The sequence below is a fragment of the Podarcis gaigeae genome, assembly GCF_964106915.1.
Source record: "Podarcis gaigeae genome assembly, chromosome: 8".
NCBI classification, from domain to species: Eukaryota; Metazoa; Chordata; class Lepidosauria; order Squamata; family Lacertidae; genus Podarcis; species Podarcis gaigeae.
The window spans coordinates 7904394-7965341 of record NC_139684.1 but is presented as its reverse complement, the minus strand read 5'-3'; the positions used below and the strand labels follow the sequence as shown (position 1 = coordinate 7965341).

At 47.8% G+C, this 60948-nt stretch overlaps 2 protein-coding genes across 6 annotated transcripts; one reads left to right on the top strand and one right to left on the bottom strand.

Moving 5' to 3' along the window:
• Positions 1-812: 812 nt before the first annotated feature.
• On the bottom strand, positions 813-33394 carry ACAD10 (acyl-CoA dehydrogenase family member 10). Of its 3 annotated transcripts, none has more exons than XM_083753192.1 (21): positions 33307-33394; positions 31916-32108; positions 30353-30501; positions 29048-29242; positions 27619-27777; positions 27338-27491; positions 25760-25901; positions 24835-24903; positions 23373-23554; positions 20343-20493; positions 17230-17375; positions 14794-14967; positions 11883-12256; positions 10403-10543; positions 10083-10220; positions 9296-9386; positions 8081-8239; positions 7191-7363; positions 4434-4577; positions 2802-2879; positions 813-1628 (listed from the first exon to the last, which is right to left on the bottom strand). In XM_083753192.1, the coding sequence occupies exons 2-21, from the start codon at positions 32097-32099 to the stop codon at positions 1494-1496; spliced, it is 3138 nt and encodes a 1045-aa protein (XP_083609318.1). In that variant the 5' UTR covers positions 32100-32108; positions 33307-33394; the 3' UTR covers positions 813-1493. The 3 variants fall into 3 exon arrangements, with proteins under 3 accessions (XP_083609318.1, XP_083609319.1, XP_083609320.1); XM_083753193.1 differs by having other exon boundaries at positions 33296-33317; XM_083753194.1 differs by lacking the exon at positions 33307-33394 and adding an exon at positions 32952-33262.
• A 63-nt stretch (positions 33395-33457) lies between these two features.
• Positions 33458-57739, top strand: BRAP (BRCA1 associated protein). Of its 3 annotated transcripts, XM_083753277.1 has the most exons (13): positions 33536-33734; positions 33955-34041; positions 34802-34963; positions 37354-37555; positions 39979-40168; positions 42572-42685; positions 45863-46011; positions 48120-48195; positions 49233-49371; positions 52107-52216; positions 52525-52614; positions 53874-53977; positions 54544-57739. In XM_083753277.1, exons 2-13 carry the CDS (start codon positions 34011-34013, stop codon positions 54902-54904), a joined length of 1728 nt encoding a protein of 575 aa, XP_083609403.1. In that variant the 5' UTR covers positions 33536-33734; positions 33955-34010; the 3' UTR covers positions 54905-57739. The 3 variants fall into 3 exon arrangements, with proteins under 3 accessions (XP_083609401.1, XP_083609402.1, XP_083609403.1); XM_083753275.1 differs by lacking the exon at positions 33955-34041 and having other exon boundaries at positions 33458-33734; XM_083753276.1 differs by lacking the exon at positions 33955-34041 and having other exon boundaries at positions 33488-33734; positions 37357-37555.
• Positions 57740-60948: the final 3209 nt, after the last annotated feature.

The window sequence follows — 60948 nt, the reverse complement described above, 5'->3', positions numbered from 1 at the left end:
TTTTTCGCTCTATAGGATGCACTTTTTCCCCTCCAAAAATGAAGGGGAAATGTGTGTTCTATGGAGCAAATGCAGGCTTTCGCTGAAGCCTGGAGAGCGAGAGGGGTCAGTGCGCACCGACCCCTCTCGCTCTCCAGGCTTCAGGCAGCTATCCGCAAGCCTTCGGAGCACAGCAGGGGTTCCCGCCGGGCTCTGAAGGCTTGCGGATACCAGCGCCAACTCCCGCTGTGCTCCCTGGGCTTCAGGCAGCTATCCGCAAGCTCCAGGAGTGGCGGCGAGGTTGCACGCAATCATGCCGCCACTCCTGGACCTGTTTTGGGGGCTGGAGTCGGAGGAAGCTCGGGCTTCCCCCGCCCCAGCCCCGCGGCTGAAAACGAAGCCAAGACTGCGAGCGGGATCCATCCCGCTCGGAGTCTTGGCTTCTGCCAAAGCCGCGTGCAGCCTCTCCCGACTGAGAGGTTGCGTGCAGCTAAAGAGGAAGCCAAGACAGCCAGTGGGATGGATCCTGCTTGCTGTCTTAGCTTCTTTGCTCTTTGGAGCTGGGGGGGGGATAATTTTCCCCCCTTTATTTCACCCCCTAAAAACTAGGTGCGCCCTATGGTCCGGTGCGCCCTATGGAGCGAAAAATACGGTACATCTTTCATTTAGCGAGTTTCAGATTTAGTTCCATTTCGTTTGAAATTTCGTTTCATTCCCATGCTTAGCAGCCAAGGAGAACACATGCCAGCAGAACGAAAAGGCAGCTGTAAGAATCCTGGAGCAAAACTTCAGGTTTCGTAACTGCATTCTGGAAAAGAAAACGGCAGAGTCCCTGTGCTCATTCTGCTTTTAATGCAACCGTTCCCTGGGACCCTTGCAGAATCCCTATTTCTCCTGTGATTTCGATCTTCCCCACAATTCCTTCGGTGAATTACAGTAAGTATATAATCAAAGTGCATATCCTCACCCCCTGCCAAGGCATAGAAAACTCTGAAAGGCAGCTGGTTAGGGACTCCTCTGCTAGAATCCACAAAGCGATGCCCATATTTTTTCCACCATACTACTAAATATCCTGCGGTGGATCCGAGGCAGCGCTTTCCCATACACAAGCGAGCCGGGATTCTTCAGAAGGGACAGGTAGCTTTCCAATATCCGTTGCCCATCATAGTCGCCCATCATATGAAGAAAGTTCATCGCTTTTGTGGATCTCTGAATGCACCCATGTAGATTCTTCAGCAGAGACCCCGAGAGGTCACAGCTAGGAATCTGCGTTGCCTTCTCAGCCCACGGCTGCCGGCCGGCCCCTGTGATTCTTTGTGCGTTCTGTAATCAGCTCAATAATTATTGCGGTGGCCCAAGGAAACTAGCACAGATACCGGATTTCCAATAAACAAGCCACATCCATATAGTCTCCCCAGCACCACACTTTGCCGGTCCCCAGAGCTGCAGACCGAGTGCCCTTTTCCCAACTCTGGCTTGCTGCGGGTTCCTGTGGCCGCCTGGACGGGGCTCCGTTAGCGCTTGAGCTCCATTTTAGCGATGGCTGCCCGGTGGACTTCGTTGGGTCCATCAGCGAGGCGGAGAGCCCGTGCCCAGGCGAAGAACTGCGCCAGTGGTTGGTCGTTGCTAAGTCCAGCTGCTCCAAAAGCCTGTGAGCAAGCCAGGCGAAGGGAAGGAGAAAGAAGCCAGGGAGCAGAGAGGAGAAACAGTGTTATTATTATTATTATTTTAATGTGCAGGATGCACTGTATTGCAAGTATCTGCACAATGCATTAGATTTCAAAGAAGAGACTCGGCCAAATAACAAGGGGTGAAGGAGTATATTCATTCTGAACCCCCTTTTTTACTGAGAACAACCTGCTGGTCGTTTCCTGAGTGGGTGGGGCTCATTTGACCACGAGAAACTGAGCCTTTAGTGTCATTGGCCCAATCCTGTGGAACTCTCTGCCACTGGAGATTCAGTGGGTGCCTTCTATGCAAACTTTTAAACGCCTGCACTTTTCTAGTCCACCAGGCCTATGCAGGCAATCAAGAAGACATCCTTTCACAATGGTTTACTGATGCTTGGGGTTTTTTTTACTTTGTTTTTAACTTTTTAACATTGAAAAAAAATGCTTCTGCTGTATGTTTTTTAATGGTGTAAACTACTTTGATATATTTTTTTATGAAATAGCGGTATCCAAATATATATATATATATTAAATAATTAAATAATCCAGACAGAAATGGTGACGGAGGTAGCAGCCTCGCCAGAACCTCCCGCCCTCAATTCAGCTTTTAATTAGGTTTTAACCATTTTCTGACCCTATGTTTATATAATTTAGTTTCTTTGCTTTTAGCCTACTGGTTTATTGTTTTATTGTTTGATTACCTATTGTTTTATGGGTGCTTATTTATTTCATTTCCATCCCGCCCTTTCCACCAAGTTGCTCAAGGTGGGGTACACGATTCTCCCTCTCCACATTTGATCCCAACAACCCTGGGTGGTAGCTTAGGCTGACAGTGAGCCCAAGGTGAGCTTCATGACTGAAGGCCGATTCTTCAACCTTGGTCTCCGAGCTCCTATACTGATACTCTAACCACTACACCACGCTGCCTCTCACCAGAGTTGGAGCCTTGCAATATCTGGAGGATGCCTGTTAGCTAAGCCTGGCTCAATACAGTGTAAATTATCTTTCCTTTGAATTGTGACGAGACCCTTGTACCCATCAATATACTGTTTGAGTTCAACTCCCATGAGCCCCAGACAATGGTCAAGACATCCAAGAACACCTGGACTCCCACAGCTTCCCTGCCCCTCCGCTAGCGTGAGAAACACTCGCCTGGATCGCTCGGTCGACAACGCGCAGAGCCATCCTTGGGGCCACCACCTTGATCATGGCGATCTCAAGAGCCGCTTCCTAGGAGGTGAGACAAAATGTCGGTCAGCAATGGATCCAAACTACAAGAAAGAAGATTCCACCTAAACATTAGGAAGAACTTCCTGACAGTAAGAGCTGTTTGACAGTGGAATTTGCTGCCAAGGAGTGTGGTGGAGTCTCCTTCTTTGTAGGTCTTTAAGCAGAGGCTTGACAACCATATGTCAGGAGTGCTCTGATGGTGTTTCCTGCTTGGCAGGGGGTTGGACTCGATGGCCCTTGTGGTCTCTTCCAAATCTATGATTCTATGATTCTATGATTCTTCCTCAGGACTCCCCCCACATACATAACCTGACTTCATTCCCACCGAAGCCCTTTGATGCCACCTCTTGTAAACTGACCAGAAACAGAGCACAGGATGGGGAGAGCCTCTACTCCTACCTTCACAGGGCCCAATCCGGCCACTGGGCAGAGCCATGAACACAGTGCCAAAGGGAGAAATGAGTGGCAGGTGAAGGGGCGAAAAAGCGAGCCCAGAACTTTATCAAATGCAGCAACAGTGTAGATCAAGGGAGAGGAACGTGGGGCCTTCTAGATGTTGCTGGACTTCAATTCCCATCATCCCTGACCATTGGCCGTGCTGGCCAGGGCTGATGGGAGCTGGAGTTCCACAACATCTGGAGGGCCACAGGTTCCCCATTGCTTGATTTCGCCCTTCAGGCCTCAAGCCACTCCAGCTCCACATCTCTGACCACTTCAGTCTAAGGTCTGCATCATTCCTCAGTGCGACAGTTTTGATTCACAGAACCACAGAACTGTAGAGTTGGAAGGGACGGCAAGGGTCATCTAGTCCAACCCCCTGAAATGCGGGGATCATTTGCCCTCTTGTACACCTGTGACAAGGGAAGGACCACAAAGCCTAGCACTAGAACTTGTGGCCATCCAATGAAGTTGAATATTGGAAGGTTCAGGAGAGATGAAGTCCTCCTTCACAACAGTGCATAGCTGAACTGTGGAACTCACTGCCACTAACTCGGAGGGCTTTCAACTATGGAACTCACCCCCATCGTTCAGCCTGGACACTGAGGTCCAGCTCCGAGGGCCTTCTGGCAGTTTCCTCACTACGAGAAGTGAGGTTACAGGGAACCAGGCAGAGGGCCTTCTCGGTGGTGGCACCCACCCTGTGGAACGCCCTCCCATCAGATGTCAAGGAAATAAACAACTACCTGACTTTTAGAAGACATCTGAAAGCAACCCTGTTTAGGGAAGTTTTTAACATTTGGTGTTTTATTGTGTTTTTAATATTCTGTTGGGAGCCCCCAGAGTGGCTGGGGAAACTCAGCGAGATGGGCAAGGTATAAATAAAATAAATTGTTGTTGTTATTATTATTATTATTATTATTATTATTATTGACAGATCCATTGATAAGGCCATCAATGGCTACTTGCCGCAACTGGCCTGATCCAGAAGGCTCTCCTTGCATTCACATCCCTGCTGTGAGCTGCTGGTGGGAATGACAGGGTTGAAAACTTCCCTTTCCCCACAGCCGTGGTTCTCGCTGGTTCATAGACCCCCGAGATTCTTTGAGCACGTACCTTATTCCCAACAGTGTCCATCAAGTGCGCTGCCTTGAGGACCAGGAGACGGGCCTGCTCAATCTCAACACGGGACTCGGCGATTTCTGCCCTGATGGTGCCCTGCTCTGCCAAGGGCTTCCCAAAGGCCACACGAGATGCCACCTGCCAAGGAAGGTACACCTGGCTGAGGGTTTTGCTCTGACCTAGCCAAAGAATGTTTGGCTGCTGTAGCAACATCAGTTGGCTCACAAGACTTCAGGCAGACTACTGACCAGGGCCAGTTCTAGGGGGTATCCTTACTCCCAATTTAAAGACAGCTTCACTGAAGAAAGCCATCCATGAAGACGGTTCGGATTAAAAATAGATAAATGATTCTATATTTATTGTGAGCTGCCAGGAGGGTTATCACAAAAAAAGAGAAATATTTAGAAGGTTTAAATGTGGTACAGCTATATCTGCTCTAAAAAGTAACTTAAAATTCAAGGTACACTGGAGGACAAACCAAAAAAGAAAGAAAGAAAAGGTTTGCTTTCAACTGCATGGCAACTATTTTATTTTGTATATTAGTGGTGACATCAATGTTCAAATGACTCCTACAGTATTTGGAATTGTTTCAGCTTTAAGAGAAGATCGTACGACCTCAAGCGCAATACCTTGGGTCCCATATAAATGGTCCCCTTTAAAAAATGTTATTACCCCCTCCTCCTGCCCAACGCTAATAATGGTAATCAGGGTTATTTTCCAGGGAGTATGAATGAGACAATCTAAATTTGTACTGTGTGCGTATGTTTAATTTAGTTTTCAGTCAGTTCCATTGCTTTTTCCTTTTTTACTTCTTGCATGTTATTGAAGTGTATTTTCCTTGTTTAAATAAAAATTTTTAAAAGGTTTTGAAGGCTAGCAGGTTACTTCTAGGAACATTTCAGAGGTGCTCGTGGTGACTTATGAAGCTCTACGTGACAAGGAACCAAAAGTCCCTGTTTTAGCATACAGGGCTGTCTGGGTTTTAAAACTCTCCGGAGAGGCCCTTGGTGGAAACCTGAGACAGGGCCTCCTTGGTGGCTGCTCCTCTCAGGTGTTAGAACTCCTTGTGAAAAGAGACTCGCTTAGCCCCTTTTGGACGCACAGTATATTCTCTGCCAGTGAGCCATGGCCCAGTGACCCGGTGACAGATAGGGCTCTAGACAGGGCTAGGACAGACCACTGCCCGAAACCTTGAAGAGCTGCCTTGTCAGTGTAGACAAGACTGAGCTGAAAGGACCAGGGATCTGACATGGCAAGGCAGCCTCCTATGACCTTCTGCAGGCAAGGAGGGTTTTATTCAGACAGGTCTTCCCCCTGATAAGCCGACTTGTCACGGACACAGTAAATAAGCTGCAATGCAAAAAAAGGTAAAGGACACCTGACAATTAAGTCCAGTTGCAAACGACTTGGGTTGCAGCGCACATCTCGATCTATAGGCCGAGGGAGCCAGCGTTTGTCCGCAGACAGCTTCCGGGTCATGTGGCCAGCCTGATTAAGCCGCTTTTGGCGAACCAGAGCAGCACACGGAAACGCCGTTTACCTTCCCACCGGAGCGGTACCTATTTATCTACTTGCACTTTGACGTGCTTTCAAACTGCTAGGTTGGCAGGAGCTGGGACTGAGCAACGGGAGCTCACCCTGTTGCGGAGATTCGAACCGCCGACCTTCTGATCAGCAAGCCCTAGGCTCTATGATTTAACCCACAGCGCCACCCGCGTCCCCGCATGGGCAGGGTAGAAATAACAAATTGAATTGAATTGAAAGGCATGGATAAGATAATCAGGGGGAGTGTTTTCAAAAGTGCACCAAGTAACTGCTATCTAGACTCAATCTGGATTGAAAAGAGCATGCGGATGGCTACGAGATGCTCTGGATTGGAAGTTCATTTTCGCGCTCCAAACGGAGTCAGTGTGTATCCAAATGGGAGCTCACCCCGTCGCAGGGATTTGAACCGCCAACCTTCCGATCTGCAAACCCAGAGGCTCAGTGGTTTACACCACAGCGCCACTCATGTCCCTATGCACCTGCTGCAATACAAAGGTCTCCCCAAACCGCCTAGTGCTTGGGGAAGATGGAGGGAGGGAGTCAGCCCAGAATGAGATTGTGCTGGATAAAGGAGCCCAGTGACAGGCGGACATGACCCAAAGTGCCGAGGAGAGCTGCTCCATGAGAACCCTCAAGCCCAAATCCGAGACTTGGGAGAAGAAACAATGGAAGAGGACTGGAAGAAGTTTAAGGTCTATTTACAAAAACATTATAAGTTGTATGAATGTTAAGTATCTGCACGATTTAGAAAACTTCAGTTCCAGCAAATAGACTTTGTAAAATAGAAAATTAAGTCATAAGTAAGAATAAGATCGAAATTTAAGGTCACATTATGTTTAAACTTAAGGCATGAGTAATTGATAAAAATTATTTTAAACCTAGAAGTTTAATATTTGGAAAGTACAAAATAAGGTATGAAACAAGGTAATAATTTGCTGATATTTTTATTATAAATAATGCAGGGTAAGGAGATGTGAGGAAGTCCAGTTAGATATATAAGAAAAATTGTATTGAATGGTTGGTTATATTTTTCTCTTTTTTCTTTTTTACTTTTTTATTTCTTTCTCTCTATATGGTTTTTCGGTGTATTCGCTCTGGCTTTTTGGTGTAGGGATCTTGTATTATGTACTTGAAAACTTAATAAAATATTTATATATAAAAAAAAGAGAGAACCCTCAAGCCCACACGCCATGCTGTGTTGCTTACCCTCTCCTTCATGAGGGCCAGCGCCCTTTCCGCAAAGCCGATCAGCCTCATGCAGTGGTGTATCCTTCCTGGGCCCAGTCTCCCCTGGGCTATGTCAAAGCCTCGGCCAGGGCCCAGCAAGAGATTCTCTTGGGGCACACGGACGTTGTCAAAGGTCATTTCTCCATGGCCAGCTGGTAAGAGAAGGAAGTGAGAATTTCTTGGCAGATGGAACCCCCTGCCACTCCCCGGCTGCTGTTACACAACATCCCCATCACAACTTGCGGGGGAACTCTGCCTAAGTAACTTGGCTTCATATTGAAGACTTATTAACACTAACTCTTAAGTGCAGACACGGATCACAAATGTTCGAGCTGTATTCCTCCCTTGCAGGGGGATGACCCTTTGGTTCCCTCCCAACTCTACAATTTCTATGAGTCTAGGATCACTGAAATTAGCAAGAGCGCAACGCTTGATCTGTGGAGGTTCTTCCCCAGGTGCCGCCAGAAGCAGTTGGTAAGCCAGGAGAGAGCCAGTGTGGTGTAGTGGTTAAGAGCGGCGGACTCGTAATCTGGTGAACCGGGTTCGCTTCCCTGCTCCTCCACATGCAGCTGCTGGGTGACCTTGGGCTAGTCACACTTCTTTGAAGTCTCTCAGCCCCACTCACCTCACAGAGTGTTTGTTGTGGGGGAGGAAGGGAAAGGAGAATGTTAGCCGCTTTGAGACTCCTTCGGGTAGTGATAAAGCAGGATATCAAATCCAAACTACTACTACAACTGGGAACAGGGCCTTTGCAGTGGTGGTGCCCTATCTGCGGAAGACCCTAAAGGCAAGAGAGGCCCAGAGCATGACAGCCCTCCTTCCCTGGAAGCCCTTCAGGGAAAACCCTGAATAAAAATGCTTTGCCTGACCTGGAGCGTCGTCCAGGCCGTAAACACTGAGTGGCCTCAGGATGGTGATTCCAGGCGTGTCCATAGGAACCAGCAACATGGACTGTTGCTTGTGTCTTTGGGCGGTGGGATCCGTCTTGCCCATGAAGATGCAGAGCTGGCAACGAGGGTCCAAGGAACCTGCCGGGAAGAGAGGTTTGGATGATAGGTGCCTGTGTTGGAAATTGGTACTACCCTCCATGCTGGCTGGCTGTTTGCTAACCACGCTCCCCCAAATGCCCTTCCTTCTGGTTTTAACCTTTAAAGCCCTATACGGCTTTAAACCTACGGGACCGCCTCTCCTGGTATGTCCCACAGAGGAACTTACGGTCTTCAAATAAAAACATCTTGAAGGTCCCAGGCCACAGAGAGGTTAGGCTGGCCTCAAGTAGAGCCAGGGCTTTTTCGGCTGCGGCTCCAATCTGGTGGAACGCTCTGTCACAAGAGACTAGGGCCCTGAGGGACTTGGCATTTTTCCACAGGGCCTGCAAGACAGGGCTGTTCCACCAGGCCTTTGGTCAGGACGCAGCCTGACTCCCTCCTTTGGCAATCTTCACAGAACTTTAGCTTAATGGTTGCCATGAGTTTGATTTGAATTAATTTTTACAATGAAATGTTTTTAGAATGTTGCACTATTTTATTGTTGTTAGCCGCCCTGAGCCCGGCTTCGGCTGGGGAGGGCGGGATATAAATAAAAAATATTATTAATTATTATTATTATTATTATTATTATTATTATTATTATTGACTTGCACCGATCCGTAGGAAACAGAAGAAGCCCCCACCCCAGGCAGCTTCCACTCCTCGTCTCTGCCTTGGAGCTGATTTCACCCAGTCACGGCTCCTTTGGTCATCTGGAAAACGCCCACAAGGCAATTCTTTGAAGAGCATAGCACAGTTCCCAAGCTCACAGCACCCTTCGAGTTGCTTTGCTCCATACTTCCTGTTAAGAAGTGCTTCCAGGCAGTGTCTTACGGGCAAGCAATGAAATCTGGAACAAGGAAATTTCCCAGAAGCCCTCTAGGAAGATGCCCACCATCACTCTCTGGAAGCCACAAGAAAACCTTAAATTGTAGGGCAAGGAAAAGGCTGAGCCCTTTTGGGAGCTGGCCTGCTCCTTCCCCACTCCACACCTCAGCATCCCAGGTGCAGAACGATGAGCCCCGATACCAAACCTGGGGAGACGGTGCAATGTACCTGATATCCACCATTTGCGCCCGTTCAGGACATAGATGTCCTTTTCCTTGACAATGGAAGCTTCAATGTTCGTGGCATCGGAGGAAGCAACCTAAGAAAAGAAGACGCTTTGTTTTAGAGGGAATATAGAAGCAAGGCTAATTTATTCATCTGCTGTTTTTATGTTCTACTGCTTCCTCAAACTGAAGCTAACAACATGGCTTGAATAAAACAGCTCAGACGCCAGGACCCTACCCAAGACTTTCTGTTTCAGCTGCCGTCTTAAGGATGTTGTGCTGTGCCTATTTATGAAGATGATGATTTTACCTGGGTGTTTTTTTTAACACTTTGATTGCTGTGGCTGCCTCGATTTATATCAGTGGGTCACCATTCCTTTCTCTGATTATTTATTGTTTGTTTACTTTGTATATGGCATGATGTAAACACTCTACTACAGGGGTAAGCAAACTTTTTCAGCAGGGAGCTGGTCCACTGTCCCTCAGACCTTGTGGGGGGCCGGACTATATTTTGGGAAGGAAAAAAAAAGAACGAATTCCTATCCCCCACAAATAACTCAGAGATGCATTTTAAATAAAAGGACACATGCTACTCAAGTAAAAACACGCTGATTCCCGGACCATCTGCGGGCCGGATTTAGAAGGCGATTGGGCTGGATCCGGCCCCTGGGCCTTAGTTTGCCTACCCACGCTCTACTACCAAAATAAAGATTTTAATTAGTAAGAATAATTAAGAATCCCAATACCTCCTTCCCTAGTGTTCAAGAACAAAGAGGAAGGGCAGCCCTGACCTGTGGCTCTGTCATAGCAAAGCAAGACCGGATCTTTCCATCCAGCAAAGGCTGCAGCCAGCGCTCCTTCTGTGCTTCTGTCCCATAGCGCAGAAGCACCTCCATATTACCTGTGTCTGGGGCAGAGCAGTTGAATACCTGGAGAAGAGAGACAGGAGGTCAAACAGGGTGTTGCCATCATTCAGCCATGAGACTGCCCACTCTTCCCTCGGGCCCCAACCACGACTGGCATGTGGCCCCTGGAAGGTTCTCCATGAAGGAAGGTCTGAAAAAGGGCTCCCTGCTTGCTTCAGGCCAACCTCACTGAGTTAGGCGGGTACCTCAGGCGCATGAAGCGAAGTCCCCATCAGCTCGCACAAGTGGCTGTACTCCACATTGGTCAGGCCTGCTCCGTACTTCATGTCTGGGTCACTCTCCAGCGGCAGGAAAAGGTTCCAGAGCCCCTCAGACTTGGCCTTCTCCTGAAGGAGGAGAGAACAGGCGCAGAGATTGAGACAGAGGCCTGAGGGCTAGGTCCTCCTGCACCTGCCTCCAGGGAACATCAGTAGATCCAAGAAGCAAGCTTGGATTGGGCTGGGCAAACTGGATTTGTGGAGCTTTTCCAAGGAGGACTACCAAAAACAGAAACCCTGAAGAATTTGCACTTGTGAATGATGCAGGGGGAAACCCCTCTCTCAGAATCACATCAAGGCTTTTGGGGATGCAGAAGGGTGTATAACGAGCCTGCACGTGTTCTTCTTTTTAGAAATCAGATTCCTAGCCATTATTATGTAGTGATGTATGGAAGTGAGAGCTGGACCATAAAGAAGGCTGACCGCTGAAGAATTGATGCTTTTGAATTCTGGTGCTGGAGGAGACTCTTGAGTCCCATGGACTGCAAGAAGATCAAACCTCTCCATACTGAAGGAAATCAACCCTGAGTGCTCACTGGAAGGACAGATCCTGAAGCTGAGGCTCCAGTACTTTGGCCACCTCATGAGAAGAGAAGACTCCCTGGAGAAGACCCTGTTGGGAAAGATGGAGGGCACAAGGAGAAGGGGGCGACAGAGGACAAGATGGTTGGACAGTGTTCTCAAAGCTACCAGCATGAGTTAGACCAAACTGCGGGAGGCAGTGGAAGACAGGAGTGCCTGGCGTGCTCTGGTCCAGGGGATCAAAAAGAGCTGGACACGACTAAACGACACTAAACAACAACAACAGCCATTATTATGACTAAAGAGAGAAATCCAAAGTCATATGGCATGTGATTGATGAAATGTATTTCATCAGAAGCTGGGGGAGCAGGAAGAAGTGGGAAATGATATCTCCAGTGCAGTGGGGCAGTAGAAAAAAATGGGGGGGGGGGCAAAAAGGCAAAGTATAATTCTCGGTGAGCGAGTTGTGTCCCACACATAAAGATCTCTGAAAGAAAAATAACACTTTATGTTAATGACGGAGGAGGGGGGCAGGTGTGTGTAGGGGCTTATCTTCCTGCCCCATGTCTGGCACTACCCATGCTCCTATAATCAGAGGAGAGAAACACAAAATGTACCTCTTCCCATAACTATTGAGAACAGAACAGGTTACGCCAAATGGGCAGTTAAGATGTGAAGATATAATAACCAGACTGTGGAATCTGAGGTTGTTTGACAGTGTCCTATAGAAAGTCTCCTTCTCTTGGAGAGATTTTATGCAACAAAGACCGGAGCAGGGCCTTTTTGCTCATGGCACCCAGCGTAAGGGATGCTCTCTCCCAGGAGCCACCTGCCTTGCCCCAGCAAGGGTGCTGCCCCGTGCGATGCCAGGAGGAAGGGGACTTGCCTTGAGTTCTTCCATCAAGGGATGAGGAGTCCACCGGCTCGAGGAAGCCTGGTGGTCTCGCAGAAGCTGCTCGGCCGGGTAAATGTGGGCCTCCATGAACTTCTTGACTTTGTGGTGCAGCTCCTGGACGCGGCTGGGCAGGCCGTCCGGAGAGATGATCAGGTGGAACCTGGAATCAGGAGCCTGCGTGGAGTAGCTGCTCCGTGGGAATGGCCTCGGGCCAGCCCAGGTACCGAACGCCCTGGTGGGGGCCATGAGAGTTGGAAGTCCCTTGAAGACCCGGAAGCCTTCTTTTGTAGCAAAATCCCAGGCGAGGTCTGCAATGAATTCGGCCTGTTTGCCGCTGCTCCCGGCAGTCGCTGAGCTGGCCTGGCCTGTGCAGAATGAACAGAGGCTACATCTTTAGGGAAACCCCCCACGCCTGAGTCCACATGATGCTCTTTCTGCCTGGAGGGAAGAAGCTGGAGCCTCAAGTGGAGGAACAACTGTCAGGGTCCAGGAGTGTGGACAGATACGCACCACGCACTGAAAGAGCACCCAGCGTATGTATATAACACATGGCTTCCTGCAAAGGAGGGTGGGAATGGCAGTTTGTTAAGAGTACAGTGGTACCTAGGGTTAAGAACTTAATTCGTTCCGGAGGTCCGTTCTTAACCTGAAACTGTTCTTAACCTGATGCACCACTTTAGCTAATGGGGCCTCCTGCTGCTCCGCCGGAGCACGATTTCTTTTTCATCCTGAAGCAAAGTTCTTTACCCAAGGTACTATTTCTGGGTTTGCGGAGTCTGTCACCTGAAGCGTCTGTAACCTGAAGCGTATGTAACCCGAGGTACCACTGGTACTGGAAATTGTGGCTTTGTGTGTATGTCAATTGACAGTTCCCAGAATTATCTGGGGGAAGTCACATGCCTCAAAAGTGCTTTAAGTGCATGGTGTGATTCACTGGCAGGATTTAAATAAACATTTACAACTTTATCTAAAGAGAACAAGAAGTACAGTGGACGCTTGGGTTGCGAACGTGATCCATGGGGGATGCACATTCGCAACCTGCAGCATCTGCAACCTGCAGTGGCGCGTCTGCACATGTGCAGGTGGCGCTTCTGCGCTTCTGCACATGCGCAAAGGGCGATTTAGCGCTCCTGCGCATGCGCGACTGCTGAAACCCGGAAGTAACCCGTTCTGGTACTTCCGGGTTTCGGTGGCCTGCAACCCGAAAAAACGCAACCTGAAGTGTCCTGTAACCCGAGGTATGACTGTAAAACAATGGGACAACATAGTACTAAATACAAACAGCAGATTGTATCATTTGATGTAACAAACCAGAAATGGAAGCTGAGGGAAGCCACAGGGAGGGGGGGAAATTGGAAAATGAATGTTTAGTAATGATGATGGACATTTGTTGTAAAAAAAGAAAATCAATAAAATTTATTATTTTTTTAAAAAAGCGCATGGTGTGATTGTGCCCCCTCTGGAAGCACACTCCTCTCCAACCTACCCATTATAGTTGCATCTCTATATGCAGGTGGACCTTCCTGTGAGGTGGATATGAAGAGCTTGCAGCACCCCGGCACCACCTTTAGGCTCACTGGCATGGCTGACTATGGGTGACGGGGCTGACCGCTTGCCAGGAACCACCTGCTGACCGCCAGCGCCGCCATCTCCATGGAAACAGATTTTGTTGCTTTGCAGGCCAAAAGGCCCAGGATCAATCCCTGCTGGCATCTCCAGGTAAAGGCTCCCGATCCAAAATCCTGAGGAGCTGCCGCAGAATAGGGGTGGGGATCTTCCCCCACAGGGTCACCCACCTGCCAATCACCTGCTGCCACGGAGACACCAGGGGTCCCTCCCACCTCTCAAACGTTGACCCATGGGGAGGAGGGGAGGGGTCTGTTTCACCAGGGCCTCCCAGACATTGGCAAAGCAGCAGGATGGAACTCCCTGCTCCCCAGCTGACCTGCGAAATGTCAATCCAGCTGTTTGCAGGGAGGGGTCAACCGCTTCCTGCCTTTGACTGCGTATGAACGTTTTGCCTCCTATCTCGGGTTCTGAAAGTGCTAAAAAATCACTCTTTTCTTTTTACAAATGAAAGCTGGAGATCTAGAGATTGTGGTTTCATTGGGAGGCGGGAGCCCCCTCACACCATAGATGCCCATTCTGCCAGCCCTTGGCCCAAGTGGCCTCACTGCCAAAGGTAATATGTCTCTGAATGCTGGTTGCTAGGAATCACTAGCGGGGAAAGTTCTGTTGCCCTCAGGTCCTGCTTTTTGCATTTGTGGCTTAGAGCCCTCATATTTACGGCACCGCCTCTCCTGGTCTGCCCCGCAGAGGACCTTAAGGTCCATGAATAACCATAGTTTAGAGGTCCCGGGCCCTAAGGATGTCAGACTATCCTCTACCAGGGCCAGGGCCTTCTCAGTGAGACCATGAGACCAGGGCCCTGCAGGATTCAACTTCCTTCCGCAGGGCCTGTAAGACAGAACTATTCTGCCTAGCTTTCAATTTGAACTTAGCCTGATCTTTTATTCTCCTTCCTTCCCTCCCCCTCCCATTTTTATGAAGATTCCCCACTCTGGGATCCCACAGCTAATTCTCCCCTGGTCTCCTCGTTGGCCCAAATAGGACTAATTTAGCCAGCTAGCCCTGGTGATCATCTAATGTTTATTGGATGGATTTCCCCCCTAAATTGATTTTTGATTTTATTGTTATTCACGTTTTATACTGTATTTTATGCTGTTTTTTGTAGCATCAATTCAGTGCTTTAAATTTGTTGTTAGCCGCCCTGAGCCCAGTTTTCTGAACAGGGAAGGGCAGGGTATAAATAAAAAATTATTATTATTATTCCTTAACTTTTGAGAACAGGATGCTGGACGAGAAAGGGCCACTGACTCTCCTGATGTCCTTGTCCTCTCACCTGTGAGCGAGCGTTTGTACACTCCCTGTAGGATAGCAGCCACTCGGAAAAAGGAAAAGGCCATGTAGAAGTTCCAGTTCTCGACTCCTGGGGTGCCCATGTGCTTGCAATACATCTGGAAATAGGCCTCCGCCGTGGGGATGCCTAGCCGGCTCAGGTCGCAGTCCCTCAAACCTGCAAGGAGGAAAACCAAGGCTAGTCACAGAAAGCAGGATCAGGGCTTGGTGCTGGGGCCAAAAGGTTGATACTAGTGTAAAGCAGGGGGGAGGGAGAATCTGTGGCTCTTCATGTGTTGCTGGATTCCTGCTTCCAGCAGCCCTTTATTAAGCCACCATGGCCAACGATCAGGGACGGCAGGAGCTAGGTGTATGGCAACATCTGGAGGGCCACAGGCTGTCCTAAATAAACAAGCCTTTTTGCTCCCAGGCTCCATGCCTTGATGCTGAAACGGTGTCAGGTGGATCAGGGTGTCGTTCTCCATGTTCGCCTTCCTGGCTTGGCTGCCCCTTGTCTTTTCTCCGTGAGCGAACGGTTAGGAGCTGCAATTGGGGAAACCATGGTGGCACGGGGGGGAAGAACTAGGTCTGCTCTGATATTCTGAGTTCTCCCACGCAAGAGCACTCTGGGATGCTGCTGTCTGCACCACAGACTGCAAGGTGTGCAAGCGTGTGAGGGAGGGAGGGGGGCCTTTTTCAGTCAAAGGGCTACATTTCCCCACGGGCAACTTTCTGGAGGTGGGGCCAGAAGCAAAACTAGGTGGAGCGATGGATGTGACTCTTAATTTCATTTCATTTCATTTCACTTTTAATTTGTATACCGCCTTTCTATATTACTACAGTGGATGCTCGGGTTGCAAACGTGATCCGTGCAGGAAGCACGTTCACAACCTGCAGCGTTCGCAACCCGCAGCGCTGTATGTGTGCACGCGTGGGTTGCAATTTGGCATTTCTGCGCATGCGCAAAGCGCGATTTAGCACTTCTACACATGCGCAAGTGCCGAAACCCGGAAGTAACCAGTTCCAGTACTTCCGGGTTCGGCGCAGTGCTCAACCTGAAATCACGAAGCCCAAAGCGTCTGTAACCCGAGGTATGACTGTATACACAAGGCAGTTTACAAGCTGAAGAAACAACAAATTAGACAGCAAAGATCATTCATGTGACAACAATCTGATACAATTACTAAAAAGTCTCATCTGTGTATTATCTGTGCGTAAACTGTAGCAAGCCTTTCCTGTTTTCTGACACTTTTGTGGAAAGATTTTAATTAGAATATGTAAATTTTGTGGTGCAAAGTATTTCAGATTATACTGTGTTTTATGGTCTTACAAGGCTGACAGCTGTTTAAATGTGCTGGCTATGACATTTTAAAAATTACAACAGGCTACACTGTACATGATCTCTCCCTCTAGGCCAAGCAAGAGACATTGTCACCATTCAGGGGAACATTCCAAGTAAGCAAAAGCAATCAAGGAAGGCATGGAATAGGGCCTGAAGGCAACCTCGAGGACCAGGCAGAGTCACCCTTCTTCAATTTCAATGTGGCTTATGCATTGAGCCATGACCTAGCCACTGACCTCTCTCGCCCTGACCTAGCCACTGTGATCCTTGCGACAGTCACCTCCAGACTGGATTATTGTAATTCGCTCTACGTGGGGCTGCCCTTGAGACTAACGCAGAAACTCCAGCAGGTGCAGAATGCCACGGCAAGACTCCTTACGGGGTCCTCGTTGCGGGATCACATTCACCCGGTGCTATACCAGCTGCACTGGCTCCCGGTGGAGTACAGGATCAGCTTTAAGGTGCTGGTTTTAACCTTTAAAGCCCTACACGGCCTAGGACCCTCGTACCTACGGGACTGCCTCTCCTGGTATGTCCCACGGAGGACCTTACGGTCTTCAAACAAAAACATCTTGGAGGTCCCAAGCCCCGCTGAGAAGTTAGGCTGGCCTCAATCAGAGCCAGGACTTTTTCAGCAGTGGCTCCGATCTGGTGGAACACTCTGTCACAAGAGACTAGGGCCCTGCGGGACTTGACAACTTTCCGCAGGGCCTGCAAGACAGAGCTGTTCCACCAGGCCTTTGGCCAAGGCACAGCCTGACCCCCTCCTTTGGTAATCCTCACAGAACTCTAGCCCAATGGTTGCCATTAATTTGATTTGAACTGATTTTATAATGAATTGATTTTAGAATGCTGTATTATTTTACTGTTGTTAGCCGCTCTGAGCCCGGCTTCGGCTGGGGAGGGCGGGATATAAATAAATTATTATTATTATTATTATTATTATGAGTTCCACCAGAACTTCTAGCAATAGTCTTGCTTCCAGTTCTACGTGAGGCCAGAGACCATTTTCCACCAAGCATTCCCACCTCCTCCCCAGTTTTGTGTTATTCAAACTCACATGGATGTTTCTCCGATGACTTGATAAAAAGCGTGTACCTTTCAGGATACTGAAGCTGGAAGGCAGATAATACGCCAGGCAGTTATAGGCTACATCAGAAAGAGGGTTGCCCAAGGTAGATAGTTCCCAGTCGAGGACAGAGACCACCTCAGGCTTCTCTGGGTGGAAGATCAGGTTGTCCAGCCTATCAAAGGAAAAGGGGAGGAGATGCAGAGGAATTCTGGCAGGTACCACCTTAAAAGCGGAGGTGTGTGGGCTCCTATTTGCTGTGCATTAAAAACCTTCTTGCAACCAGCTTCCTCTAAAGCAGACCTTCCCTACCTGGCAAAAAGTTGTGGACTATAACTCCCCTCAGCCAGCATGGCCAGTGGTCAGGGATTATGGGAACTGTCGTCTAATAATACGTGGAGAAGAAAAACCAAGATGAGAAAAGTTCTCAGGGGTGCCACAAAGCATTATTTAAAAACCCAATGCGTTTAAAATAAAATAATAAATAATAAATAATAAATAATAAATAATAAATAATAAATAATAAATAATAAATAATAAATAATAAATAATAAATAATAAATAATATAATACAGTGGTGCCTCGCAAGACGAAAAGAATCCGTTTCACGAGTCTCTTCGTCTTGCGTTTTTTTCGTCTTGCGAAGCAAGCCCATTAGCGGCTTAGCGCTATTAGCGGCTTAGGGGCTTAGCGGATCAACTGATAAACGGCTTAGTGGATCAGCTGATAAGCGGCTTAGCGGATCAGCCGATAAGCAGCTTAGCAGATCAGCTGTTAAGCGGCTTAGCGGATCAGCTGATAAGCGGCTTAGCGGATCAGCTGTTAAGCGGCTTATTGGCTTAGCGGATCAGCTGATAAGAAGCTTAGCAGCTTAGAAAAAGGGGGGGGAGAAAAAAACCTCGCAGGAACTCGCAAGACATTTTCGTCTTGCGAAGCAAGCCCATAGGAAATTCGTTTTGCGAAGCACCTCCAAAACGGAAAACCCTTTCATCTAGCGGGTTTTCCGTCTTGCGAGGCATTCGTCTTGCAGGGCACCACTGTAATAAGTGCCCCCCAGTTTCTCCATAACCTTCAGGGGCCATCCTATTGGCTTCCTTGCTCTAAACAATCATGAGAAGAGACAGTCACAGAGGGAGTTGTGAATCAGGTCAGAGAGCTCCCCTTCACAGAACCTCCAGCCCTAACCTTTTCCCAGGTTCTGAGAGAAATTGTGATCTGAACACACCTTTGCCATTTGTAACATGCCCAACAGGCACCGTTACAGGTGCCACATAACATACTTATTCCACCTTTGTAAGAAATCAATCTTTTAGTGCGGCAGCACCTACACTTTGGAACTCCCTGCCTGTTGACATCAGGTAGGTGCCTTCACTGCATTCTTATTGGTGCCTACCAAAAAACACTTTTTGTTTAGACCAGCCTACCCAGATATGTGGAATGTAGACACGTGTTTTAGCTTATCACTGATTTTAATTATTTTTGAATGTTTTAAGCAGCTGTTTTTAACTGCTGGTAATTTTATTTTTTTATTTTTTGGGTAACCAAATACATATTATTTATTTTATTTCATAAAATGTAAAGCAGTGGTTTTCAACCAGTGTGCCGCGGCACCGTAGGGTGTCTTGAATGACGGTCAGGCAAGCCGCAGGCAACACTGGCCTCCATCCCTTTTTCCTTCCCTCCCTCCTCTAATGCCCTCTTGCATCTCTGCCTCCTAAAGGCTGGCATAGCTGTTTGTTGCAGACGCCCTGGCTGCAAGCTCCACAGGCAAATGGTGCCTCTGGGTCTCGCCAGGGGGTGCTTCCCAGGCACCTGTGGGGCAATGTGAGAAGGCACATCTATCTGGGGCAGGGGAGGCAGCTCAGAGACCAGGGGTGGCGGCATCAGCAGCTGCCCAAAGGACTGCCAAGGAGAGGGCATGAGGCTGAGGGAACAGTCCACAAAGAAGGGTGTTTAAAAAAGGGTGAAAGGCTGCCAGCTCTGCAGGCAAGGGGTGACATAACTGGGCTCCTGAGCCTCACAGGGGTGCCACAGGAAGAATGGAGTTGGTCAAGGGAGCCATGGACTGAAAAAGGTTGAAAACATATGGTTTAAAGCAGGCATAGGCAACCTCGGCCCTCCAGATGTTTTGAGACTACAATTCCTGTTATGTACTGAAGTTCTCACCCTGGGCCAGCAGGGGGATACTGAAGATAGTTCAGGTCCACATATGCAAATAAGGGATCAAAGGTGATGTTCAATGATTGGATAGTTACAGAAAGTTGTTACAGTTACGTTGTGCTGGAGCTCTATATAAGCAGGCTGGCTGAACCCTTTAGTTCAGTTCTGTTCTGACCTGTGAATAAACAAGAGCTGTTTGGAGAATCGCTGTGTCGTCTGATATGTTCACCCACAACTTAACAATTCCCATCATCCCTGACCACTGGTCCTGTTTAGCTAGGGATCATGGGAGTTGTAGTCCCAAAACATCTGGAGGGCTGTATGCAACAACAGCAGCAAGGATACTTGTCGCTAAGCATTGGAAAACTCAAGATCTACCCACACTGGAAGAATGGCAGATGCAACTGATAGACTATATGGAACTGGCCGAGATGACTGGCAGAATCCGAGACCTGGGAGAAGAGACAGTGGAGGAAGACTGGAAGAAATTTAAGACTTATTTACAAAAATATTGTAAACTGTATGAAAGCTAAGAAGGATGCCAGAGTATAAAAAACTTGGCACCATTAAGCTAGGTGAAGTGAAGTATGAAGAGAAGCTAAATTTAAGAAAAGGCAAAGTTTGGGAAATTTTAGGTTATATTTTAATTTTGGAGATTTGAATTAAAGTTACCTAAATTAGAGAAACAACATCAGAAAATAGATAATAAGAAAAGAAAAAGGGGATAAATTTGCTGGATAGAAATTTATTGTCAGGAATGCAGGAGCGGGAGATGTGAGGGAGTCCAAGAAGTTGAGAAAATTATGTTAAAAGATGTGTTATATTATATTGTTTCTTTGGTATTGTAATTAAGATAAAAACTATCAATAAATATTATAAAAATAAAAATAAAACATCTGGAGGGCTGAGGTTGCCTATGCCTGGTTTAAAGGGACTCCTGAAAACTGTGTTTCGAGGGGGAGAGAATGCCGTTATTTGACACCTGAAATCTCCGTGCACGACAGAGAGGCCCTCGCTGGCTGGCAGGTGGGACGGGAACCAGACAATGAGCCTCTCCATGGCTGGGATGGTATGCGTCTCTGTGGCACGGTACTGTTTGCTCCACGTCTGGACCTGCCGTTGAACGTAGTTACCTGCAGCAGAAAGATGTTGTTAAAGATGGCAGGGGGAATTCTCAGCACTAAAAACCGAGAAAAAAACAAGTTCTATAAGATATAAAGATCTCTTGGAAAGTAAAACACCCAGATGGCTTTCACCAATGGAAGCAAAGGCACAGAAAAAGTTGAACATGGAGAGTAAAGGGTTGAAATATGCTGATTTACTAGTGGAAGATAATGAGGGATTTAAATTAAGATCATTTGATCAAATCAAAGATAAATTGGATGGATGGTTGCAATATTATCAGATTAACAAATTGCATAAACTTGATAAGAAAAATGGTTTTGCAACAGAAAAATCCAAATTGGAAATGGAATTGTTAGACACTAATGTTAAAAATCTCTCCAAAATGTATAATTTGCTGTTAGTTTGTATGCCATTGCATACAAAGGACGAACAAGTTAAATCTGTGATGATTGATTGGGCAAGAAATGTTGGACACAATATACTGTTGGAAGATTGGGAAAGGCTGTGAAAGAAAGGGGTTAGGTTTACTGCATGCACTGTATTAAGCAAGTTCTGCATGTACTGAAAAAAACAAGTTTTGCAGAACCGAGCACAGAAATCATAGGTCTGTAAAACTGTAGAGTTGGAGGGGACTCTGAGGATCATCTAGTCTGACCCCCTACAATGCAGGAATATGCAGCTGTCCCATACGGGGATCGAACCTGCAACCTTGGGCCACACCAGCACCATGCTCTATGAAATGGGGATCCTGTGGCCCTTCAGATGTTTTCTTATTTAACCTTATTAGTTGGTATTTTTTTTAATGAAAGCGACTCAATGTGCCTTACAATAAACACATACAGTGGTACCTCGGGTTACATACGCTTCAGGTTACATACACTTCAGGTTACAGACTCCACTAACCCAGAAATAGTACCTCGGGTTAAGAACTTTACCTCAGGATGAGAACAGAAATCGTGCTCTGGCGGCGCGGCGGCAGCAGGAGGCCCCATTAGCTAAAGTGGTGCTTCAGGTTAAGAACACTTTCAGGTAAAGAACAGACCTCCGGAACGAATTAAGTACATAACCAGAGGTACCACTGTACATTAAAACAGAATAAAAACCTCTAAAAGACAATAATGTTTTTAAAGGCAGGCTTAAAACTTCCACCCACTCCAGGAGTGGCTCCACTCACTCAAGGAGGATAACTAAAAGCCAAAGGCCTGGAGGAAAATAAACATTTTTATTTGGGCCTGAAGATGATGGCACCAGGCGAGCATCCCTGAGGAAAGCAGCGGGGAGCCACTGTTGAAAAGGCGTGTTCTTGTGTTGCTGGCCTTGGGACCTCTCATGGAGGGGCCACATGGAGAAGGGCGTCAAATGATGGCCAGGGGGTATTGGTGGGTTCATATGGGGAGAGGTGGTCCTTGAGGAATTGGGGTCCTGAGTTGGGACCTCTCATGGAGGGGCCACATGGAGAAGGGCGTCAAATGATGGCCAGGGGGTATTGGTGGGTTCATATGGGGAGAGGTGGTCCTTGAGGAATTGGGGTCCTGAGTTGGGACCTCTCATGGAGGGGCCACATGGAGAAGGGCGTCAAATGATGGCCAGGGGGTCTTGGTGGGTTCATATGGGGAGAGGTGGTCCTTGAGGAATTGGGGTCCTGAGTTGGGACCTCTCATGGAGGGGCCACATGGAGAAGGGCATCAAATGATGGCCAGGGGGTCTTGGTGGGTTCATTTGGGGAGAGGTGGTCCTTGAGGAATTGGGGTCCTGAGTTGGGACCTCTCATGGAGGGGCCACATGGAGAAGGGCGTCAAATGATGGTCAGGGGGTCTTGGTGGGTTCATTTGGGGAAAGGCAGTCCTTGAGGAATTGGGGTCCTGAGTTGCCTGAAGCTTTACAGTGGTACCTCAGGTTAAGTACTTAATTCGTTCCGGAGGCCCGAACTTAATCTGAAACTGTTCTTAACCTGAAGCACCACTTTAGCTAATGGGGGCCTCCTGATGCCACTGCGCCGCCGAAGCACGATTTCTGTTCTCATCCTGAAGCAAAGTTCTTAACCTGAAGCACTCTTTCTGGGTTAGCAGAGTCTATAACCTGAAGCATATGTAACCTGAAGCGTATGTAACCTGAAGTGTATGTAACCTGAGGTACCACTGTATAGGTCAAATCCGAGGGTAAGTTATCAGTCTCCAGGTCCCACCGCTAGCACTGATGGCATCTGGGAGCCTAACTACATCTTTTTTTTTTTGTAATGAATATTTATTGGCATTTTCAAGAAACATATAAGAACAAAAACAAAAATAAACAAAAAATAGCAAAAAATACAAAAATCCAAAACTTAAAGCTTAAAAAAACAACAATTAAAAACACATAAAATTTCAATTACTTATTTTCTTTTAACTTGTTTCTCAGACCTCCTCACACCTCCCCTTCTTGTATTCCAATTTATGTTATCAGCTCAGCAAGTCCTTAACTTATTTCTCCACTTTAACTTAGTGATTTATTCTAACATGCTGTTATTTTACTTTCCTTCTTTCTTCCATTTCCTCGATTTATTTTTGCAAACCTTATTTTTATTTAATTTAAAAACCAGTTTTACCTTATCCAATTTTACACATCAATACTTATACTTCATTTCTTATTCTTAAACCTTTTTCCTAAAGTCGACCAAAATTTCCCTTCCACGATTTTCCCAATTTCCATACAAATAGCAAAACAAAATAAAAACAAAGCAAATTATATTTATATACCCTTTGGATTCCCAAACTCCACCCACCCTTTTCCCGGTTTCAGTCCCCAACGAATGTCTGGAGCCTAACTACATCTTGAGGGCTATCACAGTTCCATACCCTCACACTAGAGCGAGACAGGAGCAATGCCATTGCTCCAAACATTTACGCACCATGTTTCCCATAATCCTCCAGGCCGGCCTCCTTGATGTCCACACTGTGGATCTTACAGAGGACTCTGTTCATGGCGGTATAAATCTCTGTCCGTTGGCTGGGCTCCAGTCCTGGGAGGGAGGGGTCCTTGAAGATCCGTCCGGTGCAGTAGTCCATGAGGTAAAATGGGGTGCCAATGATACTGGGGCGACACGAGGATGTTAGTGCAAGAACATCAGCAAAACTCCAGGTCTATGACCATAATAAACTGACTATTGATTGAGCAGCAACAGAAAGGGCTTTGAGAGGCGAATCTTCAATAGTGGGTGACTGCAATGCACTCTATGTGGGGCTTCCTTTGTGCTTGATTCAGAAGCTGCAGTTAGGGCAGAATGCTGCAGCACGATTGCTGGCAGGAGCAAGACCCTTTCAGCATATAATACCTGTGCTCAGAGACCTGTACTGGTTACCAATTTGTTACTGGGCCAGGTTGAAGGTATCACTATTCATACATAAAGCCGTTAAGAACTTGGGACAAGTTTACCTGCAAGATCGCCTCACCCCAAATATGCCCACACAACCGCTTCAATTTGCGGAATGGGCACTGTTACAAGTGCCACATAATACTCATTCTGAATTTGTAATAAATCAATCTAATAATAATAATAATAATAATATTTTTTATTTATACCCCACCCTCCCCAGCCAAGGCCGGGCTCAGGGCGGCTAACAAACAATAATAAAAACAAGTTGAATGAATACAACTTAAAAACAAGATTAAAATACAACATTAAAATATTGAAACATTAAAATATTAAAATGCAGCCTCATCACAGGAGGAGAAAGGAAAAAGAAAGAGGGGGAGGGAATCAAATTGGCTCCAAGCCAAAGGCCAGGCGGAACAACTCTGTCTTACAGGCCCTGCGGAAAGAGATCAGATCCTGCAGGGCCCTGGTCTCATGAGGCAGAGCGTTCCACCAGGCCGGAGCCAGTGTTGAGAAGGCCCTGGCTCTGGTTGAGGCTAATCTAACTTCCTTAGGGCCCGGGACCTCTAGGGTGTTGCTATTTATGGACCTTGAGGCTCTCCGTGGGGCATACCGGGAGAGGCGGTCCCGTAGGTACGAGGGTCCTAGGCAGCATACTTTGGAACTCCCTGCCTATTGACATCAGGCACTTCACTGCACTCTTTTTGGCGCTTGCTAAAAACCTTTCTGCAGATACAAGTCAACCCAAATAAGTGGAATGTTGACATGTATTTCCATCTTGTCTTTAGCCCATCGTTGATGTTCATTATTGCTTGAATGTTTCAAATATGGGTTCTTACTGATAATTTTATTGTTTTCTCTTTTTTTAAACCGCTTTGGGAGGTTTTTTGTTTGTTTGTTTTTTACAATCAGCAACATATAGAGTTTATCAAATGACTGAAAATTACACAGGACCAGTGATTCATTCTGAAACACACACACACACACATAAATGCACCTTGAATCTTCACATAAGGCAAGGACTTTAGGAACTGGGACACCAGCCTCCGCAACAGCCTTCAAAACCCTGCCAGGGTAAAGGAAGCCAGAATTAACGCCGGAAGAATTTGTTAGAGTGTGCTTATATTTCTTTTTAAAACCTGACTGTGACAAGTTAAACAAGATACATTAAAAAGAACATTGTACCACTGCATTAAAAAAATAATTACCATAAGGACTGCCTGTCCCACTTCAGAACCTGCCTATAATCCAAGACCCTTGCCTGACATCTTGCTTGTGGGCCAAGCCTGTGAAATATGTTAGCTTGACCAGCACACGAGGCAAGACCTTTGCAGCTGGTGGCCCAGTGGATGTGGAACTCTCCAACAGTTTAACATTTGCTTGCCTCCCTTGGAATCCTGGCATCCAAGAAGGCCTTAAACTTTTACTTTTTTTTACTACTGCCTTTCCTCATGAAAGCTTAGGACAGTGGTCTAATTCTGTATCTCTCACACTCTGATGCTTTCATTTCTCTTTGTGCTTCATTTTGTGAGGGCTTAGCCTCAAAAAGCAACTAATAAACAAAGGGAATGAATAAACAAACTGTTAGCATTTCTGCCTCTCCCCGTCCTTTTCTGAAAAGGGTGATTCATAGGCTGCTGCTTGAAAACTCACCAATGTGTTCAGGAATGACTGAACGGAGACCCCAAGAAGCAAAACACGAGGGGAAAACAAACCGCCAAAATTGGACATTTAAATCTGTGCAATTTATGTTAAGTGAAAGACTGCACACTTTAACACAGAACTCCTTCTGCCTGATAAATAATACTATGAAACTCAAAGGCTTGCATGCTCCTGCTTCCACCAAGTTACATGTGGCTAATCCTATACGTCAGTTTACCACTATTTTGAGCTAGGATGGAGACAGTTGCTAGACTTTTCACCTGTACTCTCTCTCCACAGCATGAGCAGAGGGAAGGAGGGGGCCTGGCGGTTTCTTCCTCAGAACGAACTGGCGATCCCCAAACCTGATGTGGTACGTAGGGTTGGACTGCCCGTGGCTGAACTGCCGTAGCACCAGAGGCCCTGAAAGTGGGAGCGTGAGCCATTAGCGAGCGAAGCTGGGTTTACTCCAAGGAGCTCACAAAGGTGTCTGTGGTCTTGCCCCCATCCTTTTATTCTCAGCCCCCATCCTTTTATTCTCATAACAACCTACTGTGAGGTAGGCCAGGTGGAGAGAGTGGAAAAAGAGACAGATGACAGACTCAATGCCTCTCAGGGAGCTTTGAGGCTGAGTGAAGGTTGCCTGGATGGTACAGAGTTGTACAGAAACCTCTGACTTTGGTATGTACCCTGCTCTATAAAGATAAATGTGACCTCTGGACCTCCTCACTGCTGGGATATGGCCCCTGGAAACTTCCGCACATGGCTCATGGGCTCATGGGCTGAAAAAGGGTTCCCTACCCTGCTCTATGGACACGGGTGGCGCTGTGGGTTAAACCACAGAGTCTAGGGCTTGCCGATCAGAAGGTCGGCAGTTCAAATCCCCGCGACAGGGTGAGCTCCCGTTCTTCGGTCCCTGCTCCTGCCAACCTAGCAGTTCGAAAGCATGTCAAAGTGCAAGTAGATAAATAGGTACCACTCCGGCGGGAAGGTAAACGGCGTTTCCATGCGCTGCTCTGGTTCGCCAGAAGCGGCTTAGTCATGCTGGACACATGACCCGGAAGCTGTACGCCGGCTCCCTTGGCCAATAAAGTGAGATGAACTTTATTATTACCCCAGAGTCGGTCACGAGTGGACCTAATGGTCAGGGGTCCCTTTACCTTTACTCTGCTCTAACCACTACACAATGCTGTGTCTCTATAGAACACAAAGTCATCTGCTGACAGAAGAGTAGCGAAGAATGTCCTGGCACTTTCAAGATCTGTATCTTTTATAGCTGGGAAGGGCAGCCAAAGCGGTAATGTGCAAAATGCCATAACATTGGAGGGCGGGTGTCAGGCTTCAAGGCCTCAGCTTCCTCCCCACCCTTTGGCCATAGATAAGCAGGACGAAGCGAAAAGAGTTGCTTACCATTTAAAGAGTCTTTAATGATCACAGCAAAAGAACAAAGCAGCCATTCTCGGAATGAAGGTGTTCCCAATTAAGGTTTCCACCCACTTCCCCCCAGTCACTTCCACGCCTTGCAACCTGATCTTGCAACCACCATGCTTTTTGTGTAGCCACCTTATCTGCCCTACGTGACCTTGGACGGATAGGCTGGACACTTTCCAGTAAGAGAGAGCCTGTTAGCTCTTTCTCTTCCAGTTCTTCACTTTGCTGTTCACCTCCCAGTTCGTCCCAACTTTTGTCTTCAGAACTATGCCCCTCTGCAAACCACCGTTCCAAATCTATACTGCTCCTGGGAAGCTTCAGGATCCTGTTAATGAGCAGGGGGAGGGGGAGGCTCCCACCATTCCTCATCAGAGCAGTACTCCTCAGCCTGGTCTCTGACAGCGGGGGAGGGGGAAAAGAGTCTATACCTGGAGTCCCCAGGATGCCTTCAATGTACTTCTGGAGAGGGGCTGTGGGGATCTGCATTGCCGACCTCACGGAACATGTGTAAGGAACAAACGATCTCAGGGCAAAGCCCAGGTGGCTCTCCAGCTCTTGCAGTGCTGAATCTGGGTCATCAACCTGAGATGAAGAGGTGGATGAAGTAGCAAGCATGGGCTCCAGGAAGGAAGGGGAGCAGGTGAGTCAGGCAGGCTGGTTTTACAAGTCTGGTGGTGACGGTCTTTGACATGGCCGCACCTCTGCTCACCTTGAGTGTCTTCATGCCCAGCTGGGCAGCTGCTTTTAGGTTCTGCCCAAGGTCATCCAGAAAGATGGACTCTTTGGCCTGAACGCCCAGTCTCTCCAAGCACAACTCATAGATACGAAGGTCCGGCTTGCACACCCCTTCCCGGCAAGACTCAATTATCTAGAAGACAAAAGACAATAAAATATAGTGGTACCTTGGTTCCTGAACGGCTTGGCTCCTGAACAAATAGGCTCCCAAACACCAGAAATCCAGAAATGTTCCAGTTTGCGAACTTTTTTGGAAGTCAAAAGTCCGTTTCGGCCATCGGCATTGTTTCCGGGGCCAATCAGCCAATCGGAAGCCGCGCCTTGGTTTGTGAACGTTTTGGAAGTCGAACAGATTTCCAGAATGGCTTGAGTTCAGGAAGCAAAGTAAAAATTAGATTGGGTGCACACAAGGAAGCCAGAGATTTCTTGTTTTGGAGTGTTTCTTAAGTTCATTAGTCACAATGAATGGATGGTAACTGCAAATACAGAATGGGCAGTTTCAAGCTTTTTAGCTTTCTTTACTAAATGCAAGTAAGATAAACCAATGTTCTAATTGGATCACCGTCTATGATAGGGATGGAGAGCTCGCCCACTGCAAGCCAAGTGTGGCAGCTGGTTGGAGCTGCTCACCGGTCAGTCTTCTGATTACTGTATTTTTTGCTCTATAGGACGCACCCGACCATAGGACGCACCTTGTTTTAGAGGGGGAGAACAAGAAAAAAAATACTCCCCCTCTCTGCTCAGCGCCCCTTCAGCAAAGCGGCAGGAGAAACGGAGCCCCTTCCATTTCTCCTCCTGCTTAGCTGAAAGGGCACCTACCCTTCAGCAAAAGGAACGCGAAGCCTCTGAAGTGCAGTGGGAGGGCTCCCACCACGCTCTGGAGGCTTCAGGAGGCTATCTTTGAAGCCTGGAGAGCAAGAGGAGTCGGTGTGCACCAACCCCTCTCGCTCGTCAGGCTTCAGCAAAAGCAACGCGAAGCCTCTGGAGCACGGTGGGAGTGCTCCCACTGCACTTTGGAGGATTCGTGTTGCTATCACTGAAGCCAAGGAGCCTGCATTCGCTCCATAAGATGCACACACATTTCCCCTTACTTTTTGGAGGGGAAAATGTGTGTCTTATAGAGCGAAAAATACAGTACACTATTTATTTAGTGGAATTATATCTCACCTTTGCCTCCAAGGAGCTCAATGAGCCTGTGAGGTAGGTTAGGCAATGACTGGGCCAAGATCACCCAGTGAACTTCATGGCCAAGAGGGGATTTCAGCCTTGGTTTCCCAGGTCCTAGCCTGACACTCGAATCACTGCGCCACACAAAACTCTTGCAGCATAATAAGATTTCTCTAATGAGAAGAGAGCCTTAAAAAAAAACAAACTGGAATCTCTGTTGCACGCTGTGAACTCACCACATCAAACTGCTGCCGGTCAAGGGGCAGAAAACTTTCTCCACTGTGCAAATAGAAATTGTTACTCAGGACGGCCGTCTTCAGGCCTTCAGCTCGGATGCACTTTATAGCTTCAGTCATAACGGGAAGCTGCTCTGACATTCCAACGCTGGTTAAGTCTGCGAGGAAAGATTCCACTGGGACAGAGGAGTTTGCCTTGTGGGAAGAGGTAAACAGAGAAAGGAAAACGGTGGCTGAAACAACTTTGGGTGGAAAAGATCATGCCAAATGTTTCACACAACCCAATAAAACCAGGCCATATTCTACACACTGAATCATTTTTTATAGCGTGAAAGAACAAAGTTGAACCGAATGGTTGAAAACGGCTAAAGAAGAGATGGAAGAAAGAGCAGAGGGCTCCCTCCCTCTTAAAACTTCTCTGGGTGGGCTTGAGCTGATCATGCTTTCTCAGCCTGGCCTACCCAACAGGGTTGTAGTGAGTGTGAGACTAAAACAAGCTCTTTGAAGGAAGAGATGAAATGCAAATGTGCTAAGACACTTAGGCAGTTCATGGTGGAGATGTCTCCCCATTTCTGCCTATGGATGTTTCCATTATTGTTTCAGACCCTAAATACCAAACACCCCCTTCCCTACAGACTTTCCTGGGTGCCAGTATCACTGTCCTTAGAAGCTTGGGGTGGTGGCAGCGGCCCAGGAAAGGGCATTCTCTATGGCAGTTCCTGAGCTGGGGAATTCTCTCCCAACAGAGGTACATTTGGCACATTCATGGCAAAGCTTCTAGCAAATGCTGAAGACACAGCTTCTTTGCCCTCATTTTATTTCTGCGATTATAAGTGGCTTTAAACTATTTTTAATGTTGTAGGTTAGGGCGATGGGCAGAATAATAATAATAATAATAATAATAATAATAATAATAATAGCAGCAATATAAGAGTGGAGAACCTTTCAGCCTTCTAGGCATTTCTGGACACTTCATGCCACAATCCCTGATCACATACTTCCTTTTCCCAGTATGTGTGGGATTGAGTGTGGGTATGTATGAATATTTTTAAGGATTGTATTCAATGTATGTTTGTCTGTATATTCGTAATATGTATGTATTAATGTTGAATTATTTTAATAAAATTAAAAATTATTTTTTTAAAAAATCCCTGATCACTGGCCATGTTAGCTGAACAGAGGCAGAGGCCAGCAACAGCCAGGTGGCTGCAGTTTCTCCGGCCCCTGAGATAAGGACTCTGCATGTGAGCCCTTCTACTTGGCCTCGATTCAGGTGACAGAAAACAAGCAGAAAAGCTGGCTTACGATCTCGGAGCACTGCTTTCCAAATTCACGCAGAAACTCTGCTGGCTGCAGCTCCCCTCTCATGTACCTCAGCCAAGGTCCGTCCTCCCCTCCCGATCTCAAGGCCTGCTTGATGGTGCCAGGGAACACACGGTGCCGAACCTCCCAGTCTACATAAAGGAAGGCAGATGGGTGAGGAGCCAACATTAATAATTGGGGCGGGGACATGAAAGGTTTCCTACCAGTCACAAGTGTTTCCTATAGAAAGGAATGTTGTTCCCTAATATCGGGTATACCTGTCACGTCAAGGATGATGCAGCCTGTGGAAGTCTAGAATAGAATCGTAGAATTGTGTATGAGAGTTTGGGCTGATGCTGGAACTGGAGACATAGAAATGTGTCTGAAACCAAGCTGTGGCTGGTTTCCCTGGAAGCCTAATGGGTGTCAGGGAAAGGCAAGTGTCTGGAAGAGTCAGCAGAGGAGGCAGGAGAATGTTCCAGGGGAATGGGGATCTGTGCCACCTGTGAGGCAGGGGAAAGAGGAAGAGTACAGGACGTCAGAAGCAGGGAAAGAGGTGCAGGAACCACAGAAGTGGAAGAGAGGGTCTCAGAGTTGGGCCATTAAAATCTGGCCCCTCTCCCACTGTCTCCAAGGATGAGGAGGGGCTTAAAGTGACAGGTGCAGCTGGAGATCCCACACAGAAGTCACCAGTGCTTGTGTCAAAAGAGGCGGTTTAAACGTGCTGAAGAAGGCATGTCCATCCTGTTGCTCCAATTGTCCAGATCGCATACCCTCCAACATTTCTCCAAGGAAAATAGGGACGTCCTATTCCATAATGATAATTTTACCATTTGTACCCCACACATCTTATTGGGTTGTCCCAGCCACTCTGGGTGGCTTCCAACATATATAAAAACATAATAAAACATTAAACATTAAAAAAAAACTTTCCTATAAAGGATTGCCTTCAGAGAGCTTGGGGGTTGGATAACTCCATACCCTCCAACATTTCTCCAATAGGGACGTCCTAAAAAAGGGACATTCCAGGATCAAATCAGAAACCGGGACGGCTTCATTAAATCAGGGACGTTCCTGGAAAATAAGGACACCTGGAGGGTCTGGGATCGGAGCACAAGTCTGAAGAAAAAGTTGCCTAGCAAGCTACTTAGCATGAGCAGTGTATGTGATTATTGCACCTTAGCAGCTTATGAAATTGAGTGCTTTGCCAATAAAGAACTAAACATCCAATTGTGTGTCCTCATTGGGGGCTGGTATGCTTGGGACAATAAAGAAACAAGTTCTGTCGTGAGTGTTAATACTGTGAGTCCCTCCATCCTATGTGAGCAGGTGGAAATAAAAACAATTTATCTTCAGAACACCACAGTCTCCACTGATGTTCATTCCAAGGCAACTGAACCCTGGGAAAGCGCAGACACCCCTGGCTTGGGGTTGGGCACAATAATACAAGATACATTTTACATAGCAGAGAAAGGACTTGGAATATTCCACTTTACATTCCATATTAAGGCAGCTCAATCAGCAAATATCAGTCTGGATGGAAATGCCACTGATACAGACACTCACCTGCTGCCAGTTTGATTGGGGAGGGAAGGAGAACACCACCCATATCAAAGATCACAGCTTTATAGGGACAGGTTGAAGAATTTCTCCATCGTGTGTGTGGAGGTCTGTACCAGAACCGTTGTAGGATGTGTGATCTCCTGACATGGTGGTTACAGAAGGCTTGGAAGAACCGCCCAGCACACATTTTCTGGAACTGTGTATATAAAGGGGAAAGTAAACGCTTTAGAGATTTATTGCAAGTTAGTAGTTTCCAGATCTTGGGATAACTTCTTGTCTGCACAGGTTTCTCTTACAATGGTAGATTTTGCATCTTTCAGGTTACTAAGCACATCTGATGCTTTGGATCTGTGTGGTGATCTATTATCTAGAAACACCAAGAGGGCCACAAGTTCCATATTCCTGTGATAAGCTATAAATATTTACCATGTCTATGCAGGTGGCTCCTTCCCGAGGGCTAGGTTGCGCACCTCTTATCAGAAACCTGTGGCCCTCCAAATTTTACTGAACAAGCATGTTTTCAAACGCAGCTTTAAAACTTGTAGAATGAGTCTTGTCTGATCTTATAATTGGATCAGGTTTCCACAAATGTGGAGTTGCCATTGAAAATAATACCCACCACATGCCCAACAACCTCGTTGTGGGCATACTGGCACATAAGGTATGAACAGTCTAGGATAAGGGAAGGTGGTATAAGGCTTTGAAGATTATCCCTATCACTTTGTCCCTGTAAATCTGCACAGTTTCAGTGCACTTTTTCTGTCTGGCGTCAGTTGTTCACAACCCCCACCAACCCCAGCCAGCATAGTCAATGCTCAGGCACAATTGCAGGGGGAGTGTAGTTCTCTGCTGCTTTCCAGGGAGAATGTTAATTGGGCTACAGAAATTCTAGCAGTGCTGCTTACAAGTTTTAAACTGCGTTTTGCCGCGTGCCGTTTACGTGTGTGGCTTTGTAAAGCTATCTCCTGAAAAGCAGGGTTAAGGAGTATATATTAAAACGGAGAAATAATATTTGAACAGATTTGTTCTTTTAAGGTACAGCAGTTTGATTCTAGCATCTACTTGGGTATTGCTTTTACTTTGCTGAATTATTTGCATGTTACTGTTACTGTTGCTACTGTTATTATTATTATTATACAGTTGGCCAGCCTGAGAACAAAAGCTCTACACTGAAAATGGGGGACATGAGAGCACAAAAAAGTAGACAAACACCACGAGTGACTCAAATCCCACTGGGCAAAAGACCATTTTCAAGGTCCCTGACACCCCCTTCCCTAAAGCTGAGGCCACAACCTCCAGCACCCCGCATTTTGCCCTTCTCTCCTTTGTCCCCCACCCTCACTTCCGCCCTCTCCCCAGAAAGCAGCTGTGGTGACCTCTGACCCGAGACGAGCCTTGCGTCGAGTCCCTCGCAGCAGCTTCTGCCTCTCGGCGGTTCTCGCGAGAACACGGGCAAGGAGGGACGAGCGACGTCCTCACGACAGCCCCGCCCACTTAAGCAGCAGAAGATCGGGCAACCTTCGCCCCGCCCCCTTCTGCCGCTCCCTCTCTGCGCCTGCGCGCGCGGGTCAAGGATCAGGGAGCCAGGGGGCGGAAGTGGCTCATAATCCTAGGGAGCTGCGGCGGCGAAACAACAGCAGGAGCCCCAGCTGGCGCCTCAGGGGCGGTTTGGGCCTCTTTTCCCCTTTCCCTGCCCCGCTCGGGCCCCGCGGGCTCGGGAGCCCCTCCAGGGCGGGCCCTATGAGTGTGTCGCTGGTGGTCCTTCGCTTGGAGCTGGCCGAGACTTCGCCCGTGCCGGGCGGCTTTCCTTACAGCGCGGCCGGTGAGGGGGCTCGGGAGAGAATGAGGGGGGAACAAGCCGGGGGGGGGGTGGAGAGAAAGAGAGGGAAGTCTCTCAGAGAGGGATTCAAACATAAATATTTTTAAAATTCTACTACAGCGACCCCCAGCGTGTTTTACAAGAAAAAAGTACAACTTTTAAAGCACAGCAGTTATTAGTTTATCCCGAAAGGTAGAAAGCCTAACCGAATTGTATCCTCTAGTTAAAAGGCGCTTATGTAAGAGCAGATGCCTCGGTGGGTGAGATCACACAGAGGTGATGTCGGTTGAAGTAGATCATGTTGAGCAAGGTAGAGCAGTGCTCCCAAGTTAATGACAAACTTCATATTGTTGCTATTTGCTATGAAGAGTTACTGGTATCTACATAGAGCGTTATAATGTTTCAAATGAAAAAGGGCTCCCCCTCCAACAAAAGTTATATATGAAAGTTGGTGTGCTTGGGTTACTAATAAGCCCTCTGGCAGAAGCCTATGTAGGAGAAGTTAATGCAAAGTATGTGTGCACAACACAGAACAAATCCCTTCCAGAATGTGTGGTATGTTTGGGAATGCAGGATGTACACTCGAGGCAATAATTCTATGATAAAATAAGCAGTCACTGGTATAGAAGTGTGCCCTCGTCTTCATCTGTGGCATCTTAGAAAATGTGATGGCAGTTGTCTAATTAAGCATCCTATCAATTGCTCTAACAGAAAAACCTGGATACCTGTGCTACACTCTGTGTGTGTGTGTGTGTGTGTGTGTGTGTGTAATGCTTTGCTCATGACCTGATTTGTATCTACAAGTGCCTCTGAGATCAGCTAAATGATGTCACAGGTGTGTTGTAGCCCAAATGCTGAACCAATAAGAGGCTGGAAACATTTAATTATTTGTACTCCACCCATCTGACTCTGGATAGTTTCCAACAAGTTTAAAGAAGAATGAATTAATAGGCTAGTTCAACTGCAATGCATATAATCATTTAGATTTGAAAGGGTGTGTTTGCTTTTGTTGTTTTTGTTCTAGCTTGTGGATAGCTATTATAATAATACACATCACTGTTTTTGTTTAGCTACTGAAATGTCTGATGAGGAAATCCAGGAGAAATCACTAGCAGCTGCCACAGCCTCCTTAGATGGAAAGGAGCCTGTCGAGAAAGCAGCTATCATTCACCAGCACATTGGCCGCAGGGAGATGACTGATATGATCATTGAAACTATAAAGCCTGATGCAGGTACTGGTATGGTGCTTCCATGTGCTTCTGGGCAGAATGCAGGTGCAAGTTTATGCTTCGAGAAAATGTACAACTACAGTGGTGCCCCGCAAGACGAATGCCTCGCAAGACGAAAAACCCGCAAGACGAAAGGGTTTTCCGTTTTTTGAGGCACTTCGCAAGACGAATTTCCCTATGGGCTTGCTTCGCAAGAAGAAAGCCCATAGGGAAATCTCCGGGGACCTCTTTTAAATGCTGGCGGTGGGGAGCAAAGCCTTCCCCCCCCTCCGGCCTTCAGAAGAGGTCCAGGAAGGCCGGCGGGGGCCAAAAGGCTTTGCTCCCCACCGCCAGCATTTTAAAAGCAGTCCGGGATAGCAGGGAAGCGCTTCCCGCTATCCTGGACGGCTTTTGAAGGCAGGCGGGGGGAGCAAAGACTTTGCTCCTCCGTGCCTGCCTTCCCGGGAGAGCGGAAAGTCTTTGCTCCCCTCCGCCTGCCTTCAAAAGCTGTCCGCTCTCCCGGGAAGGCAGGCACGGGGGAGCAAAGACTTTTGCCCCCCACCAGCCTTCAGAAGAGGTCCTGGACAAAGGTCTTTGTCCCCCCTGCCTGCCTTCCCGGGGGCTTTTAAGAGCGGACGGCTTTTGAAGGCAGGCGGAGGGGAGCAAAGACTTTCACCCCCCGCCAGCCTTCAGAAGAGGTCCAGGACCTCTTCTGAAGGCTGGCGGGGGGCGAAAGTCTTTGTCCCCCCTGCCTGCCTTCCCGGGGGCTTTTAAATCGCCCCGGGACAGCGGAGAAGTCCTCCGCTGTCCCGGGGCGATTTTAAAATGCTGTCCCGGGGTTTTTTAAAATGCTGGGGGTGGGAAGAAAAGCCCTTGTCCCCCCCCCCCTCAGCCTTCAGAAGAGGTTGGGGGACAGACTGTCCCGGACCTGGTCTGAAGGCGGTTTCCATAGGAATGCATTAATTGATTTTTAATGCATTCCTATGGGAAACCGTGCTTCGCAAGATGAAAAACTCGCAAGACGAAAAAACTTGCGGAACCAATTAATTTCGTCTTGCGAGGCACCACTGTATCAGAGTGGGTGTCAGGCAGAGCCAGTTAACATGCATATGATAGTGTGAGCTTTTTCCTTTCCACTTAGCCATACAACAGGACCACGCCTAAATCAGACTTGTTAAGTGCCAGAATGAACTAATTGACCAAACAGGAAAACTTTGTTGTTCTTGTTACTGTCTAGGGTGGGAGAGAGGGCAGGACAGGAACAGACTTGGCTCTCGGCCCTTGTTTCTTAGAGATGAGGACATGCCCCAAACAGTGAATGGTTATGAGCCTGCAACTTCTGTAGATTTATTTGCAAGATTGTTCTAACGTTTTAAAGTATTCTCAGAACTGATGCCTGCCTATTGAAGGGGTAGTGAACAGCATGCCTTCCAGGTGTTTTAAACTACAACTCCCAGCATCTTTGACCATTGTCCATGTTGGCTTTGGTTGATGAGACTTGGTAGTCTAGAGCAGTGTTTCCCAACCTTGTGCCTCCAGATGTTTTTGGCCTACAACTCCCATCATCCCTAGCTAGCAAGACCAGTGGTCAGGGATGATGGGAGTTGTAGGCCAAAAACATCTGGAGGCACAAGGTTGGGAAACACTGGTCTAGAGGGAGTCAGATAGGGAAAGCCCATTCTAATAATTCTACAACAATATGAAGGAGTAATGAGTGATCAGGGATTAACTTTCCTGCCTTACAATGCTTTGAACTGCATGAAAGGACTTGCATGAGCATAACAGACCTTTCCCTCCCTGTCCTCCCCACCCCTTTGAGCTACTGTTCTGGGTTTTCCTGCAATCTTCTGGAGCAGCTTTTGGTTGTGGGGGTAGGGAGAAAAGAGGGAGGGGATGTTCTGTTGCACATGCAGAAGTCCTTGTGCGAATGGAACACCTTCATTGGATGCAACTTTTTGTGATCAAACATACCTTGAGAAATGTTTTTAATTGCTAGGGGCTGCTTTGCAGTCTTTACCTTTTGGCTGCTAGGTTAGAGCTGCAATCCTAAACACACTTATTCAGAAGGAATCCCCATTGGCACACTGGAGCTTGCTTTAGAATCAGTATGCATGGAATTGAGCTGTCAGTGGCCTCTTGATCCTTTCAATGACTTAATAGTCTGGAGGACCAGTTTGCAAGTCACCTACTCAAAACAAAACCCTCAGATTGGTTTCAGTGACTCTGTTGGACATGCTCCTGGGTTGGTAAATAGTGAACTGCGGCTTGGAAGTAGTCATTGATGTACACAATTTACAAAGGGCCCTTTCTGAGTAGATTCCCTTTATAACGTATGGAAATAGTGTTTTAGAAGATCAGTTGAATTTTTCACGAATTAATTTTTGACCTATACTTTTCTTGATTCATGAAAAAAGAAGCGTTGAAAGCAGTGATGGAGGAAGGGAAGGCGTCTGAGGCATCCTCCCCTGATGACCGAAGTAAACATAATGGCCAAAGTGGGGGTGTTGGGACATCACCGGATTCCCCCTCGAAGCAGCTTCCAGACCAGATTTCCTTTTTCAGTGGAAACCCGTCGGTTGAAATAGTTCATGGCATCATGCACCTCTACAAGACAAAGTAAGGAAGTGCTTCTCTTACGTGGCTTGTGCGAAGCGGGTCACAGATCCAAGCCTTGTATGGTTTTTGTGAAACTCCTGCTCCCTTAGGGGAAGGGCTTTAAGTCAGTGGAAGAGCAAACATATTGCTTGCTGAAGATCTCAGATGCGCATTCTCAGCCTAACCTACCTCACAGGGTTGTTGTGAAAAAAAATGGGGAAAGGGAGAACAATGGGTATCACCTTGAGCTCCTTAGAGGAAAAGTGTGATATAAACCTAAGAAATAAATGAATGAATCAGTTAGTGGGTGCTGGAATAGGATCCTCTCTTTTCCTGGAATGCTGGAGAACTATTGCCAGCCAGAGTAGACAATACCAGCCCAAACTGAACCTAATCTAAGGCAAATCCCTAGGTACTCTTTGAAATGTGATAAATCCAGTTCCTGGATTTTTATTTTTATTTATTTTGGAAGAGGTAACTCTGGTTTAGTCATTTTTTAAAAAGTGCAATAAAAGAAAGTAGCAGCAGGATAAAGTCCAGGGAGGCAGGTTAAAATTGCCTTAACTGATGCTTTAAAGGGTCTGGGAAAGTGTTTGGGGGAAAGTTCTTGGTTTGAAATATTTGCTTACACTTTGGTTCAACACTTTGGTTACGTTTGACAGCACAATCTTGTACTAGTTTCTTTACGGTGGTGGTTCTCTACCATTTAGGAAACTCCTGTTACCTGTTTAGGAATCCTGTGCATTGCTATGCAGCCCCTGTATGTTGAAGAAGGTTCTGGGATATTTCAGGGTGCAAATCGGTTGCTCATATTTTGAACACTGCCTTGAGTCTTGGGCCTCTTTGTGGTCTTGCACAAATCAAGGGTGTACTGTAGCTATTCTTTCAGCTGCTGCATATTGTAGGGCGGGGGGGGGGGCGGGCAGCCATGGGTGGTTCACAGCTAAGGAATGCACATGGCAGATAGTTAAGTATTTATTGTTAAAGATAACATTTACAGTTGCTTCTGCAGCTCTGAATACCTACGCACACCAGTGTAGAATCTAAGCAGCTATTCCCAGGTCTGAGCTCTGTGGACTATGCAGCAGTTGAAACAGCCCCCCCCCCCTTTTCTTCACCCCAGTTTATGTATCCTTCCCTAATGGGCTGTGTGCACACGGCCAGAGAGCGCTCCTGCATAGAAACTTTCTCTCTGCATCCCTTTTCAATTCCCTCTTGGTTCTGGTTGACAGTGGCCTGCCTGTTCCTGACATCAGGTGGGGAACACTTTTGGCTCCACACATCAGGTACTTATTAGGATCTGTCTTGGGGACCAAATCTGACCACCTGTCAAAGTACCTTTCATGCCAATCTTAAAGAGGAAGTAAGGTAAAAGTACCCCTGACCATTAAGTCCAGTCGCAGACGACTCTGGGGTTGTGGCGCTCATCTCGCTTTATAGGCAGAGGGAGCCGGCATTTGTCCTCAGACAGCTTCCAGGTCATGTGGCCAGCATGACTAAGCCGCTTCTGGCGAACCAGAGCAGCGACGGAAATGCCATTTACCTTCCCGCCGGAGCGATACCTATTTATCTACTTGCACTTTGACGTGCTTTCGAACTGCTAGATGGGCAGGAGCAGGCATCGAGCAACGGGAGCTCACCCCATTGCGGGGATTCGAACCGCTGACCTTCTGATCGGCAAGCCCAAGAGGCTCTATGGTTTAGACCACAGCGCCACCCGCCTTACATAAACTTTTGTGAGTTTCTCCCCCATCCCTTTCCTTCTAAGTTCTCATTCTCATGCTACTTTAGCACAAATATTTGCGCATCAGACACATGTATCCAGTGGTGCATTAAACCATGAAGCCCGCTGATGGGCATGGTTTAAGGAAAATGGCTTGGTGGGCCAATATTGGCCCGCAGGCTGGCGGTTGCCCACTCCCGTTATAAAAGAAGATCCACAGTGGCTCGCAGCTGCCAACCAGAGAGGTCCATCTTCCTTTGCTGATCATCTTCTTGATGAACTTGAGACGAGCCTTTCTGCTGTACTGTTTGTTATCACAGCAGTGATTTTCAATAATAGGTAACCAGGTTCAGTGGGGTTGACAGGCTGAAAACGAAGTTACAGATTAATCCAGAAGTAGCCAGCGTGATGCCAGATGTTTTGGACTCCAACTCCCATCAGCCCCAGCCAACATGGCCAATGGCTAGGATGATGGGAGTTGGAGTTCAAAACCTTTGGAGGGACACCACATTGGCTGCCCTTGGGTTAATTAGTGCAATTTTACAGGAAAGTGACAGAGGTAGTGCATTTCCTGTTGTACAAATTATCTGTACTGTGGGAGCCTTTGAATGAAGTAGATCCGTAATACATCTGTGCTTTTTAATTAAGGCTTTCACTGGTGGCTTGAGGCTTTCAAAATGCCGGCGAACATACTGACCATTCTAATTCCCGTCTCATGCAGCAAGATGACCTCCTTGAAAGAAGACGTGCGGCGCAGTGCCATGCTGTGCATTCTCACGGTGCCTGCCACAATGACCAGCCACGACCTCATGAAGTTTGTGGCTTCCTTTTATGACGTCATCGAGCACATGAAGATCATACGAGACTCCACCCCAAACCAGTACATGGTCCTGATCAAATTTAGTACACAGGTAAAAAGCCAAGAGATGAAATATTACTTTGGCCAAATGGGGGGGGGGGGGGGGACAGTTTTCTCCAAGTACACAGTGCTTTCAAAAAATGCTTTAGAAACACCCAGCTGTTTCTTCTTCCCAGGATGCCAGATGTAGTGAACAAGATTGGAAAGCACACTTTTACCCCAGAAAAAATGAAACAAATTTTAAACCCAAGTAACCACTGAACAGGTTTAACCATTCACTGAGGCACATTCAGCAGTAGAACCTATGCTCTTCTGCATGTACCTTCCTAAAACTGCTGTTGTGGAGTACCTGGATGCAGCCCAGAGCTACTGGAGGCCATTTTAGGTTCATAAAGGTCTGTGAGACCCACCACCAGCTCATGTGCCCAATATCCCATCTTAAATGGGTTAACTGGTTATGCTGTCCATAGGTAACTTCTGTGTGATAGTTCTGAGGGCTGGAGAACCTTTCCCCAACTTGGTGCCCTCCATGTGTTTCGACTGCAACTCCCAACAATCTGAAAAATCTGGAGGGCACCAGATTGGGGAAGGCTGTGTTAGAGTGTTAAGACTTTTGGAGGGGAGAGAGTTAAGTTCAGGTCTCTGCCGTTCGGTTCCTTGGTGGGGGAGACTTGGCTTTTATGGGAAAGTACAACCTTTGCAATTTGCAATTCAGGGTTGTTTGGAGTCAGGAGTCAGTTACTATTTTTTAAAAAACTTTTTTATTCAAAATTAAAACAAAACATATTATCCAGAAACATATCATCCTTATTTTCCCCCACCATTTTTCCTCCCTCCCTCTCCCTCCCCCCACAACCCCCCACCCCCCAACCTCCCTAAGTTCCAGTCTTTGATTTCTCTAAAAATGCTGTTTTCTGCATGTTACACAGTTGTATAGATCCTCAAACTATTTAGCTGATTATTATCAATAAAAAGTTTTTGAATGTTTATTCAAAGCCAGCCAAGGAGTCCAGTTCACTTCGTTGCATCTTCAAATACTTTGTAAAGGGTTCCCATTCATCTTTAAAGTCACAGTTATCCTTGTCAGTTTTGCCAGTTCTGCATAGTCCATCAATTTTTCTTGTCATGATTCTTTAGTTGGGGTTTCTTCAGTCTTCCATCTTTGTGCTATTAAAACTCTCGTGGCTGTTGTTGCATACAGGAAGATGTTTTTCAACTAGGAGTCAGTTACTGGACACAGCACAAGCAGTTTGCAGTTGTCTAAAATGATTCAGTTTGTATGTTTGACTTGAAGCACTGACTCAGGTGGGCTTGGGGGATTCTGATTGAGCATTAAAGTGGCAAGAAGCAGGGGAGCTGGAGATGGGCTGTCTCCAATAAAACCTGATTCTTTGACCAGAAAACGCATACAAGTCTTCCATGTGCATTTGTGAAATTAGGATTTAATCTACTGGAATATAGCAGTATCTATATATGGAAAATCCCAGGCTTCTTAAAACTTGAATCTGGGTTTTTAACTTGATTCTGGCACCTATACATTTTATATCTTATCTAGTCCTGGCTTAATCTTGGTGTTGTACAGCTCCAGGTACTTTCAAAATAGACATTTGGATTTGCAGCATTATCTGAGCTTTAGAGTTAGGATGTGTGCATTATAAATACTTGCCATATTTTTCACGCTATAGGACCCACCGGACCATAGGACGCATTGGACCATGGGGGGGAGAATGGGGGGGGAATTCTCCCCCTCTCTGCTCAGCGCCCCTTTAGCGAAGCGGTAGGAGAAACGGAGCCCCTTCCATTTCTCCTCCCGCTTGGCTGAAGGGGCGCTGCACAGAGAGGGAAAACTGTGCAGCACCTCTCCAGCGAAGCGAAGCCTGGAGAGCAAGAGAGATCCGAAGGCTTGCGGATAGTTTCCTGACGCCCCCGGATGTTCCAGGGGCTTCAGGCGGCTTCAGTGAAAGCAACTCAAAGCCTCCGGAGCGCGGGGAGCAGTGGCGTAGCATGGGTTGTCAGCACCCGGGGCAAGGCAAGTAATTTGTGCCCCCTAACCCGTGGATTTGCGCCCCCTAACCCTAACCCCCAGATGTTGCGCCCGGTGCGGCCGGCCCCCCCCTGCACCCCCCCACCCTACGCCACTGGCGGGGAGAGCTCTCCCTCTGTGCTTCGGAGGCTTCGCGTTGCTACCACTGAAGCCAAGGAGCCTGCATTCGCTCCATAGGATGCACACATATTTCGTCTTCATTTTTGGAGGGGGAAAAGTGTGTCCTATAGAGCGAAAAATACAGTATTTCCTTTTTAAAAAAGTGTTGTAGATTCTGAGCACCACCGGCCTGGGAAGTAATCTCAGTTTGTCTCCTATTGGCACAGATGCCTCTGTGCTGCTCTTCACTGTAGTGGGCTGCGCTCTCTCCATCCAAACAGCTCGGTCTCTTCTTCTTTGCTTTAATTGTAGGCAGATGCAGACAGCTTCTACATGACTTGCAATGGCCGGCAGTTCAATTCCATAGAAGAGGATGTTTGCCAGCTGGTCTACGTGGAGAGGGCAGAGGTCTTCAAGTCAGAAGATGTAAGTTCCTTCACACTTTTCCAACTCTGGCATCCTCTCAGGATCCCAGGTCCCTTCAGCCAGCTGGATGCAGCACCTCAAGGTTCCAGCAGGAATTGTGAATGTCTACAAAAGAACTTGTCTCTGTTTGTGTGCATTTTTAAACACCAATCTGCCCCTTGATTCTTTTGCCCAGTGGCTTCCAAACTGTGTTCTGAGTTAGTCTGGGGAGAAGATCAGTACAGTGGTACATTGGTTCTTGATCTTAATCAGAACTGGGAGTCCGTTCGACTCCTGAAACCGTTTGAAAACCAAGGCATGGCTTCCAATTGGCCGCAGGAGCTTCTTTCACCCAAGTAGAAACCGTGTCGGATGTTTGGCTTCCGAAAAACATTTGCAAACTGGAACACTTACTTCCGGGTATGTTGATCATTGTTCACTGCCCAGGACTCTGTTTAGAGGAAGGAAAGTCGATTTGTTCGACAACTAAGCCATTTGAGAACCAAGGTACCACTGTAATTGGAGGGGGTGGGATTGGCATATTGAATAACAGCCTCTCCACCATTAGTGATCTTCCTGTGCTGTATACAGTCGGTGGAAAGAATTGAGCGTGTTCCAGGCATTTTGTACCATCTAAAAGATGCAGTAAAGAGCTAACAATGACAGCAAAGCCAATGCAGGGCTCTTGCGATTTATTCCCATAAGCTAATACACGCATAGGGAAGACAAATAAGGAATACAGAATCATGTTAGTTTATTAAATCTCTTTAGAAATCTGCATCCCATGTAATGCTGATGATTTAGCACCTACAAATGAGGAATAAATAAGTACAGTGGTACCTCGGGTTAAGAACTTAATTCGTTCTGGAGGTCTGTTCTTAACCTGAAACTGTTCTTAACCTAAAGCACCACTTTAGCTAATGGGGCCTCCTGCTGCTGCTGCGCAGCTGCTGCACAATTTCTGTTCTCATCCTGAAGCAGAGTTCTTAACCCGAGGTAATATTTCTGGGTTAGCGAAGTCTGTAACCTGAAGCGTTTGTAACCTGAAGCATCTGTAACCCAAGGTACCACTGTACTTATTTATTCCTCATTTGTAGGTGCTAAATCATGGAAGCCATATATGCGCCAGGTTTAGCCTGAACTTTAGCTAATCTGACACTGGCTTAATTTTTTCCATCAAAGCTACTGTATTTTTCGTCCCATAGGACGCTCCGTCCCATAGGACGCACCTAGTTTTTTGGGGGGGAAATAAAGGAAAAAATTTTTTCCTTTATTTCCCCCCCAAAAGCAGGTCGGTGAAACCGAACCAGGTCGAGGAACGGCGCTGCGCCTCCCTGAGCTTGTGGGGCTGGCCGATGTCTGCCTCAGGCGCAGGCTGCTATCCGCAGCGTGGGGAGCCCTGCGGGGAACCCCTGCAGGGCTCCCCACGCTGCGGATGTCTGCCCGGCGCGCGGGGCGCTCTGCTTCAGGGCGCTCCGCCCGCCCGCCGGGCGGCAGGCTGCTATCCGCAGCGTGGGGAGCCCTGCGGGGAACCCCTGCAGGGCTCCCCACGCTGTGGATGTCTGCCTGGCGCGCTCTGTTTCAGGGTGCTCCGCCCGCCGGGTGGCAGGCTGCTATCTGCAGCGTGGGGAGCCCTGCGGGGAACCCCTGCAGGGCTCCCCACACTGGGGATGCCTGTCCGGCGCGCGGGGCGCTCTGCTTCAGGGCACTCCGCCCGCCGGCGGCAGGCTGCTATCCGCAGCGTGGGGAGCCCTGCGGGGAACCCCTGCAGGGCTCCCCACACTGCGGATGTCTGTCCGGCGCGCGGGGCGCTCTGCTTCAGGGCGCTCCGCCCGCCGTGCGGCAGGCTGCTATCTGCGGCGTGGGGAGCCCTGCGGGGAACCCCTGCAGGGCTCCCCACGCTGCGGATGTCTGCCCGGCGCGCGGGGCGCTCTGCTTCAGGGCGCTCCGCCCGCCGGCGGCAGGCTGCTATCTGCAGCGTGGGGAGCCCTGCGGGGAACCCCTGCAGGGCTCCCCACGCTGCGGATGTCTGCCCGGCGCGCGGGGCGCTCTGCTTCAGGGCGCTCCGCCCGCCGGCGGCAGGCTGCTATCTGCAGCGTGGGGAGCCCTGCGGGGAACCCCTGCAGGGCTCCCCATGCTGCAGATGTCTGTCCGGCGCGCAGGGCGCTCTGCTTCAGGGCGCTCTGCCCGCCGGGCGGCAGGCTGCTATCTGCGGCGTGGGGAGCCCTGCGGGGAACCCCTGCAGGGCTCCCCACGCTGCGGATGTCTGCCCAGCGCGCGGGGCGCTCTGCTTCAGGGCGCTCCGCCCGCCGGCGGCAGCCTGCTATCTGCAGCGTGGGGAGCCCTGCGGGGAACCCCTGCAGGGCTCCCCATGCTGCAGATGTCTGTCCGGCGCGCGGGGCGCTCTGCTTCAGGGCGCTCTGCCCGCCGGGCGGCAGGCTGCTATCTGCGGCGTGGGGAGCCCTGCGGGGAACCCCTGCAGGGCTCCCCACGCTGCGGATGTTTGCCCGGCGCGCGGGGCGCTCTGCTTCAGGGCGCTCCGCCCGCCGGCGGCAGCCTGCTATCCGCAGCGTGGGGAGCCCTGCGGGGAACCCCTGCAGGGCTCCCCACGCTGCCGATGTGCTCCCGAAGCGCCGGGCGCTCTGCTTTCAGGGCGCCTGACGCTCCAGGAAGCAGGCTGCTATCCGCAGCCTAGACATCCCTGCCGGACCTCCTGCAGAGCTGCCCAGGCTGCGGATGTCTTCCTGAAGCCTGGAGAGCGAGAGGGGTCGGTGCGCACTGACCCCTCTCGCTCTCCAAGCTTCAGCGAAAGCCTGCATTCGCCCCATAGGACGCACCCAGATTTCCCCTTCATTTTTGGAGGGGGAAAAGTACGTCTTATGGGGCGAAAAATACGGTATATCTCCAAACACGATCTTCCTGTTTTGTTTTGTCAGGTGGGCTTTTGTTTCTAATTTGGGCTCGGTTTTTCGGGCACTACAGCTCCGTGTGCTGCCATGGATGAGCACTGCTGTTTTTGGCCTCTGTATAAAGTGGCTGGTGGGCTTAGAATCCCCTTTCGCTATTGAGAAGGCGAAAAGAAGAATGGGAGGAAATGAACACTTTGCCAGTGTAAATATGTGTTTGGTTGCATGTGCCATCAAGCAGCACCCTGACAAATCTGGATGTGCCTTTTTTCTTCCTCCTCCTCCTCTGCAGGGGGCCAGTCTTCCTGTCATGGACCTGACAGAGCTCCCCAAGTGCACTGTCTGCCTAGAGAGAATGGACGAGTCCGTCAATGGGATTCTCACCACGCTTTGCAACCACAGCTTCCACAGCCAGTGTCTGCAGCGGTGGGAGGACACCACGTAAGAAGCGCTCTTCATTCTGTAGTATTGCCGGGGAGGTGGGGAGAGAGAGAGAGCTGTTTGCGTGCCTTTCCCAATTTTGTTGCCCTTCCAACATGTAGCAGTGGGCCTAAATGTGAGGGTTCCAGAAAACCCGCCAGTGCCCTGAATCAGGGGTGGCTAACTTGAGGTTAAGGTCCATATAGTTAAAGCCATGGTTTTCCCAGTAGTGATGTATGGAAGTGAGAGCTGGACCATCAAGAAGGCTGATCGCCAAAGAATGGATGCTTTTGAATTATGCTGCTGGAGGAGAATCTTGAGAGTCCCATGGATTGCAAGAAGATCAAACCTATCCATTCTGAAGGAAATCAGCCCTGAGTGCTCATTGGAAGGACAGATCCTGAAGCTGAGGCTCCAATACTTTGGCCACCTCATGAGAAGAGAAGACTCCCTGAAAAAGACCCTGATGTTGGGAAAGATGGAGGGCACAAGAAGGGGACGACAGAGGACGAGATGGTTGGACAGTGTTCTCGAAGCTACAAACATGAATCTGACCAAACTGCGGGAGGCAGTGGAAGACAGAAATGCCTGGCGTGCTGTGGTCTATGGGGTCACGAAGAGTTGGACACGACTAAACGACTAAACAACAACAACAACAACAACTTGAGGTCCTCCAGAAGTTGTTAAGCTGAAACTGCCATCATCCATGAACCATGGCCCTGCTGGCTTGGGCGGACAAGATCAACAAGTCCTGGAGGGCTGTAGGTTAAATAACTGTCCCCCAAACTGGACTTGGTTTGATCTAGTGTGTTCACTTGACTTTTTAAACAAATCATGTTACTTTTATAGGCTATATAAACACCACTATTTTTAGTCTGCACAGTAGGGCAGGTCCCCATCTAAAATAGCCAACAGTTCATAACCCAGCACTGCCGCCAGTGTTTGAGGCATGGTGCCTGCCTATAGATCAGTTGCTGGGGAGAGTGTTGTTGTGCCCGGGTCCTGCTTGTCGGCTTCTGAGAGGCCACTGTGAGTACAAGGTGCTGGGACTAGATAGGCCTTAGGTCTGATAAGGGCTGCTCATATGTTTTTTTGTTGGGGGAAAGGAAGAGAAAAAGCACTTGGGCTTAACAGCAGTGGGGGTACAGAATGATGTGGTCGTGCTCATGGCTTCACGGAAGAAGCACATACACTTGGTGATGGGATGGATGGAGGGCAGGTCTGGGTTTCAATCTCTTCAGTTCTGCCACTCGCTGGACGACCTTGGACCAGCTGTTCTTAGCCTATTTTACAAGACTAGCTTTTGGCATATGTGCCCTACCCTCCTCCTCAGGTTGTAAGAGTTGCTATAATAATAAAAGAAAATTAGAAGTAGGGACACCACTTATGTGATTCCCTGACCTAGGATATAGGGGAAGATAAAATTACTGAAACTGTTAAAGATGACGGCGTACCCTTTTGGCCAAGGTGGACCCGATTTTCAAAAGCTCTTTTTGACCATGTTGTTGCTTCTTTTTATTCCCTCTGCTTCTGTCTGTTTCTTCAGCAACAGCAGTGAGGGTTGCTTAGTCTAACCCATGGGTAGGCAAACTAAGGCCCGGGGGCCGGATCCAGCCCAATCACCTTCTAAATCAGGCCCACGGATGGTCTGGGAATCAGTGTGTTTTTACATGAGTAGAATGTGTCCTTTTATTTAAAATGCATCCCTGGGTTATTTGTGGGGCATAGGAATTCATTCATTCCCCCCCTCCCCCCCAAAAAAATATAATCCGGCCCCCCACAAAGACTGAGGGACAGTGGACCGTCCCACTGCTGAAAAGGTTTGCTGACCCCTGGTCTAACCCATCCCATATTCTTAGCAGATTTCTTCTATTCCTGCCTTGGCTTTCTCTCTTAAGTTACTGAGTTTATCTAGGAAGTGCTTAAAATGGCTAGAACAGGGCTAGCCAACGAAGTGCCCTCTGCAGGTTGCTGGACTCCGAACTCCTATCGGCGCCATCCAGAATGGACAGTGGTCATGGATGCTGGCAGCCGTACTTCAGCAGCAGCAGCAGCCGGATTTGTCCTGCACCTCCCACAAGTTAATCAGCCTGGATTGTAACCACTTCTTTCTCCCCTACCTCTTCCAGGTGTCCTGTGTGCAGGTATTGCCAGACGCCGGAACCTGTGGAAGAGAACAAGTGCTTTGAGTGTGGAGTCCAAGAAGTGAGTGGGCACAGAACAGGGGCAATTTTTATGTTGATACTTGTATCGTCTGCAGCGGGGGCTGTTTACAGAGGGAACCATTCGCTCCAGGCTAACCAACCCTGAATGCACTTTTAAATCTCACTGGGAGAGGGGTTGCAGTAAGGAGGGATCAGAAGACGCAGAGGGTGTCCCCACCCAACTGCAAATGGTTCATGCAGTTGCTTGAAGAAAAGATAAGCTAAGAAAGAAACAAATTTCCCATTTGCTAAGGCAAACTGGCACATCAGTAAAGTCTTGGGTGCACTGGCTCCCGGTGGAGTACAGGATCAGGTTTAAGGTGCTGGTTTTAACCTTTAAAACCCTATACCGCAATAGGACCCTCGTACCTACGGGACCGCCTCTCCTGGTATGTCCCACGGAGGACCTTACGGTCTTCAAATAAAAACATCTTGGAGATCCCGGGCCACAGAGAGGTTAGGCTGGCCTCGACCAGAGCCAGGGCTTTCTAGGCCGAGGCCCCGATCTGGTGGAACGCTCTGTCACAAGAGACTAGGGCCCTGCGGGATTTGACATCTTTCCTCAGGGCCTGCAAGATGGAGCTGTTCCGCCAGGACTTTGGCCAAGGCACAGTCTGACCCCCTCTTTCCTAACCCGATGGTTGCCATTAATTTGATTCTGAATTGATTCTAGAATGCATTTTAATAAATTGATTGTGCAATTTTATGTACACTGTGCTATTTGTACCTGTTGTTAGCTGCTCTGAGCCTGGCTTTGGCTAGGGAGGGCGGGATACAAATAAAAAAATTATTATTATTATTATTATTATTATTAGGCACCTGATAGGCAAGCAGGGCCTGCCCCCTGTCCCAGCATGCCCCAGCCCACCTTTAAGTGTCCCTCTGTTCCTCTTGGTGCCCGATGATGGGATCCTTTGCATGTTTACTCAAAACTCGCTATTCCACTGTTCATTGGGACTTTGCAGCAAGTGTAAGGATCGCGGCCTGGCTGTCTGTCTGCTTTTTCTGAGCTTCAGTACAATCCTTCTTTTCATGCAGAACCTGTGGATATGTCTGATTTGCGGGCACATTGGATGTGGGCGCTACGTTAGCCGGCACGCCTACAAGCACTTTGAGGAGACGCAGCACACCTACGCCATGCAGCTGACCAATCACAGAGTCTGGGACTACGCTGGAGGTATTTCCTCTACCTGACACTGCTTGAGGAGCAGCCATTGCTGAGCCTTGAATCTGTGCTTCGGTATTTGGCTGCCGAGCCAAACCTGCCTCGTACCATGTCAGGCTCTTGGTCCTTCTAGGGAAAATGGACCATCTACTTTGCATGTGGGAAGTCCCAGGTTCAGTTCAAAAGGGGGCTGGGAATGCCATCAGTCTGCATCTGAACAGTGGCGTAGCGTGGGTTGTCAGCACCCGGGGCAAGGCAAGTAATTTGCGCCCCCTAACCCGGGGCAAGGCAAGTAATTTGTGCCCCCTAACCCCTACCCTGCCGCCGCTGCCAGCTTCTTCTTGCTGCTGCCTGGGCTGGGGTATTTATGGTAAGGTAGCCACGGTGGCGGGTCCGTGTCAGGTGATCTGAGGCGAGTTGCCGCTGGCGCTGCCGCCCAAACGACGCCGCTTGCCCGGAAGAGGAGGAGGGCAGAGAGGCGAGCAAAATGCAACATGGCCCAGCGGCGGCGGCGGGGCTGTGAGGAGGGGCTGCCTGGTGCGCCCTCCGCGGCCCTGACGCGTGGGGACCGCGGCGAGCGCTGAGAGCCGCTGCCTGCCGGACGCCTTCAGCCCGGACGCGTGCATAGCTCGTCGGTTCCGCGAGACATGGGGCTCTGCTACAGCCTGCGCCCGAGGCTCTTCGGCGACTCCGGAGGCGGCGAGCGTGCCCGCCCCCCCAGATGTTGCGCCCGGTGCGGCCGGCCCCCCCTGCACCCCCCACGCTACACCACTGCATCTGAAACCCTGGAGAGCCAGAACAAACCAGTGTAGGCAGTACTGAGCCGGACAGAACACTGTTCTTTGTTGTTGTTAGAAGATTTTAAGATAATTACTGCGAAAAAAGAGTACAGAGTCCTTTCCTAAAGGCAGTTCTCAGCCCCCACCACCCACAGAAGGTAGGCACCCCTCCCAGCTCTCATCTGGGATCCTTCCTTCCTGCTCCCAGCCTCTCCCCTAGGTAGACCAACATTGCCCTGTCTCCCACCCAGGGACCTCCATCAGCCATGAACGACCCCCATGAGTACACAATCCCTGGACATTAGCAATGGCCCCATACATACGACTCAAAAGAAAAAGAGACAAAAATGGAAAAGGAAAGAAACAAGAAGACAGGAAAGATACAGAAAGCAACAGGCAAAAGGAAAAGTAACATTACAGAAAAGTAAAAAGGACATTTGATTTTCCATCTGCCAGTTACAGGGGAAAAAAGAAAAGATTAAGGCATTCAGTCCATGATAACACCCGTATTTTCTTCTTTCTGTTAAACAGTATTTCTTTTAGGTCAGAGTGTCTCAGAATCATTCATTTCTTTTTCTCACAAAAAGTCCAAGAGGGGTTCCTGAACTATTATTATTACTGGTAAAAGTCAACCATGTTCTTTCTTTAATATTAACTTTACCTCTGTTAATTCTCACCACCCTTCCTCCATATAGAATAATAGTAAATCCTTCCATCAATGGCCATGTTATAAATCTCCACTGCAATCACATATTGGGATAATATTCCATAATTTCCCCCCTTGTTATATATCCTTTAATTCACGCCCAGTTCCATATGTTCAAATTACATTTCCTGTTGTGTTTATGATAGTATCACTATCTTCTCCTCTAGAATCTTCCATTTCCTTTTTTTTTTCCAGAGACAGTATCATAAATTCAGTAGTATTGTCCTCTGCAAATCATATGCAGAATACTTTCTCTGGTAGAACTGAAGAAAGGCCAGGACTGAAGTTTCCCCAAAGTTCAGTAGCAGAGCACCGGCTTTGCTTGCGGAAGGTCCCTAGTTCATTCCCTGGCATTTTCACATTGGGTGGGAATATCCCCTGTCTAAAACCTTGGAGAGCCAGTGACAATCAGTATAGACCAGCCTTTCTCAGCCTCGAGCCCCCAGATGTTCTTGAACTACAACTCCATAAGCCTTGACCACTGGGCATGCTGGCTAGGAATGATGGGAGTTGTAGTCCAACAACATCCATGGACCCAAGGTTGTGAATGGCTGGTATACTATAGACAGTACTGAGTTAGATGGAACTTTAATCAAGAAGGGTCCTGGGTCCTGTGGGACAATTGCAGGAAGCAGGTTGGTTGAGCTTGAGCTTGCTAGAAGCTCAGTAGTACAGCCATCTTCATTAAAGGTAAAAGTAAAGGGACCCCTGACCATTAGGTCCAGTTGCAGCCGACTCTGGGGTTGCAGCACTCATCTCGCTTTATTGGCTGAGGGAGCCGGCGTACAGCTTCCGGGACATGTGGCCAGCATGACTAAGCCGCTTCTGGCGAACCAGAGCAGCACACAGAAACGCCGTTTACCTTCCCACCGGAGCGGTTCCTATTTATCTACTTGCACTTTGACGTGCTTTTGAACTGCTAGGTTGGCAGGAGCAGGGACCGAGCAATGGGAGCTCACCCCGTCGCGGGGATTCAAACCACCAACCTTCTGATCGGCAAGTCCTAGGCTCTGTGGTTTAACCGACAGCGCGACCCGCGTCCCCCGCCATCTTCATTACCAGGGCCCAACTCCTCCTGTAGGGAGAGACTGGAAGTAGCTGAGTGCTCCGCCTGCGAGATTCCCAACAGGGTGGGCTTGTTGTATGGTGAGCGTGGGTAGAATTAGTAACTGAATTTTACTCTTGCTTTCTAGTTGTAATTCCAAATAGGAAATTGGAGCTAGTCAGTCAGGGTTGTTGCATTTTTCTCTCTCTCTCTCTAGACAATTATGTCCACCGGCTCGTGGCCAGCAAAACAGACGGGAAGCTAGTTCAGTACGAGTGCGAGGGGGACATATGCCAAGAAGAGAAGATTGACGCATTACAACTAGAGGCAAGTCCGCACTGGTTTTCTTCCCCTCTTGCTTTTGCACATTCTCTCTGGCTTCCTTAACGGTTGGTGAATGTTGGGTGGGTAATGCAAAGTAACCCAAACGAATGGAGACAACAGGCAGCCCTCTGCTTACGTGTGAGCTTGAATGGCACTTGGACAACTGAGGCCGCAGGTCCTTTTGAGTTGCAAGCTAGCTGTTGACTTTGTGGGAATGTCAGGTCAGAATGCTAGACCCATGTCAAATGCAGGAACAGCTCTCCCTGTGGAATATTCCCTTCTCATTGCCTCTTATTTCCTTCTGATCACAGTACTCTTACTTGCTGACAAGTCAGTTGGAGTCCCAACGTATATACTGGGAGAACAAGATAGTCCGGATAGAAAAGGACACGGCCGAAGAGGTGAGTTTCTTATGGGCGCTAGCGGCACGTTCAGCTCTTCTGAGGATGGCAGGTTGAAGGAAATGCTGGTAGCGGGCTGGTAGTGGAGGGCGGTTGGGCAAATTGGTGATACTGCTCTTCCCTCTAAAGTTGGTCCAACAAGTTGGCATCTTCTCTGATGGTCCTAAGTTTGGGGGTGGGAGGATTTTGGACGTAATCCTAGATCTTTTTACCCAGGCCTCTTGGGGGCAGAGGATGAACGTGGCTTGAGTGTACCACCCCCTCTTGCCACTTTTCCCACTGGCTAGCCATGGTTTCCCATGATTTCATATTTTTTTTTTGTAAGATATTTATTAAAATTTTTAGAGGTACAAAAAGAGAAAACGAAAAACATCATTCTAAACAAAAATAAGATAAAATACAAAAAGGAAAAAAGAAAGAAAGAGCAAAGAATTAAAATCCATTAAGCAAAAAGAAAAAACAAAGAAAAATACAACAAATCTTCCCATTACTTATCTTTCATTAGCTTATTTCCCTGACCACCTCACACCTCCCTCTTTTGTATTCTAGGTCAGTTATCCATTTCAGCAAATCCTTTCCCTATTTTCAAATTTTTGTCCTGTAATTTATCTTGATATTAATATAACTTTACTTTTCCTCTTTTCACCGATTAACAGTCTGTTTTTTCCTAAATCTTTGTAACATTTCTGCTAATATCACATAAATTCATTCCAACATCATTCTAACATTCATTAATTTTGCAATGTTTCTGTAAATAGTCTTTAAATTTCTTCCAATCTTCCTCCACCGACTCTTCTCCCTGGTCTCGGATTCTGCCAGTCATTTCCGCCAGTTCCATGTAGTCCATCACCTTCATCTGCCAGGTTTCCCATGATTTCAGACAGGGTTCTCTCCCAGCCCTGCCCGGGGATTGAACTTGGGACCTTCTGCAAGTAAAGCGGGTTCTTTGCCACTAAACTGTGGCCCTTTGCATAATGCACATTAGAAAAGGCTCCCAAAAAAAGACCACCCTTGTTCTCAGGCTTACAATCTAAAAACACACAACCCAAAAGGAAAATGGAGAGGGAGGAAGGAAGGAAGCTCCGGTTCAAATTCTTAGTTTTTTTACGTAGTTCTTGGTTATCTCTCTTCTTTCTTCACTGACTCCCCCAGGAAATGGTCAGAGGAATCACTCCAGAACACTCAACCCTTATAGAGATAACACCCAGTTAGACTTTGGTTTGCTTGAAAAGTGCCATTTTCTCCTTTTCTAAAAACAGATTAACAACATGAAGACTAAATTTAAAGAGACGATTGAGAAATGCGACTCGCTCGAGCACAGACTGAATGACTTGGTCAAAGAGAAGCAATCTGTCGAAAGGAAGTATGTGCATTATGTTGTGTTTATCCTTAAGAAGCCAAAATCATGTGCAGTCAAACCACATTGGGTTCAATGGCAGGTGGGATTACCAAAGTCTTTTTTCCTGGACGCCTGCCCCTTTTTAAATGTTTTAAAATTGTTTTGCCAAGCACATGAAAAGCCGAATGCTCATGTGTTGCTGGCCTGCTGCATTCATAATGAAGTACCATATTTTTTGCTCTATAAGACTCATTTTTTCCCTCCTAAAAAGTAAGGGGAAATGTGCGTGTGTCTTATGGAGCGAATGCAGGCTGTGCAGCTATCCCAGAAGCCAGAACAGCAAGAGGGTTTGCTGCTTTCACTGTGCAGCGATCCCTCTTGCTGTTCTGGCTTCTGGGATTCAGAATATTTTTTTTCTTGTTTTCCTCCTCCAAAAACTAGGTGCGTCTTATGGTCTGGTGCGTCATAGAGCGAAAAATACGGTAATTACTTTGGCATGGCCTCTGGGACCTACTGTTTGATACCCAAAACCTACGGAGTAGACCCTGAATGTAACATAGTTCCCTCTCCTCTCCTTTTCTGCCCTTCAGGTGCACCCAACTAAACACCAAAGTGTCCAAGCTGACCACGGAGCTGAAGGAGGAGCAGGAAATGAACAAGTGCCTGCGAGCCAACCAGATCTTGCTCCAGAACAAGCTGAAGGAGGAGGAGAAGCTTCTGAAGGAGACATGTGAGCAGAAGGACCTGCAGATCACGGAGGTCCAGGAGCAACTGCGGGACGTGATGTTCTACCTGGAGACACAGCAGAAGATCAATCATCTCCCCGCTGAGGCTAGGCAGGAAATCCAAGATGGACAGATCAATATTGCCATGGCATCGTCAGCTGGCTCATCGGCAGGGGGTCCCGGGAAGCCTTCATCCCGGAAGGGTAGAGGCAAGAGGGGCAAGTGAGAGATGAGGTGGCCGCTGCTGACCTTACTGAAACTGGCCACAGAGGGGTGGCCGGGGGGGCTGAAGGAGAGTCGCTTGTCAGGTGAAGCAGGCGCAAGAGTCTAGCAAGGGATGAGCGACCAGTTTGCAGAGCCTTTCCTACCCCAGTGCACTAGCCAACAGCCATCGGCAGCCCTTAAGATGCTCTTTCCCTCTGCTGGCTATCTAGCTACTCATAGGCACGATGTAGTGACTCCTTGGCTGTCTGGCCGTATTTAGCCTCCCCTTCTCTGCTGCATAACCTGAGAACACTGTGTTCAAGTTTTAGATGTTTGCTTGAAATCATACTTTAAACGAAGTGCAAAAAAACCAAAATGACAAGAGCCTTAGATTTCTTTTTTTCCCAGGGGGGCGCAGGAAGAGACGTTGTGGCCTTCGCCTTTTGTAAACTAGGAGTACACCTGGACCCGGGCTCCCTTTCCTGATTTTGAGGCACCTGGCTGAAAGCACATGCAGGCAGTCTCTCCTCTAGGTAGGTGTGCGCTGCAAAGTGGCAGAATTGCCAGTCGAGTGGGAAAGTTCTGCTCGGCTGGAAAGTTTTGTGCCAGGAGCCTTGCTGAATGTTGGCGTTGAAGAGCTCCGAGGTGTTGGGTGCAAGAACTGCATCTCTCTGAGATGCATCCTTTTTGAGGCCTTTGTCCTAAGCCTGTCCCCCGGTTGTAAAACTTCTGGGAGGCCTTGGCTGGTGAAACATAGACGGAGGGCTGAGTTAATCAAGAGCGTTGTCCAGACTTTGAAGGGCTGTCCAGAAAGCGAGGGAAAAATCTGCTTAAGGGGTGAGAAATGCACTGAAGGTTTGCCTTGTTGAAATCTCAGGTGCCTAGGGCTTAGTAGAAAGGTTGATGCTTGCAGCAAAACAAGGACCACGCTGGCTAGGGAGCTTTCTGGGAAATTGCAAAACTACCACGCTGGGTGTCCCCGAGTTCATTCACAATGCCCCAGTTCCTTGTGCTGCACTGGACCTGCATCCTCTCCCTATCTTCTTCCAAATGCCCCTCCTCTCGGCAACCAGTGTTTTCTGCCTTGATACCTGACTATGCACTGCATGTGAACACATGTGACCAGACCCTGAAACCTGCCTTGAGAGAGAGTGATTTAGAGTGGAAAAGCTGTGTGCATGTATCTAACCTGTCCCCTGCCGCTGCTTCTTCACTTCCTAACTGCTCCCCATGTCCCAAGTGTGTGTTTCCGCTGTCGGGTTCTGCACATGTGGTTTTCCTTGCAACTACCTTGGGAGTTGGTTATGTGTGTTTGTGTGTCAATTCTATTTTAGTTAGCCCTTAGCAGGAAATAGCAGAATTTCAGCATTCTGTGCAGAATGAGCTTGTCTGCAGGTATTTAAGAAGCCAACCCTCCTCCGCACAAAAGAACCCTGCTCAGGGGACAAAAACCAAGTGGAGGTGGTCAGAAAGGGGCTGGAAGACCCTCTGCCCCCTTCAGACGCCTGCATTTTAAGCAAACCTCATCTCTTCTGTTTGCTAATGTGTGTGGCTGCCCTAATGCCCTCTCGACATCTTAAGAGAGCTGTGAATAGGCAGGTTCTGCCTGCAAGCTGAGCACTGCTTTGGGTCTTCCCCCCACCCCTCCAAATGGCACATTTCCTCAAGTGAAGACTTTTTGCCATGCCAAATGTTGCTCTTTTGCCTTGTCCGCGGCAACTTTACACTCAGCAGCAAGCGTTGCACACGCCTCAAGGGCTACGACAAGTTAAGGCCCTGGTGGTTTTTTTGTACAAGTGTACGCTTTGTCTAGATGGAGGTATAATGAGTGCTGGCCCTCGCTGAACAAACGAGAGCCAGAGGGCGAGATACTGGCATTGGTAGTAATTCTACTGGCTGGATTGAAAATTATAGTTTAAAAAAAAAAAATCAAACCTACAAGTTTCCGCTAACGTGCTTATGTTTTGCTTTGAAAAGGGAAAAAAATGCATCCACTCCACCACCAACTTCACATAGGCCTATCAAACTCACTTGATGCAGTTTGCCACCTGCAGCTGACTAGTAGTTTTCTGAGCTCCTTGCTGCTGACTCTTTTTGATCAAATTTTGTAGCACAAATGTATCTGTTAAAAAAAAAAGTTCTGTGCACATGCATTGTACAGTCTTGATACGATAATTTTAAAAGCTAAATGGTCAGTGTACCCTTCTTCTATAGAAACTACTCTGCTTATTTTTGAAACAATCCTATTTTTGCACTTGGTTACTCTTGCTTCATGATCTCCTGGGTGCCCTGAAGTTAGGATGAGGCTTGTGCAATATTGGTGTGCTAGGGAAGAAGGGAAATTCTTCATCTGGGGAGAGAAGTTCAGACGGAAAGAGGGGATGCAGTTTAAAAACCACTAAGTCCATGTCATATAAAGATGAACCTGGGCACCAAAAGTAATTGTTTGAAATGTGTTACTTATCAGGGAATCTTTTGGAAAGATCAGCGTACGCTCAGACTCTCCCTGGCATCATTACTTTCCTAATTTCAGGGCTCGGAGCAAGATCTGGATTCTTCGCTGAGAAGCCTTTCATTTCCTCTGAAATGTTTTTCTTCTTCTTAGTTTCTAGTCCTAACCTGTTAGAAATTGAGGATAATTGCTTGACGTTTTAAGATGCCACCTGTGCTGTGTTTGAACACTGTTAAATCTGCCAAGCTTTTTGCCCTGCTGAGCTAAGAGCAGTCAGGTTTATTCAGAGGATAGACTGGAGTTTGGCTGACACTAGCAACACCCATAGGTTAATATGGGTGTCTGTTATAATATTATATACTGTAACATCTGCAATGGGACTTTATTAAACTGGATTAAAATATGCACAGTGGCATTTGTGTATGTGCTTCCCTTGGATAGCAGATTTACTAATATCTACGATGATTTGGAAGAAGGTACATTGAAGTAGCAAACTTGTGGGCGAAGAGTTCTGCTTTTTCCACACTAGGGATGCCGATTGTCACGAGGAGAGGCAAATCTGCCTTTTGATGAGTCTGACCATCTAATTCGCTGCTGGCTAAAACAAGGGCCAAAGATCCCCCAGCCTGTAGGCATTCACCCTGGGGAAAAGGGGTACAGGTATCTTTTTTAACATGTTGGTCAAGGCTGTTCCAGAGCAAGCGAAGCAGTTCTGGAATACCTCCTGTCGAAAAGTCGTATGTTCTAATGCCTGCTCTAGTGGATAAAAGCCTTCTGCCTTGTGGTGTAGTGGTTAAGAGCGGTAGTCTTGTAATCTGGGGAACCGGGTTCGAGTCTCCGCTCCTCCACATGCAGCTGCTGGGTGACCTTGGGCTAGTCACACTTCTTTGAAGTCTCTCAGCCCCACTCACCTCACAGAGTGTTTGTTGTGGGGGAGGAAGGGAAAGGAGAATGTTAGCCGCTTTGAGACTCCTTAAAGGGAGTGAAAGGTGGGATATCAAATCCAAACTCCTCCTCCTCCTCCTCCTCTTCTTCTTCTTCTTCTTCTTCTTCTTCTTCTTCTTCTTCTTCTTCCCACATGGCTGCATCGATCCTCTGTTCATAGGTGGCTTTTGAGAGACGACCAAAGTGTCAGTTACCTCTAGACTGGGGTAAAGGTAAAGGGACCCCTGACCATTAGGTCCAGTCGTGGCTGACTCTGGTGCTGCGGCGCTTATCTCGCTTTATTGGCCGAGGGAGCCCGCGTACAGCTTCCGGGTCATGTGGCCAGCATTACTAAGCCGCTTCTGGCAAACCACAGCAGCGCACGGAAACGCCGTTTACCTTCCCGCCGGAGTGGTACCTATTTATCTACTTGCACTTTGACGTGCTTTTGAACTGCCAGGTTGGCAGGAGCAGGGACCGAGCAACAAAAGCTCACCCCGTCACGGGGATTCGAACCGCCGACATTCTGATCGGCAAGTCCTAGGCTCAGTGGTTTAACCCACAGCGCCACCCGCAATTATTGCAACAAAATGTCTAGGCACCATTCCCCCCCCCCCATGGGATTTATTGTTCTTAATATTAATTTCATTTATATACTGCTTTATGTTTTAAAGAGAAAAAACCTCAAAGCGGTTTACAACACATTAAAACATCAAACAAAACAATCCAGAATAAAGCAAATTCAAGCTTCAAGGAAAGTATTTTAGAGCCTTCTCTAAGCGACATTTTGCTTTTCCCATAATTATGTACCTATTTATATATATGCCCCATAGCAGAAATACTCCAGGAAGCTAGTGTGGTGATGTGGGTGTTAGACTAGGACCTGGGAGATCAGGGTTCAAATCCCCACTCAATCATGAAGCTCATTGGGTGACCTGGAGTCAGTCACAGCCTCTGAACCTACCTCAAAGGGTCACTGTAGGGATTAACTGGGATGGGGAAAACCATGTTCTCCGTGGGATATAAATGCAGTGAAGAAGCTCTTCTGCTTACCTGCTTAAGAAATCCGGAGGGTCAGCCAAATGGAGATTTCAGTCGCCAACCTAGCATCCAGAGATCTCCATGTGGACCTGTGCCTGGGTTTAGAACTCTCCCCATTCAATGTCCAACCAACTGGGTTGAACTCCCCTGGGTCTGGATGCCAGATGGGCGAGGAGATCTGTGGATATAGGAAGAGTTGGTGGGTAGACATTGCTTATTTCCCTGCCTTAAAGTCTGTGGGTGCAAAGCTATACCTACTGGTATTTAGCAGAGAAAATCCCATTGAACTCAGTGCAACTGGTTACACCGCAATTCACAGAGCAAAGATCGCTCTTCCAGACTCCCCCGAATGCTTCTTTGAAGTGACTGTTCGGCCATTTATTTCACATTTGTTTCCTTGGTGGCTTACGATAAATAAGATAGAAGCAAAGCAAACCATAAAAGGGAAAAAAAACTACAGGCACACAACAAAATGGAACTTTCTGTGCTGCCCTGCTTTTTGAAAACTACCTAAGCTATTTAAAAGGGCTGGGTGAGCAAAATACCAATACGCTTTCTGGCATGACGAAAAGGTCTGCCATTTGCAGACTACTAAATCACATCTTAACATCCTCTTCAAACTTTGGTGCACTCAAGAAGTTCAGTGCCATCACTTGCGGGTTAAATTGAGACAGGGTTTATTTATTTTTTAACCTACTACAGTGGTACTTTGCTTTAAGAACAGCTTAGTTTATGAACAACTTCGATTAAGAACACTGCAAACCCAGAAGTAGGTATTTTGGTTTGTGAATTTTGCCTTGGAAAAAGAACATGTTTCGCTTCCTGTTGAGTGTGTTCATTTGTAAATTGAGTCCCCCGCTGCTATGGGAAAGAACGCTTTGCTTTAAGAACGGACTTCCCAGAACGGATTAAGTTCGTAAACCACTCTACATGTCTTAATTAGCTTATCAATGCCAGGATATCTCTGCCATCTACAGTTGTTTTGTGCTTATGGCTCCCTTCCCACTACAGGTGATAATGCAATCGTCCTGGCAGCGCTCAGGGAATTATCACCAACCTGTGAAAAGGGTGTGCTCTCTTTAAGCTTTTAAGCTGATTGACAGGGACTAAACAAAAAAAATTCCTTCCAGTAGCACCTTAAAGACCAACTAAGTTAGTTCTTGGTATGAGCTTTCGTGTGCATGCACACTTCACTTCTTCACACTTCTGTCAGGGACTAGTTTGCTCCCACCCCTTACAATTTTCTTCTTTATAGAGCTGCCAATTAAGATTTTACTCCATGCATCTTACATGCGCTTTAGTATGGTACATGAAAACTTAGGCCATTGGTTCCCAAACCCATGGACCCCTTCACAATTGCAGAGGATCTTGATAGACCATTTAATGATTTTACTGCCTGTTGTAGCAATTGCAGTGTGCTGTGCTTGATGTTGTATGATTTGTAATCTTTCTTCTACAGGCATGCTTGCTCATTCATTACTTGTAGGCTGCTTTTCCACCCAAAAATATGCTCAAAGCGGCATACAACAAAGAAAAGAAGGATGCACAATAAAACAACAGGTCAATAGCAAATATGACAGCATACAAAAAACAAACCAACAGTATTTCAGTATATAAAACAAGATTACATTAACAACATTCAAGAGAAC

What these genes read in the sequence shown, in the direction of transcription:
- ACAD10 (XM_083753192.1), bottom strand. Translation starts at nt 32,099, where the DNA reads ATGTGTGCTGGGCGGTTCTTCCAAGCCTTCTGTAACCACCATGTCAGG. An exon ending in TGGGCATGAAGACACTCAAG is followed by an intron (nt 27,492 to 27,618) that starts GTGAGCAGAGGT and finishes TCTTCATCTCAG; the next exon opens with GTTGATGACCCAGATTCAGC. An exon ending in GCTGTGGAGAGAGAGTACAG is followed by an intron (nt 24,904 to 25,759) that starts GTGAAAAGTCTA and finishes TTACCCTGGCAG; the next exon opens with GGTTTTGAAGGCTGTTGCGG.
- BRAP (XM_083753275.1), top strand. Translation starts at nt 33,653, where the DNA reads ATGAGTGTGTCGCTGGTGGTCCTTCGCTTGGAGCTGGCCGAGACTTCG. An exon ending in AGGTCTTCAAGTCAGAAGAT is followed by an intron (nt 42,686 to 45,862) that starts GTAAGTTCCTTC and finishes CCTCCTCTGCAG; the next exon opens with GGGGCCAGTCTTCCTGTCAT. An exon ending in CAGCGGTGGGAGGACACCAC is followed by an intron (nt 46,012 to 48,119) that starts GTAAGAAGCGCT and finishes TACCTCTTCCAG; the next exon opens with GTGTCCTGTGTGCAGGTATT.